The following is a 72,089-nucleotide window of genomic DNA, read 5'->3' on the forward strand; positions in this document are numbered from 1 at the left end:
TGTTTTATTAAAGTTTATTTATTAGTGCCAGAAATCAGCTTACATTGACACTGCAGTGAAGTTATAGTGAAAATAATCAATTTGCCAGTCTGTTTGGGAAAACTGAGGGAGAATTTAGCACGGCCAATGTACCGAACCAGCACGTCTTTCCGAATGTGGGAGAAACTGGAGCGCCTGAAGGAAACCCACACAGGCACAGAGAGAATGTGCAGACTCCACACCTTCACCTGAGGCTGGAATCGAACCCTGGTCCCTGGTGCTGTGAAGCAGCAGTGTTAATCACTGTGCCACTGTGTCACCCCAAATATCCCCAGTAGGTCGAAGGATTGATGTGAGGGATGGGACTAGTGGACAGTGTGTCTTATAGCCTGTGCAGTGACTTTTGTGGAGCAAAATGAGAAACAATTTAAAATCTAAACCTGAAATGCCTCCCCAGTGTGGCCTCTTCAGTTGCTGATGCTTTTCTTGTGTTTATTTTTGTCGGATGTAGGTGCCAACACTTATTGCCCATCCTTCATTGCCCTTCAGAAGATGGTGGCACCTTCTTGCTGTGCTGCAGTCAGTCAATATGATGTAGGTAGACCTACAATGCTCTCAGGAAAAGAGTTCCAGGAATTTGACCCAGTGATACCAAAGGAACAGCGATATAGTTCCAATACAGGGTGGTGTGTGGTTTGAAGGAGAGCTTGAAAGTGATGGAATTCCCATGTAGCTGCTGTCCTTGTCCTTTTAGGTGTGGAAGTCATGGGTTTTGAAAGGCGCTGGCAAAGGAGCTTCACTGAGTTGCTGCAATGCACCTTCGATTGAGCCACACTGCTGCCACTGTAGTGCTGGGAGCAGAGATGAATGTTTAAAGCAGTGGATAGTGTGCCAATCAAGTGGGTTTCTTTATCCTGGATAACGCTTGACTTCTTAAGTGCTGGGGCTGCACTCATCCAGGCAATGGAGACTATTCCATCACATTCCTGACTTGACCCTTTGTACATGATGGACAGGCTTTGGGGAGTCAGGAGGTGAGTTACTCACCGCAGGATTCTGGTAGCCATGGTATTTATATGGCTGGTCCAGTTCAGTTTCTGGTCAGTGGTAAACCCCAGGATGTTGATAGTGAGAATTTCAGCAGCGGTAATGCCATTGAATGTCAAGGGGAGACATTTAGATTCTCTCTTGTTGAAGGAGATCATTGCTTGACACTTGCGAATGTTACTTGCCACTTATCAATCCAAGTCTTGATATTGTCCAGGTCTTGTTGCATTTGGACACAGCTCGCCTTAGAAGAAGCACCAGAGGAACAAAATGTTATGCGGTCATCAGTAAACATCCCCTCTTATGCACCATATCAGAGGGAAGGACATTGATGAAGCAGGTGAAGATGGTTGGGTCAAGGACACTACTCTGAGCAACACCTGCAGTGATGCCCTGGGACTGAGATGATTGATCTCCAACCACCACAACCACCTCCTTGCTGCTCCTGTTCCATTCTAATGGGCTACCAGCTTTCTGCTGATTAGGAGTTGGTGGTGTGAGTATCCTGCAGCAAGAACTGATTTAAATATCATCATCTGGTCCCACGAGCTTTGAGCTCGAACACACACTCCTCATTTAGCAGCCATTTAAAAAAAATTAAATCATTGTGCCTTGGAGGGATTAAAGGATGCAACGGCATATTGTCACTGATCTAGTAACCCAGAGACTTAGAGCAAGATATGGGGACCCAGGTTCAAATCCTACCAAGGCAGATAGTGAAATTTGAATTTAACAAAAACCTGGAATTAAAAGTCTAATGATGACCGCAAAATCATTGGTGATTGTTGTAAAAACCCATCTGATTCGCTGATGTAGTTTAGGGAAGGAAATCTGCCACCCTTACCTGGACTCCAGAGCCACAACAGTGTAGTTGCCTCTCAAATATTTTCAAATGGTTCTCAATATTTCAAATATACTCAAATGGTTGACTCTCAGTGGTACGGTGGCACAGTGATAAGCACTGCTGCCTCACAACGCCGGGGACCCGCATTCAATTCTGGCCTCGAGTCATTCTCTGTGTGGAGTTTGCATGTTCTCCCTGCGTTTGCGTGGATTTCTCCCACACTCCAAAGATGTGTGGGTTAGGCTGATTGGCCATGCTAAATTGGGCCTAGTGTCAGGGGGATTAACAGGGTAAATGAGGGTTACGGGAATAGGGCCTGGGTGGGATTGTGGTGAGTACAGACTCGATGTGCCAAATGGCCTCCTTCAGTACTGTAGGGATGCTATGTCTTTGTAGCTTCTGAAATGCAGGACAATTAGGGGCGGGCAATAAATGCTGACCCAGCCAGCAACACTCCCGTTCTGTAAATGGAACTTGAAAAAAAGGGCTTAAAATTCTTATAATTCTGTTGCTTTCTCTATTGTTGAATATGAGCAGGGTGGTAGACAAACTAAAATCAACCACTTTATGCCCACTTAAGCAATAACAGGGAATTGGTTTAACACCCCATTTGAAGGACCTTTGACAATGAAACTCTATCTCACGACCACACTCGAGTCAGCCAGGAGTCAGCCTGGAGCCAGAACCTTCTACCGCAGAGATGACGGAACTACCATTGAGCTGAAGCTGATATACATTGTTTAAAGAAAGAAAGAAATGTTTATAGTTAAAAGCACCTTGCGAGACCTCAGGATGTCACAAAGCACTTTACATCTAATGAAAAACTTTTAATGTCTAGTTGTTTTGGCAATCTCGGAAGTGCAGCAGCCAATTTGCATACAACAAACTCACACAAATAGCAATATGATAATGAGCAGAATATTAGTGTTTGTTTCGTGATGATGATGATTGAGGGATAATTACTGGAGACCCTGGGGGTAATTTTCCTGCTGCTTTCTGAAATAGTGCCATGGGATTGGCACCGTGGGTGGCGGCACAGTGGGTGGCAGCACAGTGGGTGGCAGCACAGTGGTTAGCACTGCTGCCTCACAGCGCCAGGGACCCAGGTTCCATTCCGGCCTTGGGTCCCTGTCAGTGTGGAGTTTGTAAGTTCTCGCCGTGTCTGTGTGAGTTTTTCTTTGACTGCTCCGGTTTCCTCTCACACTCCAAAGATGTGTGGGTTAGGTGGATTGGCCAGGCTTAATTGCCCCTTAAATGTCATGGGGATTAGTAGGGTAAATATGTGGGGTTGCAGGGATGGGGGCCTGGGTGGGATTGCTATCGGTGTTGGCTTGATAGATCGAATGGCCTCTTCTGCACTGTCTACTGATTAGCAATGTCTACGTGAGAGAGCGTATGGGACTTTGTGTCTATGTCTCATTTCAAGGGAGCTGTCCACTGCAGTGCAGAGATATTATCCTTGAACATCAGCCTAGATTTGTGTTGTTAAGTCTCCAGAATCGGATAATCAGCATGCTCCTTTTACACGTACACATATATACAACATGAGTGCGTGCACATGCATGTGTACCACTGTATATTTATTAGCAAGCAATGGCTTATATGTGTTTGAATTTGCATGTGCTGGATTAACAGAGAGAGAATGTGTGGGCGAAGACAAGTCAAACCTGGGAGAGAAGACATTGAAAAGAGAAACAGGGAAAGCGAAAGCACAAGAGAAGGTATGAGACAGATGGCAACAGAGTGAGAATGTCCACGGGTAGGAACGTGTGAAAGATTGAGCAAGGAAAAGAATGGAAGAGAGAGAGCACAAGGCAGTATTCACGTATGAAAGAGTGAGGAAAGAAATGCAGAAATGATTGGAGGATGACGAAAAGAGAAGAGTGACAGTGAGAAACAGAGCAAAAAAGGTAGAGATGGCACGGAAGAGAGAGAGAGAGAAGGAATAAGACTGGGTGGGAAAGAGAAACGAAGCAAGAGAAAATGTGTAAAGAAAATCTGACAAGGGTTCCTTTACAAGTCTCCAGTTGAGAGCATCTATCCCAGCTGGACATTTATTGTTCATACAATGAGGAAAACCCTCAGCCAAAGATTTTTTTGGGATCGGCAGCAGAATGAGAAATACTTTTTAATGGGTAGAAGCAGATTCTGTGCCTCACACCTACGTACATTTCACAGGCATAACAAAACCAGCTTGACTTCTCCAAACTGCAAAGTTATGCATCGCAAATGATCCTCCCAAACAGATCATATTCATTGAGAATCATCCATTTATAGTTACCAGATATGAAATCATTGAGCATAAATTTCTCAGAGCCAAAGTATTTTTACAGCATTTCTGTCAAGGCTGGGATTCCTGCTCATTTTATATCTTCAAAAGGCACTGAATTTTTACATCTCTGGGACCTGACAATTTCCATCTCAGAGTATTCAAATTAATAGGTGAGGAAATTACAGAAACATTAGTCATAATCCTTCAAAGCTTTCTTGTTTCTGGGATTGTGTCATTCGACTGGAAAATTGCTAATGTCACTCGGTTATTTAACATTGATGGGGGAGGGAAACTTGGAAAATACAGGCTTGTCAGTTTAAAGTCAGTTGTGGGGAAGCAATAAGGTAGGACATTAAAGATAGAGGAACGAAGCACTTACAGAATCCCGACAGTGCAAAAGGAGATTATTTGGCCCACCTCATCTGCACCAACCACAATCTCACTGAGGTCCTATCACCGTAACCCCACGTATTTACCCTGCAAGCCCCCTGACATCAAGGGACAATTTAGCCCGGCCAATCAAACTAACCCGCACATCTTTGAAAGAAACCGGAGCACCTGGAGGAAACCCAAGCAGACACAGGGAGAGCATGCAAACTACACACTGACAGTGACCAAATTGAACCCAGGTCCATGGCACTGTGAGGCAGCAGTGCTAACCACTGATTTGATTTATTGTTGTCACATGTTTTAACATCAGTGAAAAGTATTGTTTCTTGTACGCTATCCAGACCAAGCATACTGTTCATAGAAAAGGAAAGAAGTGCAGAATGCAGTGTTACAGTCATAGCTAGGATGTAGAGAAAGATCAACTTAATTCAAGCTAAGTTCATTCAAAAGTCTGGCAGCAGCAGGGAAGAAGCTGTTCTTGAGTCGGTTGGTACATAACCTCAGACTTTTGTATCTTTTTTCCCGAAGGAAGAAGGTGGAAGAGAGAATGTCCATGGTGCTTGGGGTCCTTAATTATGCTGGCTACTTTGCCGAGGCAGCGGGAAGTGTTGACAGAGTCAATGGATGGGAGGCTGGTTTGCGTGATGGATTGGACTACATTCACAATCTTTTGTAGTTTCTTGGGGTCTTGGTCAGAGCAGGAGCCATACCAAGCTGTGATACAACCAGGAAGAATGCTTTCTGTGGTCGATTTGTTAGAGTTGGTGAGTATCATAGCTGACATGCAAAATTTCTTTAGTCTTCTGAGAAAGTAGAGGCATTGATGGGCTTTCTTAACTATAGTGTCAGCGTGGGGGGACCAGGACAGGTTACTGGTGATCTGGAAACCTAAAATCTTGAACTTTTCTACTTCATCCCCATTGATGTAGAGAGGGACATGTTCTCCTTTACGCTTCCTGAAGTCAATGACAATCTCTTTTGTTTTGTTGACATTGAGGGAGAGATTATTGTTGCCACATCAGTTCACCAGATTCTCAATCTCATTCCTGTACTCTTCCTTGTCATTGTTTGAGATCCAACCCACTATGATGGTGTTGTCAACAAACTTGAAAATCAAATTGGAGGGGAATTTGGCCACACAGTCATAGGTGTATAAGCAATATAGGAGGGAGCTGAGAGCACAGCCTTATGGGGCACCAGTATTGAGGATGATCGTGGAGGAGGTGTTGTTGCCGATCCTTACTGATTGTGGTCTGTGAGTTAGGAAATTCAGGATCCAGCCACAGAGGGAGGAGCCGAGGCCCAGGCCACGGAGTTTGAAGATGAGTTTTGTGGGAATAATAGTGTTGGAGGCTGAGCTGCAGTCAATAAATAGAAGTCTGACATAGGTGTCCTTATTATCTAGGTGTTCCAGGGTTGACCAAGAAAATACTGAGGACCTGTTGCGGCACGAGGCAAACTGTAGTGGATCCAGGTAGCCCGGAAGACTGTAATTGTACCTTTTGAAGCACTTCATAATGATGGATGTCAGAGCCATCGGCCGATAGTCATTAAGGCACGCTGCTTGGTTTTTCTTAGGTACCAGGATGATGGTCATCTTCTTGAGGCCGACAGGGACATCAGACTGTTGTAAAGAGAAGTTGAAGATGTTTGTGAATACCCCCACCAGCTGATGCATGCAGTATCTGAGTACTCATCCTGGTACCCATCCAGGAAGGAATAGGAAGCTGTGTATCCATGTTTCCAGACGACACCAAGCTAAGGAAGGACATGAGTGCAGATGGGAGCAGGAAGGTGCAAAGGGAAATAGACAGACTGTGAGTGAGAAAAACCATGGCAGAAACCTCAATGCAGGCAAGTGTGAGGCCTTCCACCCTGGACCTAAAAGAGATACATCAGAGCATTTACTAAATAGCAAGAGACTGGGAACTGTAGAGGAGCAAAGAGGTTTGAGAGTCCAAGTGCACAAATCATTAAAAGTCAGTAGACAGACACAAAAGACAATTTTAAAAAAGGCTAATGAAATGTTGGCCTTCATCTCAAGGGGGCTGGAATACAAAGGGAGAAAGGCAATGTTTCAGTTGTACGGAGCCTTTGTAACATCACGGCTGGAGTTCTGCATTTAATTTTAAACACCACTCCTCTAGAAAGATTTATTGGTCTCGGAGGGGATGCACTACAGATTCACTGGTAATAAAAGCAGAGAATGCTGGATAAACTCAGCAAGTCTGGCAGCATGAAGTTACAGAGGTTTACAGCATGGAAACAGGCCATTCAGCCCAACTTGTCCATGCCACCCAGTTTTTATCACTAAGCTAGTCCCAATTGCCCACGTTTAACCAATATCCCTCTATACCAATCTTAACCATTTAAATGTTTTTTAAAAGGCAAAATTGGACCTGCCTCTACAACTACCTCTGACAGCTCATTCCAGACAATCACCACCCTCTGAGTGAAAGAATTGCCCCTCTGGACCCTTTTGTATCTCTGCCGTCTGACCTTAAACCTATGACCTCTAGTTTAGACTCCCCTACCTTTGGGAAAAAAGGGTTAACCAAGAAGATAGATGAGGGCAGTGCAGTTGATGTTGTCTACATGGATTTTAGCAAGGCCTTTGACAAGGTACCGCATGGTGGGTTGTTGCATAAGATTAAATCGCATGGGATGCAGTGTGAGGTAGCCAATTGGATATATAATTAGGTAAAAGCAAATTGGAAAAAAACAAAGAGCTTTGACAAAGGGTCATCTAGACTCGGAACGTCAGCTCTTTTCTCTCCTCACGGATGCTACCAGTACTGCTGAGAATCTCCAGCATTTTCTCTTTTGGATATAATGTTGGCTTGATGACAGAAGATAGAGGGTCATTGCAGAGGGTTGTTTTTCAAACTGGAGGCCTGTGACCAGCGGTGTGCCTCAGGGATTAGTGCTGTGAGACTGTTATTTGTTATTTATATTAATGGTTTGGATAAGAATATAGGGGGCATGGTTAGTAAGTTTGCAGATGACACCTCATCTATGCCCCTCATTATTTTGTAGATCTCTACAAGATCACCCCTAAGCCTCCTACACTCCAAGGAAAGAAGTCCCAGTCTATCCAGCCTCTCCTTAACTCAAACTGTCAAGTCCCGGTAGCATCCTAATAAATCTTTTCTGCAGTCTTTCTAATTTAATAAATAACCTTTCTATAATAGGGTGACCAGAATTGTACACAGTATTTGAAGTATGGCCTTACTAATGTCTTGTATAACTTCAACATAACGTCCCAAATCCTGTGTTCAATGTTTTGTCCAATGAAACCAAGTGTGCCAAATGTCTTCTCCCACTCTGTCCACCTGTGACTCCACTTTCAAGGCGCTATGAACCTGTACTCCTTGATCCCTTTGTTCTATAACATTCCCCAACGCCCCACCATTAACAGTAAATCCTGCCCTAATTTAACCTACCAAAATCACCTCACATTAAACTCCATCTGCCTTTGATCGATTCACTGGCCCAATTGATCAAGATCCCATTGTAATCCTGAATAACCTTCTTTGCTGCCCACTATGCCACCAATCTTGGTGTCATCTGCAAACTTACTAACCATGCCCCCTATATTCTCATCCAAACCATTAATATAAATAACAAATAACAGTTTCCCAGCACTGATCCCTGAGGCACACTGCCGGTCACAGGCCTCCAGTTTGAAAAACAACCCTCTGCAATGACCCTCTATCTTCTGTTATCAAGCCAACGTTATATCCAAAAGAGAAAATGCTGGAGATTCTCAGCAGTACTGGCAGCATCCGTGAGGAGAGAAAAGAACAGATGTTTCGAGTCCAGATGACCCTTTGTCAAAGCTCTTTGCTTTTTTCCAATTTGCTTTCACCCAATTATATATCCAATTGGCTACCTCACCCTGCATCCCGTGAGGTTTAATCTTATGCAACAACCTATCATGCAGTACCTTGTCAAAGGCCTTGCTAAAGTCCATGTAGACAACATCAACTGCACTGCCCTCATCTACCTTCTTGGTTACCTTTCAAAAAACGCAATCAAATTGGCAAGACATGATTTTCCACTCACAAAGTCATGCTGACTGTCCCTAATCAGTCCTTGCCTCTCTAAATGCCTGTAGATCCTGTCTCACAGAATACCTTCTAACAACTTACCCACTACAGATATTAGGCTCACTGGCCTGTAGTTCCCAGGCTTTTCCCCGCAGCCCTTCTTAAACAAAGGCACAACATTTGCCACCCTCCAATCTTCAGGCACCTCACCCGTGGCTGTTGATGGATCAAATATCTCTGCTAGGGGACCCACAATTTCCTCCTTAGCCTCCCACGATGTACTAGGATACAATTCATCAGGTCCTGAGGATTTATCTACCTTGATGCGCTTTAAGACTTCCAGCACTTCCTTCTCTGTAGTATGTACACTCCTCAAGACATCACTGTTTACTTCCCCAAGTTCCCTAACATCAATGCCTTTCTCAACAATAAAAACTGATGAGAAATATTCATTTAGGGTTTCACTCTTGTGGATCTGCTCATAGATGACCTTGTTGGTGCTTAGGAAGCCCTACTCTCTCCCTTGTTACTCTTTTGACCTTTATGTATTTGTAGAAGCTCTTTGGATTCTCCTTTGCCTTTTCTGTCAAAACAATCTTGTGTCCCTTTTTTGCCTTCCTGATTTCTCTCTTAACTCTTAATTAACTCTTAATGGGTCCCATTCGTAGACATGCAGGGTAGAATAGGTGTAGGGTGATGCGGCGGCGCGGGCTCGTTGGGCCGAAGGGCCTGTTTCCCGTGCTGGGTTGTTCTTTGTTCTTTTTTAACTCTACTCCGACAGCCACTATACTCTTAGGGGAGCCACTTGATCTCAGTTGCCTATGCTTGTCATATGCCTCCTTCTTCTTTTTGACCAGGACCTCAATATCCCAAGTCATCCAGGGTTCCTTACTTTTACCAGCCTTCCCCTTCAATCTAAGAGGAATGTGCTTATCCTGAACCCTGGTTAACACACTAAAGCTTCCCACTTACCAGATGTCCCTTTACCTGCCAACAGACTCCCCCAATCAACTTTTGAAAGTTCCTATCTAGTACCATCAAAGTTGGCCTGACCTCAATTTAGAATTTTAACACCTATCATTTTTCATAGCTATCTTAAAACTAATGAATTATGGTCACTGGTCCCAAAGTGATCCCTCACACTTCTGTCACCTGCCCTTCCTTATTTCCAAAGAGGAGGTTAAGTTTTGCCCCCTCTCAGGCCATTCACATACTGAATGAGAAATTCCTCCTGAATACACTCAACAAATTTCTCTCCATTCGAGCCCCAAATACAATGGTGATCCCATTCAATGTTGGGAAAGTTAAAGTCCCCTAGTATTACTGCCTTATATTTTTGGAGCTATCTGTTATCTTGCATATTTGCTCCTCAATTTCCCGCTGACTATTTGGGAGCCTGTAGTACAATCCTATCAAAGTCACCGCTCCCTTCTTATTTCTCAGTTCTATCCATTTTGAATCAGTGGGCGAACCCGTGGATATATTACCTCCCAGCACTGCCTTGATATTTTCCTAAATCAAAAACGCAACTCCCCCTCGTCTCATACCTTCTGTTCTATCTTTCCTACAGCATCTATACCCTGGAACATTGAGCTGCCAGTCCTGTCACTCTGTTAGCCATGTTTCAGTAATAGCTGTAATATCCCAGTCCCCGGCCCATCCAGCAGTGTTATCAGGTCCCCCTTCAGCCTTTGTCTTTACAGTGAAAACAATCCTAGTTTATTCAATCTCTCCTCATAGCCAACGCCCTCGAGACTAGGCAACATCCTAGTGAACCTTCCTTGCATTCTCTCCAAAGCTTCCATCTGGTAGTGTGGTGACCAGAACTACATGTAATACTCCAAATATAGCCTAAACAACGTTTCATGTAGCTGCAACGTGATTTCTCAATTCTTGTGCTCAATGCCCCATTCCTACCTTTCCAGCATCCTCAGTATTTTAGTAGACAGAATTACCAGAATGATACCAGGACCTAGAGGTTTAAATTATAAGGAAAAGTTGCCTGGATCTGACTCATATTCCTTTGAGTATAGACGATTGAGCCATGACCTGACTGAAATGGTTAAAATATTACAAGGATTTGACCAAGTTGATTGTAGGACAATTAATTTGTAGGGAACAAAATCTGAAGCAAGGATCCATAAACTTAAAATCAGGGCTGGGCACTTAAGGGGAAAAATCAGGACATATCACTTCACACAGAGGGTTGTAGGAAACTGGAATTTGCTCCATATAAAAACTGTAAGTTCTGGGACAAATTGCGCTTTCAGGATTGAGAATGATACGGGAAAAATCTAAAATTGCTGACCTTTTCCCATATAAATATTAGAATTCATTCAAATCTACTTCCTACAAATGGTTTCTTCAATAATAACAATATATTTTATATAGCATCCTTAGAATAGACTCCCTACAGCGCAGAAGGAGGCCATTCGGCCCATCAAACCTACTCCAACAACAATCCTACCCAGTCCCTTCCCTCCCCATGACCCCATATATTTATTCCACTAATCCACCTGATACTAAGGGACAATTTACTACGGCCAACCAACCGAACCCGCACACCTTTGGACTGTGGGAGGAAACTGGAACACCTGGAGAAGCCCATGCAAAAACAGGAAGAATGTGCAGACTCCACGCAGACAGTGACCCAAGCAGGGAATCAATCCTGGACCCCTGGCGCTGTGAGGCAGCAGTGCTGACCACTCTGCCACCATGCTACCCAACAGAGCCAAAGAGGAGTAGGGAGGGTTCGCCAGAGCTTTTAGGAGAGGACCATTGTAAACATGACCACCAGGAGGGGAGAAATTAAAATTGGGGATTGTCAAGAGAGTGCAATTAAAGGAGTGCAGATCTCTTAGAAGATTGTAGGAGATTAGAATGTGGGAGGGCAGCCAGGAGTGCATTGGAATATCTACAACTAGAGCGAAGAAAGATACGAATGTGGGATTCAGTGGGTGCTGAGGTACAATCTCATAGTACTCTCCAGGTCCCTCAGCCAAGCAGGCTATGCAACCAGACATTACAGTGCAGGGTCACGGACCTCGATATCAATACACTTCTGAATCAAAATACCACAGATGATGGAAATCTCAAATGACAATATCAAAAACATTCAGCGAGTCAGGCAGCTTCCTTGAAGAGGGGTTAAACACTTAGGTTAATGTTTCAGCTCAAGAATCCTTTCTCATGGCTTACAATGAAGGGTCAGAGACTTGAAATATTAGCAAAAGATGTTTCCTTTCACCACAGATGTCACCGTGCCCGCTGAGGATGCCAGCATTTGGCGGCCAGAATTTCACGCCAATCCGATTGACTGACAGCTCTCGAAGGCGAGAATTCCTCCAGAGTGAGGAGCAAGGATCCTCCAACCTCCCACCCTCCCTGCCACTCCCCACCAAATCCCCCTCCTCCCCCTGCCCCCCCCATTCACCCAAAATCCAAGCTCATGTTTTCAATCTGGACTTTTCAGCTGGCAGAGAGCGGGAGATGGGGCAGTGGGTGGCATCGGTGAGGATTTTTATTTTCCTGCCTGCGGGTGTGAGGTCAAACAAGTCCCTCACGGGAAGTTAGGGCGGAAATGCGGATCAGGACAAAACAGAGACAAGGCAAGATAGCCTTTATATGAGGGGGTTAATCGAGTTCAGAAATGACAGTATGAATCGTGCGCGGGGCACAATGGTTGTCCAGTGGTGCGTGAGAATGCCTTCCCTGCTGCGAGTTTTCTGTGCCTGTGCATGTGTATGCTGGCAGCTGCGAACTTCTTCCCCCCAAAGCTATGCCAATCTTGCCGGCCTTCCAAACTTCTGGGGCCTTGAGGGTAGTGAGAGTCTGTTAAACAGATAGTCGGTCTCTTGTGACTTGAGTTCCCCGCTGTTCTGCTATGCTTTTTACTTGTTGTTCCCATCTGTCATTGAGTATCTGACATCTGTGCCACTGAAATCAGAAAGAAAGTGGCGCAGAGAGCTCGCACAATCACCAGCTGAAGTCTATGTATAGGCCTGAACCATCCATCTCTTCAATGGCGTTTACACTCTCCCTCTTTCTCTTTGTCTTCTATTCTGCTTTTCTTCCGTTCTCTATCCCAATCCTTCATTCCCATATTCCCTTCTGTCTGATTTATCCTTTTGATTTGATTTGAATTGACTTATTATTAGTGTGTGACGGAAAGTCCTGTTTGTTGCACACTATACAGACAAAGCATACCGTTCATAGGGAAGGAAAGGAGAGAGTGCAGAATGTAGTGTCACAGTCATAGCTAGAGTGTAGAGAAAGATCAACTTAGTGCGAGGTAGGTCCGTTCAAAAGTCTGACAGCAGCAGGGAAGAAGCTGTTTGTGAGTGGGCTGGCATGTGACCTCAGACTTTTGTATCTTTTTCCCGACAGAAGAAGGTGGAGGAGAAAATGTCCGGGGTGTGCGGGGTCCTTAGTTAGCCTGGCTGCATTTCCGAGGCAGCAGGAAGTCAATGGTGGGAGGCTGGTTTAAGTAATGGACTGGGCTTCATTCACAACCCTCACTCAGGGGATCTCTCCATCCCTTTATCTGTTCCATTTCATTCTTTCATTCTGCCTCATTCTCTCCTTTTGCTTCTTCTCATCCCTCCTTCTTTCTTCTATCACTTTCTCAGTATTTTGTCTGCCTTCTCCTTTATGCTTTCTGCCCTTTTCCTCTCCTCATTGTCGTTGCTTTATCTCCTGTGCCATTGTTTTTTTCTCTGACCTTTCCTCTCTCTCTCTTTCACTTCCATCCCGATTTTTTCCTCTCTCCCTGCCTGGTTCCTTCTCCTCACCATGCTGCCGCACAGTAATCGCACGTTGCCACTGACCTACAAAGGAAAGAAGTAACAGGAAATGCTGTTAATCTGGTAGCCTAGAGTTCGGAAGCGCTGGAGCCTGCTGTGAAAAAATCCTGAGATTTAAAAGTGCCATTAAACAGGCAATGAGACAGATCTGATCAATTCGAGATGTGTTAAAAAAGAAGGCGCCAAGTTCTCATCTCCATGTTATTCAGTCGCAGTGACAGGATGTCAGCGCACGTACTCACTACAAAGTTAACAGGTTGCAAGATGACTTCGTCATGATTGTGATAGATATGTTACCCACAGACACCTGCCTCTAGTTGCATAATGCCAGAATTTTAAATGGGTTTTAACTCTTGTCTGTGCTTGTGCGTAACTCTTATATGTCGGTCTGCATTAACGGAGAGCCCTGCTCACATCTGTTTAACAAAGTAAACTGTGATCTGTCTGTATCGCTGCAGGTACAGAGCGTCATGTTGTGAGGTGTTTTAGGTCCGCAAGGTGAAAACCCTTTCTCTGACAATGGTACTCATGCTGGTGCTGGACTGATTTGACAGGCAGCTACTAAAGACCAACTGTTCAGACCTTCAGCCATTTGGATAGTCCTTAATGTAGGTGGGGGGGGATGGGGTTAGAATAGGCTAATAACACACATAGCCAGAGGTTGAAGAACACTAATGCAATACTGACTTAAGAATAAATGATCTTAGACTATGAAGAATGCTGACAAGGGCTGTTGCCATAGCAGGCAAGCCTATACGACTAACAAGTATTTCTCATTTAAAAAAAAATATGTTTTGAATTTATGAAATGAATGTAGTTTGCTTTAAGGATATATTATGTGAAAGTTCAGCCAATGACGGGGCGCAGCCGGGCTTGATGGGAGGAGGGAGGAGGCAGTGCCTGCATTCATGGTTCCACTGAGTGCAGTCCTGATCTCAGCAGTTGTTGGGAACAAGATAGTGACCAATGCCAGTTTGATGGGTAGAGTTATACAGCTCCAAGCTGATAACACAGGTGCAAGGCAGACATAAGGGATTTCTTAGGGTCAGACGAGTGTCATGTGGGTTCAAGTCGGTGGGAATCATTCTCCAATCTCACTGTCCAGCATCCTGTGTTGCTGGGGCAATGGAAGGGAGATAATGCTTGTAATGAATGATAAATGAAATCCCATGAAGTCAAGGTACGTGTCGTTATTGGCTGGAGCTAATGACAGTAATGATTATTGACTAATTTGTATTAATGTTCAGTGGATTATGCCCACCAGAAAGGTGGGAGAAATGAGTTTGTAAATGTATAATTGCCCTTGCGGAGGCATTGTATCTCAGAGTGATAGTGGGTGGCCCTCATCCTCTGCCTGGATTGTTGGGCTACTTTATATCGTTCTCCCATTCGATCATTTGGATAATAAAAGTTACGTCTTAAAATCAGTACACTGCTTTTCACGAGCCTTTGTATTAGATTATTATTTGTATTGTATTGTTAGGTGTTGATGTGATCGGCACAACTCGTGGGCCGAAGGGCCTGTTTGTGCTGTAGTGTTCTATGTTCTATGTTCTATTAAGTTTAGCAATACATAGCCTTGAGAGAAAACCCTCATTAACAGTCCTGCATTTAGAACTAACAGTGTGTGCACAGCACTTTCTCTGGCCTTTGCTGGACCTCACTTCCCCTCTGCAAAGTGTTCAAAGGAGCAGATTCTAAAGTCATCAATCCTGCTAATCAGCTTCAGATAGAGTGAGGTAGGAATAGACCATGGGATCATAAGGCACAGGAGGAGAATTAGGCCACTCGGCCCATTGAGTTTGCTCCATCATTCAATAATGGTTGATATTTTTCTCATCCCCATTCTCCTGCCTTTTCCCCATAACCCCTGATCCTCTCATTAATCAAGAACCTATCTATCTCTGTCTTAAAAACTGTCAATGACCTGCCCTCCACAGCCTTCTGTGGCAAAGAACTCCACAGATTCACCACTCTCTGGCTGAAGAAATCCCTCCCCATCCTGGTTTTAAAGGATTGTCCCTTTATCCTGAGCCCTCTGGCTCTAGTTTCTCCTACTCGTGGAAACATCGGCCGCGATTCTCCCATTGTAACCTGCAACTTTTCTGTCGGGTTGCCGGGAACGCACGCGCATCTCCCAGAGCCGGTGAACAGTCGATAGCCAGACCATGCTGGTAACCGGCGGAAAGGCAGGTAAGCCATTTCAATCTTTTCTGCATTATTTTAAATATGGATGTGTGTTCATTATTGGGACCTGAATCCCCCACCCCACCAGGAGTACTTCATTCCAGTGGGGTTCAGGCTAGTTCCCCAACTAGTGGGAGACACTGCTGGAATGTAGGGGGCACAATCGGGGCCCTCCCATGGGTCAGGTGGTGGGGGGGTGGTGCCCCGTGGGCATGGGTACCCTGCAGTGCCAGCCTCTGCCTCCTGGCATTGCCCAAGGGATAAGTGCCCAGGAGGCACCTTGGCACTGCCCACCAGGCATCGTGCAGTGCCAAGAGGTTGTGTCTTACTGTGGGTGGGGCCTAGTAGGGGTGGGGGTGGGTGCTGCCACTCTGATTGGGATGGGGGGAGGCCAGCGATTGGGGCGGGCTGGTGGGGGGGGCGGGTGGTTGGGGGGTGATCAGCCGGGGAAGCTGCCTCCAGAGGGGATCTGACCCCAGAGTGGGGTCTGCTGGGATGAGGGGGTGGGAGGATCACCATTGTTGGAGGGTGGGACATGGACACTGGGGGCGCTCCAGGATGGCAGGGGGTGGGGGGGAGGAAGGAGGGGGTCAGAGTTGGCCCGGGATTTGCTGTGGGGACCGTGATTGGGCCGTGGGGGGGAGCTGGAGGGGCAGCATTGTAGAGGTCCCAGGCTAACCAGTGATAGAGCTAGCCAACAAATGGGAGGTTGACAGTTTGGGGCCATTGCGCATGTACAGAGTTCTGGGTTGTCAGACTCCGGCATGAATAGGCCCTGCCCTCTTGGATTTGTAATGAGATTCCCAACTGGGGCCTCCTCAGTGCACAGAGTGCGGAGATTCAGGTGAGAAGCTGATCTGACAGAACAGTCGGGATTTGGAACAGTCCTCCCACCAAGTTAGTGCTTTCAGGAGAATCGCGGCTATCCTTTCCATGTCCACTCTATCCAGGCCCCGCAGTACCCTGTAAGTTTCAATCAGATCCCACTCTCATCCTTCGAAACTCCAGTGAATACAGACCCAGAGTCCTCAACCATCCCTTACATGACAAGCTCTTCATCCCAGGGGTGAATAGAAATGGGGCATTAAGCATAAAAGGGGTGATATCAAACTGGCAAGTTCCAAACAATAGGTAAAACTTTACCCTCTTCCACTGGTGATAGTTGGGCATAAGATTTGTCGAATGATCCTTCCTGACAGGCTCCTGCCCCTGCCAACCTCTCTGCAATTTTATGCTGGAGTGGGCAAGGGCCCACCTGCTCTTGCTGCAATGGAAGCTCCTGAGTAGACAATTCCTGACCATTTAAGAGCTGTCTTTTGCCAGTCTCAATTTTCAAGCTGGCAAGAGGGGTTCAGAGTCGAGGTGGGAATCTGAAAATGAACTGAGTTCAGACCTTCAGTGGGAAGGGGAGAAGGGGGGGTGAAGGGATGTGGGCAGGAGGTGGCGAGGAGTCGACGGGATAGGGGCACCTCCATCAGCTGTTTCCATTTAAGGTGAGCACCCCACAGCCCACTCCATTTAACACTGAATGTTCCAACCCCACCCACCCTCCCCACAATAGATCCGACCCCTGCAGGGGCTCCTCCCTATCCCAACCCTCCCAACCGACAGCCCAACACTGCCTCTGCCCATCTCCACAGGCCTCACTTACCCTCCCCACCCTGAGGCAGCCAAAATGTACGTCTTGCTGGACTCCTGGGACAGTGGCTCTGGGGATGTACTTGCAGTACCGGTCCTGTCCACTGCAGCTCCTGGCGTTGGAAGGACTACAGAGCTGCCAGCCAATCTGATTGGTCTCTGAAATGGGCCTTCCTCGCGGGTGAGGGGCAGAAGTCCGGCCCGAAGCCAATTAATGCTCACTGGAGCAGTAATCGGCTAGGAGCTAGACGGTGTTGGGAAGGCCGAGTTCCCTGCTGACACTCTGAATGGTGGGAAGGGAAGCCGCACCATCCAACAAACCCAATTCAATATATTGCAAGATTTCTCTTTTCAAATCCTGCTGTTGTAACCATTCTGCACTGTGCCATGGCCTGTTGAGACCAGGAGAATAAAGCTGGAGTCATTGCCTCAAGGGGGAATTAAATGGTCAACAAATAAATCTTCATCATTGCTGAAAGGGTGTCAAAATACAGGTAAGGAGGCTAAAGCATGGAATTATAGACCATTGCTGAAAACCTCCATTCTCCTTTGTGGCTGGCACTGTCCAATGCCGCTGGAGTGAATGGAGTTTTGGCTGGAATGCTAAATCCTTCTGTAATAAGTCTTTGGAGGCAGAAACCCCTTCATCAAAATCCCTGTATTTACAATTCCAACAGGGGTACACAGAGTGCTCGCAGTCAGCAGTCTATCTTCCGAATTGTCAGAGGAACTGACACCCCCGGTTATATACAAAGTAATGTCTCCCTGATTGGTCCATCAATTGACTCCTTAATCAGGGAGTTCATACTCCAATAGGCCAAGCTCAATGGCCTGACTGAAATCATTACACCGTCGTTCTCACTGGCAGTGAGGTGGCAAAGATGGGATCGGAGAATCCCGCCCCCTTGTGTGCGCGACAGAAAGGGAACTGGTGGCCAATATAAAGGCAGGGCAAAGGAGATTGGGCTCAGCTGAGGTGGCGAGAGGGGGGAAAATGGAGAGGGGGGGAAATGGAGAGGGGGGGAAAATGGAGAGGGGGGGAAATGGAGAGAGGGGGAAAATAGAGAGGGGGGAATGGAGAGGGGGGAAATGGAGATGGGGAAATGGAGAGAGGGGGAAAATAGAGAGGGGAGAAAATGGAGAGAGGGGGAAATGGAGAGAGGGGGAAAATAGAGAGGGGAGAAAATGGAGAGAGGGGGAAATGGAGAGAGGGGGAAAATAGAGAGGGGGGAAATGGAGAGGGGGGGAAATAGAGAGGGGGGAAATGGAGACGGGGAAATGGAGAAGGGAAAAGAGAGGGGCGAAAATGAAGAGGTGGAAAATGGAGAGGGGGAAGTGGAGAGAGGGGGAAAATAGAGAGGGGGGAAATGGAGACGGGGAAATGGAGAGAGGGGAAAATAGAGAGGGGGAAACTGGAGAGGGGGGAATCTAGAGAGGGCGAAAATGGAGAGGAGAAAATGGAGAGGGGGAAATGGAGAGGGGGGAAAATGGAGAGGTGGGAAATGGAGAGGGGGGAAATGGAGAGGGGGGAAAATGGAGAGGGGGGAAATGGAGAGGGGGGAAGTGGAAAGGGGGGAAATGGAGAGAGGGGAAAATGGAGAGGGGTGAATGGAGAGAGGGGAGAAAATGGAGAGAAGGCGAACGAAAAGAAACAAAATGTGGCAAAAAAGGAATAGCTGAAAGAGGAATATGAAAACAAAGTGAGAGAATGAAAGCAGAATGTGGCCGAGGGGAAAGCAAAGAGAGATTAAGAGAGTTAACAAAGGGTGGCACCAAGTCTGCAGGACTTAACAAGCCTCGGTTTTAGACATTAGAAGTTCAGCTGCTCTGTTGGGGTTCTAATGGAGGAGAATGTGGAGTAAAGATGGTTGATTGGCGTTCAATCAATCCTAAAAATCAGCGATGCGAGTACTAATCATTCACTCTAATCCCACCTGTTCTCCCATGTGTGCAATTAACCAATTGTCAGCCATTCAGTGGCTAATGTCAGCTAATCTTGTCTTTCACTACTTTATCCCTCTTGCCTCTCCTGAGGCCTGTTGATTGGAAAACGCAAGACTCACCCCCCACTGAGTTTTAGAATCTCGTGCACCAGTAAATCATTGGGTAAAAGCAATTAAGAGAGTACGGTTTTTAACCCTTTTGGTTATCTGGTAGTTCTTTTCATGCACCCAACAAGTAAACAAGCTCAAATTAACTTAGGGGCAAATTAAGAGGGGCAGCCCCCCAAAAAGGAAGGGGGGGACGGCCCAAACAGAAACCAAAGTCCAAAGGAAGCTTAAAACATTAAATCAAAATGTAAGGGTCTATGTCTCAGGTTTCTTTTTTAAACAGTTAATTAAATTAACTTCCATTTTACTGGGGAAATTCAACAATTGGAGAGAGATCAGTGGTCGAGCGGTGTCAGAAATGAATGTTAAGATATCTCAGCCTTATCTCTGCCCCTTACTCACTTAACACAGACCCACAGGTTCAACAAAATCATTTGGTTTTGGTTGTTTAATTTCTGTACCCAAATAGACGACACTCCACTTCTGGGGAGGCGATGGCCTAGTGGTATCATCGTTAGAATATTAATCCAGAAACTCAGCTAATGTTCCGGAGACCCGGGTTCGAATCCCGCCACGGCAGATGGTGGAATTTTAATTCAATGAAAATAAAATCTGGAATTAAGAATCTGCCGATGACCACGAAACCATTGCTAATTGTCATAAAAACCCACCTAGTTCATTAATGTCCTTTAGGGAAGGAAATCTGCTGCCCTTACTTGGTCTGGCCTACATGTGACTCCAGAGCCACAGCAATGTGGTTGACTCTCAACTGCCTTCAGGCAACTGGGGATGGACAATAAATGCTGGCCAGCCAGCGACACCCATGTCCCACAAATCAATAAATAAAAAGATTGGATGTGAGCAAACAAGATAAAACTGACACAAATTTGCTGCTAAGAAAGGCCGTTGGATATTTACGGGGTGAAGGTCACACAAATACAGTGAAAGAGAGGCTCTTTTGAGGAAAATGACATGGTGCAGAGTAGAAAGAGTTTGCTTCATTTGTCTTCCTCATCCTGTAAGGAAAATAGCCCACCTTCGCCAGATTTGCAGACACATTCATAGATTTCATTTTACTCAACCCCTTTCATGAATGTTTGTCCTCTCAGCCACACTGAGAGACTTTCTATCAACCATGACATTAGAGCAGAACTGTGCTATTAAGTTCTTCCAATATGTCCTTGGGCCCAGACTAAAGCTTCATCTTCGCATCACAGTGGCACACTGCTTCCTCTCAGTGCCAGGGATCCGGTTTCCATTCCCAGCTTGGCTCACTGTCTATGGGGATTGCATATTCTCCTGGCGTCAGCAGGGGTTTCCTTCTGGGGCTCCGGTTTCCTCCTACAGTCTGAAAGAATTCAGTGTGGTACATTGCCCATGCTAAACTCTCCCTCAGTGTACCCGAACAGGCGCCGGAGTGTGGCGACTAGGGAATTTTCACAGTGACTTCATTACAGTGTGAATGTAAATTGTATCCATTCCCCCCTCCCCTATTTATTTGTTAGCTGTCAGAGAAGCTGGTTAAAAGCCAACATCTGATACATTTCTTTCTTAAATGTATATATCATAGCAGATGGAAATGCAAAGGATTTACGATGCAGTGGAGCAGCAGTAATCACTGTTTTTTAACCAGTCGCTCAAATAATCACAATAACTATGCACAAAATTGACCCTTTGTTCTGTCTCATAGCAGGTTACAAAACTGCTCAGCCACTCCCGCTGTGCACACCCGAGAATGCTGATTGCGGTTTTGCTCCATTCATTGCTCCCAATCAGCAGTAGGTATTCCGAGCCTAATCTAGCATTTCTCAGAATCCTTTGCGGATCCTTTGTAAAGATTTGGGAGAATCCTGCAGCCACCCAGAGAGTCAGTTATGGAAGAGTTGGGGAAATGTTAAAGTGGCACCAGCATTTAAGGGTGGCACGGTGACACAGTGGTTGGCACTGCTGCCTCACAGCGTCAGGGACCCGGGTTCAATTCCAGCGTCAGGCGATTCTCTGGGCCCTATTTTACCATTTCGATTCTAAGCGCTGGGCGGACTTGAAAATGATCTGACTTTTAGACCCATTCTCCAGCATCCCCATACGCACTCTGCCTGAGAAAATATCAGCAATTCCGAATTGCTGATATTTGCATATTCTCACTGTGTCAGCACAGGTTTCCTTCTGGTGCTCCGGTTTCCTCCTACAGTCTGAAAGAATTGCTGGTGTGGTACATTGCCCATGCTAAACTTTCCCTCAGTGTACCCGAACAGGCGCCGGAGTGTGGGTGGGGCTTAACGCGCCCAAAATCCTGCAGCTCCAATTGGCGCCTCCAACTGCGCATGTGCAGAAAAGAAATGATAGACTGCTATTCCCCTGTCACATCCCTCCCTGGCCGAATGTCTTCCCCTGGCCCCCACAGACACTGCCCCACCCATACAACATTACTGACTCCCTTATCCTTCCCATCTCCCACCACCCAGGTCAATCACAGGCCCCTCTCCCCTCCTCCCATCGATCTCAGACAGAGTGATCCCCCCCTCCGTCCCCTCTCACTGATCACAGGCAGAGCGGCAGCGGATCTACCTTCCCCCTCAACGAACATTGACAGAGTGGCAATGGACCCCCCCCTCACCCCTCACTGATCACAGACAGAGTGGTTGCATAGACCGCCCCCCCGCATCCCCCCCCACCCATCTCAAGCAGAGAGCCATTGGACACTCGGCACTTACCGCCTCCACTAACTGGAGCGCCCGAATCAGACTTTTGTAGAGCATGTCTGTTTCCCGGTGATTCTGGATAGGTGAACACGGTGATAAAGGGGGAAGTGCTAGTAAGGCTGGGTGTGCAGCCCATTAAGTCAATGTAAATGCATGCAAACTGGCACGGAGGCGGGCGCAGATTGCGCTACTTGCCTCATGCCCGACTTTACCAAGTTTTCACGCCTGAAAACGGGTGCAACTTGATGGTAAAATCAGGCCCTCTGTGCGGAGTTTGCACATTCTCTCCGTGTCTGTGTGGATTTCCTCCGAGTGCTCTGTTCTCCTCCCGCAATCCAAAGATGTGCGGGTTAGATGGAATGGCCATGGTAATTTGGCCCTTAGTGTCAGGGGGACTCGCAGAGTAATATGTGGAGTTATGGGTATAGGGCTGGGTGGGATTTTTGCCAGTACAGGCTTGATGGGCCAAATGGCCTCCCTTTACACTGTAGGGATTCTGTGATTTTGTGTTTTGGTTTGATTTGCTTTATTATTGTCACCTGTACTGGGATACAGTGAAAGGTATCTTTTCTTGTGTGCAACATAGACAAAACCTACCGTTCATAGAGTACAAAGGGGAGAAGGAAAGGAATAAGTGCAGAACATGGTGTTGCATTCATAGAAGGGACGAGAAAGATCACCTTAATATGTGATAGGACCATTCAAAAGTCTGATGGCACCAGGGAAGAAGTTGTTCTTGAGTCGGTTGGTACATGGCCTCAGACTTTTGTATTTTTTTCCCAATGGAAGAAGGTGGAAGAGAGTGTGTTTGTGGTCCATGAGTCCTTGATTATGCTGGCTGCTTTTCCAAGGCAGCAGGATGGGAGGTTGTGATGGACTGGGCAACTTTTATAATCCTTTGTAACTTCTCATGGTCAGAGCAGGAGTCATACCAAGCTGTGATACACCGGGAAGGATGCTTTCTATGGTGCATCCATAAAAGTTGGTGAGGGTTGTAACTGACATGCCAACTTTCCTTAGCCTCCTACAAATGTAGAGCTGTTGGCGGGCTTTCTCAACTCCAACATTTGAATCATTATCATTTGCCCATGTGCTAATGCATGCAAATTAGTAAGGTCAGCTTGGAAACCATCCTGTGTGGATGAGAACGAGGTGCCACCAGGTGACTGCATCATAACTGCCCAGCCGATTGCACTAATCTACTGTCGGATAGACTATAATTCGGAAAAGCAGATTTTGGTTGGCTTCAATAAATGATCGCTAAAGCAGCCTTCAACTGTGTTTGAAATGACTACAGTCACGGGTTACAACCATTTTCTGCCTCTCACTGTGGCCCATCTCAGCTTCACAGAATTAGAGAACAGAATGAGCTCATTTGGCCCGTTGAGTCTGTGTCAGCTCCTTCATAGAGCAATCCAGGTTCGCTCCACCCTCCTGTGTTTCCCTCGTAATCCAGCATGTTTTCTCCTTCAAGGTTTTACCCAATTTCTTTTTGGAGCCGCTGATAAATCCATCCACCAAATCTGATGATTGTCCATGAATAGCAGAGCAGGCTTGAAGGGCTGAATGGCCTACTGCTGCTTCTGTTCTCTACCAGGCAGTGCATTGCACGTGCTAACCACTCATTGCATTAGGAAAGGTATTAATACGAATATAGCACTTATTGGCCGGAGTCGTCCATTTGACCCTTTAATGTTTTGATCATTGGCTGCTCTGCTTGTGGTCTCTTTTCCGCTCCCCCCCCACCCCCCCCCCACCCCCCCACAATAACCCTTGACTCCTTTGCCAATTAAAAGTCTGTCTAACTCTCCCTTGACTAAATTCAATGATCCAGCATCCAACTCTCCCCGAGAAAGGGAATACCAGAACAACCTAGGGAAACGACAGATCTCCTTATCTCATCCTTAAAAAAGAGATCTCTTCCTCTTAAACTTCAAAGGTCTCTCATTTTCTTACCCCAGATCTTTTATTTATTGCCATCAACTTTATATCAACTCAGTTCACAATTGCGAACATTGCTCCAAGATCAGTTTGCACCGGGTTCCTTGATGACAAAACACTTTGAATTCCTCGACTCTTCTTACTGACTTTTACAGATGCGCCATTGAAAGCATTCTTTCTGGTTGTATCACAGCTTGGCATGGCCCAAGACCGCAAGGAACTACAAAAGGTCCTGAATGTAGCCCAATCCATCAGGCAAACCAACCTCCCAGCCATTGACTCTGTCTACACTTCCCGCTGCCTCAGCAAAGCAGCCAGCATAATTAAGGACTCCACGCATGTTGTGGGGACATTCTCTCTTCCACCTTCTTCCATCTGGAAAAAGATACAAAAGTCTGAGGTCACGTACCAACTGACTCAAGAACAGCTTCTTCTCTTCTGCCATCACACTTCTGATCTTTCTCTACACCCTAGCTATCACTGTAACATTACACTCTGCACCCTCTCCTTTCCCTCTCTATGAGAGATATACTTTGTCTGTATAGAGTGCCAGAAACAGTACTTTTCACTGTAGAGCAATACATGTGACAATAATAAATCAAATCAAATAAAAAACTGAGATTTCTGGATTTCAGATCTGAATCCCAGTTTATCCCACATTGCAATTCCTCCAAGACAATGGCTGAGATTCTCTGGGAAGGATTTTGTCCAGCTGGTCGCAAGTCTTCCAAGCGTTTCTATTCAGTGTAATGAGTTCCGCGCCAGCAAGTGGGACTGGGACAGTGTTCTCCAGGCCCGCTAGGGTCTCCCCTTCCCTATCAAGAGTGGCTCCCACCAGTTTGGTTTATAACTGCTCCCCATTAATGGGGACAGGCGTCCTCACCCCACTGGTGGGGTTAGAAGCCATTGAGGGCCCCCTGAGAGGTCGCAGGAAAAGGAGGGTGTGCCCCTTGGGCAGTGCCAGTTTGGCGAGTACCAGCCTGACACCCTGATTCTGCCTAAGGGGCTAACCGGCACTCCCCACCGGGCACCAGGCAGTGCTGATGGGGCAGGGCCTATTTGGTGGGATTGGTGGGGGTGAGGGGAGGGTTGACCTGTTGCCACTCTGCGCTGGGATTGGGAGGACATTAGAAGGGGAGGGTGATTGGAGCTGGCCATGGACATTGTGGAGTCGGGCCTTGTTACCAGGGTGGGGGAGTTACCGGCTGGCAACTGGGGTGGGGTCGGGGCTGGCTATGGGGGAGAGTGGGGGCCGGGGCTGGCCGGAGTGGTGGGGGGGAGACACAGATCAGGGCTGGCTGGGGCTTGGTGGAGATCAGGGCTGGCCCGAGAGGGGCAGCAATCAGGGGGAGAGGGGCAGTAAGGAAGGCCAGCAATCAGGGTCCAGTGATTGGGAGACCAGTGATTGGGGGGCCAGCAATGGGAGTCTACTGCGCATACGCCGATCGCCAATCTAATAGATCGCTTTGTGTGGTGGCCCGCTCAGGTCTATGCTGCCGGCCTCTTGGGTGGGAATAGACCATGCCCCCTGGGTTCCAGACTGGATCCTGCTAGGTACTCTGCAGAGTTCAGAGTGTCAGAGATCTGTTCTGGTAAGTACACCCAAAAAATGGGCAAGTTATATACCTTCCCCACCACCTCCCCCTCCCCATTGGGCACTTAATTTTATTTTGGGAGAATCCCAGCCAATATCCTTCTGAGGGTCTTCCTTTCTATAGCCCCAGGTGAAGCTATTACTTTGCCCATTAGCATTACCACATCGAGCGTGAGTTTGAGTTCAGGAGTTTAGCCAGAATAATTATAGAATCATAGATTCCCTACGGTGCAGTAGGAGACCATTCGGCCCATCGAGTCTGCACCGACCACAATCCCACACAGGGTCTATTCCCATAACCTCACATATTTACCCTGCTAATCCTCCTAACACTAGGGGTCAGTTAGAATGGCCAATCAACCTAGCCCGCACATCTTTGGACCGTGGGAGTAAACCGGAGCACCTGGAGGAAACCCATGCAGACACGGGGAGAATGTGCAAAACTCTACACAGATAGTGACCCGAGCCCAGAATTGAACCTGGGTCCCTGGCACTGTGCGGCAGCAATGCTAACCACTGTGCCACCGTGCTGCCCTACGGCAGACGTGCTGGATCGACATAACATGAAACAGTTAATACTAAATACATTCCACTGTGCTGAAAAGTGGAGATATAACCATGGCCCAAATCTTGAGATGTGAAGAATTAACTTATATGACTTGAGGTTTTTAAATTGACCCAATTATCTTGGCTGAAAAAAGGGAAGGAAGAAATTCAGACAAGCTCATCAGTTCTAACCTCACTGTTTTCCTCATATTCGCTCTGATTCTGTTTCTGCCCAATCAGCCTGATTGAATTTGGACTCTCTGACTATTGACCCTTTGGTCATTGGGAACAGTTTCTCTTCATTTAGCTTGTTTAAACGTGATTGTAAACACCTCTATTGAATGGTTGCTTAGCCTTGTTGCGAAAGGTGAAATACTGATGATTTGCCAAAGTTCTGGAATTAAAACAAAACACTTTGCAGGTACTCCATAGGCCAGGCAGTATCTGCGGAGAAAGAGACACAGAGATGGCCGTTCTAATGGAACACTCTGGTAGTGGGAGTGGGGGCAGGAGTGGCCACATTGGATTCCCTACATCAGGCAAAGTGTCACTAAAATGGGACAGGTAGATCCTAATGTGGGAATCCTGCCTGCCAGCAGTGGGAAGGCAATTAACCTCATTATCACAAAATCATAGATTCTCAACAGTGCAGAAAGAGGCCACTCTGCCCATCGAGTCTTCACCAAGCATAAGCCCACCCAGGGCCTATTCCCATAACCCCACATATTTACACTGCTAGTCCCCTGGTACTCGGGTCAATTTAGCATGGCCAATCAACTTAACCCGCAGGTCATCGGACTGCTTAAAACCAATTATCTCTCGGTCTACCAAAATTTAGTGGTGGGCCAGAATTTCCTGAACTCAAATAACTTTCCTTGTCTCCGGAAGGCCACTCAGCAAACTTCTTGGGTTTCCTTGCAGCCTCGTTGAGTCGCTAATTGACAGGCACTGTCTATCCAATCCAGGATCTTTGTTTCAGGAAGGGAGTGGCACTGACACTTCTGCCCTTTTCCCCATCCTTGCTAATTACCTTCTTCTTGTGACACCCATTTTGTTCTCACTGACTCTTTTTTGTTATTCATTCATGGGTCATGGACATTGCTGGCTGGGCCAGCATTTATTGCCCATCCCTAATTGCTCTTGAACTGAGTGGCTTGCTAGGCCATTTCAGAGGGCAGTTGAGAGTCAAGAACATTGCTGTGGCTCTGGAGTTACATGTAGACCAGACTAGGTAAGGATGGCAGATTTCCTGCCCTGAACCGGATGGGTTTTGCCAACGATCAATAATAGTTTTATGGTCATCAGTAGATTCTTAAACCCAGATATTTTTTATTGAATTCAAATTCCACCATCTGCCGTGGCGGGATTTGAACCCGGGTCCCCTGAACATTAGCTGAGTTTCTGGATTAAAGCCCAGTGATAAAACTACTAGGCTATCCCTTCCCCTTCTGCTAATGGAGGTTGAGCAGCTAGGGACTAAACTGAAGATGCAGAGGCTCAAAGCAACCTCGGATTACTACCTGAGCCAGGAGTAGATTGGCATAGTGTAAATAAGATCAGAGAGTTCAATGCAATGCTCAAAGATTAATGTAGGAGAAATGGGTTTTGATTCATGGGACACTGGCACTAACACTGGGGAAAGATAGAGCTGTACCATTGGTTTGGCCTTCACTTGAACCATTCTGGGATCAGTGTACTGGTGAATCATGTAACTATGGCTATACAGAAAGTTTTACACTCAATAAAAACTTTATTTATTCATCACAACTCGGCTTACGTCAACACTGCAATTTTGCTGCAAAGTTACTGTGGAAAACCCTTAGTTGCCACAGAGACACAGGGAGAATGTGCAGACTCTGCATGGAGAGTGACCCAAACCAGGAGTTGAACCCGGGTCCCTGGGCTTAGGGTTCACTTGAGAGGAGATCTGGAAAGGGAAAGAAAAATGAAAGGACAAGGCATTATGCTGGATATTGCAGTGGATAATAATAACTAGTGTATGACATTAGACAGAGTGTACAACATTCGACTGCACCAATCAATAAGGATATGGAGATGCCAGTGTTGGATTGGGGTAAACACAGTAAGAAGTCTGACAACACCAGGTTTAAGTCCAACTGATTTATTTGATAGTAAACTCTCTTACTGTACTGTCTGGAGACAGTACACATCTCTTTAACCTGTGCTTAATGCTCCTTCCATTTACATTGTCGGCCTCTTTAAGACTTAGATAGCAGGTTAGGTGTAAAGACTCGCATTCTGATCAGTAATCTATAAACTGTCTGTGTTTTATATGCTCTATCTGAGGCCAGAACTCTCCATTCACTTAATGAAGGGGCTAACCCCAAAAGCTTGTGAGTTTACTATCAAATAAATCGGTTGGACTTACACCTGGTGTTGTCAGACTTCTTACCGAATCAATAAGGTCAGAGTTGGGGGAAATGGTAAAAAGGCAGAATTAAAGGCTATTTATCTGCATGCACATTGCGTTCATAACAAGACGCGTGAATTGATAGCACAAATAAAAATAAATGAGTATGATATAGTAGCCTTTTGAGATACGTGATACATGACCAAGGCTGGGACCTCAATATTCAAGAATATTTGACATTTCAGAAGGACTGTTTAGAAGGAGAAAGTGTTGGTGTGGTCTTTGTTGATCAAGGCTGAGATCGATATAATGGAGCATCAAGATGTCAAATTAACTTGGTTGGGAAACAGCAAAGGAAAGCAGTCACTGAGGGGGACTGGTTTAGAATCTCTCTAACTGTGGTTACACAGTAAAGACAAAGTATATCAACCATGGAACCCTGTAGACTTGTAACAAATGTTGTGTAATAATGATGGGAGATTATAGCCTTCATAAAGATGGACAAAACAAACTGACAAACGGAAGCAGAGTTCATCGAGCGAATTCTGGATAGTTTCTTAGAATAAAATATCCTAGAAGAGGTTTGTCCAATCCTTGGCCCATAGGCCCATAGGCCCTCTGTGTCTAGCCTGTAGATCCAGTATTCAAACTGTGTGCCAATCCAATGAAAAATTCTGTATGGAGCTGCTCACTGAATCACAGGCTGTTCCTCTTCCCTATTTTGGGACACACATTTAGGAGAGAACTAGTCTTTGATTGCAGGAGGATGTGTGATTATTGTTTCATTTTCACAGTGTGGCTCTCTCCGCCTTTGACCACGCTCTCTCTCTCTCTCACCAACACAGGCACCAGCCTCTTAAAAGAGGACAGGGATCAAGATATCAGAGTGGGCCAGGGAGAGCACCGGAACAGCAGAGTCACAGAAACAGAGCTCGCCTAACCCCCAGGGCAGCTGGACTTCCAGATAGAGCAGAGTGAGGAAACTCAGCTCTCCCTCACAACCCAAATTCATCCTCAGAGATAAAACATCAAACACCTCCTGGCTCAGATAGGAACGCGTATTAAAGTGCATGTTTGGCTGTGCGAGTGAGAGTCTGCGTGAGCCAGTCTGTGTGAGTGACTGTGTCTGTGTGAGCATGTCTGTGTGAGCGAGTCTGTGTGAGTGAGTGAGTCCGTGTGAGTGTGTCTGTGTGAGTGAGTGTGTGTGTGTGAGTGAGTCTGTGTGAGTGACTGTGTCTGTGTGAGTGAGTGAGTCCATGTGAGTGTGTCTGTGTGAGTGAGTGTGTCTGTGAGTGAGTCTGTGTGAGTGAGTGTGTCTGTGTGAGTGAGTCTGTGTGAGTGAGTGTGTCTGTGTGAGTGTGTCTGTGTGAGTGAGTCTGTGTGAGTGAGTGTGTCTGTGTGAGTGTGTCTGTGTGAGTGAGTCTGTGTGAGTGTGAGTCCATGTGAGTGTGTCTGTGTGAGTGAGTCTGTGTGAGTGAGTCTGTGTGAGTGAGTGTGTCTGTGTGAGTGAGTCTGTGTGAGTGAGTCTGTGTGAGTGAGTCTGTGTGAGTGAGTCTGTGTGTGTGAGTGAGTCTGTGTGAGTGAGTCTGTGTGAGTGAGTCTGTGTGTGTGAGTGAGTCTGTGTGAGTGAGTCTGTGTGAGTGAGTCTGTGTGTGTGAGTGAGTCTGTGTGAGTGAGTCTGTGTGTGTGAGTGAGTCTGTGTGAGTGAGTCTGTGTGTGTGAGTGAGTCTGTGTGAGTGAGTCTGTGTGTGTGAGTGAGTCTGTGTGAGTGAGTCTGTGTGTGTGAGTGAGTCTGTGTGAGTGAGTCTGTGTGAGTGAGTCTGTGTGTGTGAGTGAGTCTGTGTGAGTGAGTCTGTGTGAGTGAGTCTGTGTGTGTGAGTGAGTCTGTGTGTGTGAGTGAGTCTGTGTGAGTGAGTCTGTGTGTGTGAGTGAGTCTGTGTGAGTGAGTCTGTGTGTGTGAGTGAGTCTGTGTGAGTGAGTCTGTGTGAGTGAGTCTGTGTGTGTGAGTGAGTCTGTGTGAGTGAGTCTGTGTGTGTGAGTGAGTCTGTGTGAGTGAGTCTGTGTGTGTGAGTGAGTCTGTGTGAGTGAGTCTGTGTGTGTGAGTGAGTCTGTGTGAGTGAGTCTGTGTGAGTGAGTCTGTGTGTGTGAGTGAGTCTGTGTGAGTGAGTCTGTGTGTGTGAGTGAGTCTGTGTGAGTGAGTCTGTGTGTGTGAGTGAGTCTGTGTGAGTGAGTCTGTGTGTGTGAGTGAGTCTGTGTGAGTGAGTCTGTGTGAGTGAGTCTGTGTGAGTGAGTGAGTCTGTGTGAGTGAGTCTGTGTGTGTGAGTGAGTCTGTGTGTGTGAGTGAGTCTGTGTGAGTGAGTCTGTGTGAGTGAGTCTGTGTGAGTGAGTCTGTGTGAGTGAGTGAGTCTGTGTGAGTGAGTCTGTGTGTGTGAGTGAGTCTGTGTGAGTGAGTCTGTTTGTGTGAGTGAGTCTGTGTGAGTGAGTCTGTGTGAGTGAGTGAGTCTGTGTGTGTGAGTCTGTGTGAGTGAGTCTGTGTGGGCGAGTCTGAGTGAGTGCCCAGGACTCTCCTAAAACAAAATTAAGCACCCAAAGGGTGGGAAAACAGGAGAAGTTGCGGGCTGGTTTTTTTTTGGCGTACTTACCTGAATGAATTTCCGAAATTCTGTACAAAGCAGAGTGCCTCTAAAAGATTCACTCTGGGACATGGAGGGGGCAGGGCCCCATCCTACCATGGTGCTTGCGCTGATCTGTCAGTGGGAAGACCGGTGCATGTGCAGTGACACCGCTCCATCGCTGACCTTCCCAATCACCGGCCTCCTATTTATCCCTGAAGCTTCCACCCTCATTGCTGGCCTCTCCATCCTGATCGCTGGGCTTCCTGACCCAACTCCCCTCCCATCACTGGCCTACCAGCAACCCCTCCTTCTCCCCCGGGGACAGCCCCGATCTCCACCCCCATGGCCAGCCCTGACAACCTCCCCCCCAGCCACGAACCCTCCCACGATGGTCAGCCCCTCACCTACCCACCCAATGGCCAGCCCTGATTGCCTTCCTACCTTCCCCACCAGTCCCACTTGCAGAGTAGCAGCAACTGCCCCGCCCCACCCTGCCCCACCTCTCCCAAACACTGAACAGCAACCCAACAGGCTCCATTCCACCAGTATTCCCTGTCCCTTCCAGCACAGTCCCTTGGCACTGCCTACTGCCTGGTGGGCTGTTCTAGAGTGCCCCTTGGCCAGAGCCAGTGTGCCTACTGGGCAGTGCCAGGATGCCTGGCTGGCACTGCCAGGCTGGCCCTTTCCCAAGGGGTACCCCTTTTTCCCGCCAACCTCCCGGGGGGCTTCCATTGGCCTCTGCCTCCACCAGAGTGGTGAGTATGCTTGTTCCTCGTTTGTGGGGAAGAGTTGTAAACCCCACTGGTGGAAAACTCTCTTGGCGGGGATAAGGGAAAGTGCTAGTGGGCCCGGAGACTACCATCCCAGGTCTGATAATCACACAGCAGTGTCAAGTTCCATATGATAATCAGTTCTGTACCAATTTGCGGTGCAGAGCTCATTATGTCAGAAAAAAGGGCCTTGGAGACTCGTGATTGACTGAACGCTGGTTGAGAATCTCGCAAAAGGCCCCCTGCTGATGTCTCCTGGCCACTGAGTCTGAGTGGGAGAGTTCAGGTGAGTGGGTCTAAGTGACTGAGTCTGGGTAACGGAGTCTCAGTGAGTGAGTGGGTGCGAGTAAGAACCTTGAGATTGGGTGAACCAGACACACACACACACACACACACACACACACATTGTCTTCCACCTCCTCCATTCCCAAGTACCTACCCAGAGCAGGTTTGGACAGCAGGAAAGCTTCGGTGAAAGGAAATCTGTTTCTGAATCCTTGATGTCTTATGAATTCTGCCAAGACCAGTACAGTGTACTTGTAACCAGAGGTGAATGCAAAATCAATGTTAGTTAAACCAAAGTCCATCGTTTGTTATAAGCTCCACCCTTCCCTGGTGACCAGACACAGAGCCTAGTCTGTTACTCTTTAGCCCTTCTTCATAGGTAAAAAAGCAAGCAAAGTTTTTATTGGTCAACATTGCTGCTTAGCACTTTAAAAAAAATCTATTGATTGCTTTGACATTGATGTAGAAAAATCACATTCAACGTTGTGTCAAATTTATCTTGCAGTCATTTGTTCATGGACCCCTTGAGTAAGAAATAGATGTCAATGTGCCCCTCTCCCCCCACAACCCCATTAAAATGTTGGAAAAGCCGATCATAGAAAAGCTAGGGAACAAACTATTACAGATCTGGCACTGTGTAACAAGGCAGGATCAATAATGAGCTCACCGTGAAAGATCATCACGGTAAGAGTGATCATAGCATAATAAAATTTTTCATTAAGTTTGAAGGTAAGAACTCGGGCCTCAAACTAGTGAGATGGTACTGTGCCTTTAAGAGGTGTATTTTGATCATGTTTTTCTGCAGGATGTTTCTCGCAGGCCCTGGGGTTTGTCAGCACCGTGTTGTCTGTAGCCAGTGTCCTTTGTTGCTGCTGAGGCAGTATGGTTGGCAGCATGTTTATTTTTAATCTGGATTAATGCTGTTTTATATGGTTTTAATGTGTTCCTTGAGATTGCTGAGTAGAACTTGATTGAGGTTTTTATTAACCTCATAACAAGAGGTCTTGTTATGTGGTAAGGAACAGATACGCTTCACAGAAAAGTCCAATTTTTAGTTTTGCTTTTCAGTTGCTGCTGGAAGCTGGTGGAGGCAGGTAGTGTCTGTCTGTCTCCCTCTCTCTCGAGCTGCTTGCTGCAAGTTCCAGCACTGGGAAGCCCCAGAGAATTGGTTCGACATTCAAAAAACCAGCAGGTTAAAAAGTTGAAAATCCAGCGTCACTTTATCCAACTCTGTACCACAAATAGAGTTGGGTAAAATGGACTGGGAAAATAGGTGGCATGGTAAGAAGCGACAACATATACTCAAGGAGATATTTTATGCCTTGAAAGAGAAAGAATCTGCAAAAGGATTCACTATCCATGGTGGACTAAGGAAGTTTAAGATAGTATCATTGGAAAAAGAAAATGTACAAACCCCAGGACATGCGAGAAACATCCTGCAGAGAAATATAATCAAAATACACCTCTTAAAGGCACAGTGCCATCACACTAGTTTCAGGCACAAAGTTCTCACCTTCAAACATAACGTAACATTTTATTATGGTATGACCACTCTAACTTAGAGAATCTTTCACTATGAAATCATTAATTGCTTTAATGCTGAATTAGTCTGAAAAGGGTATATTTTTATGGGATGCTTTATAGCATTTAGGAGTTATACTGTGTCATATTTAAGTTTTGTAATTGTTAAAAGTTATGCTAATTCTTTTTGTTACAGTCTAGCTGTGTTCTTAAATAAAGTTAATTTTGATAAAAGCTTCCTGGTGGGTCAGTTGAATTATACCTGGAGTAAAACATGTTATACTCACCCTCATACCAAAATCAAACGTAAAACTTAGGATCCCGTCTAACTTCATAAAATGCCTTGGAGTTTCTGGCCAGGGTCTCAACTTGAGAGTTTCAAATATAAATAATGGCAATTGCAGTGGTACAAACAGAATTGGCTGAAATGACCTTGGAAAATAGGTCACGTGGTAAGAAATAGCAATATACTTAAGGAGATATTTTGTGATTTGAAAGAGAAAGAATCTGCAAAAGGATACACCACCTATGGTGAACTAAGAAAGTTCAGGATGGTATCACTGGAAAGAGAAGATATACAATGCTGCATGGGTAACCAGGAAATTTGGGAAATATTTATAAACCAGCAAAAGATGACAAAACCAAAAAGAGAGAAATTGGAGTATGAGGGGAAATTGGCAAGGATTAAAGAATAGATAGTTAAAGATATTAAAAAGAAGAGTAGCTAAAGTCAGCGTTGGTCCTTTAAAGGCTGAGGTTGGGAAATTAATAATGGACAATAGGAAAATTTGATCAAGTACTTTATCAAAGGATGACACGGTGGTACAGTGATTAGCACTGCTGCCTCACAACGCCAGGGACCCGGGTTCAATTCCAACCTTGGGTAACTGTGCAGAGTCTGCACGTTCTCCCCGCGTCTGCATGGGTTTCCTTCTGGTGCTATATTTCCCCCCACAGTCCAAAGATGTGCAAGTGACTGGCCATGCTAAATTGCCCTTTAGTGTCGCAAGATGTGCAGGTCAGGAGGATTTGCGGGGTAAATATATGGGATTAGGGGGATAGGGCTTGGGTGGGATGCTCTACTGGAGAGAGTTGATGCAGACTCGATCGGCCAAATGGCACGCTTCTGCACTGGCAGAATCCTATGAGTCCGTCTTTGCAGCGGATACAGAGAGCATCATAAGATTGGCAGAAAATCATGCGGCAAAAGCAAGGAGGAACTTAAAACAAACCCTAGTACCAGTGAAAACCATTGGGATCGAAGGCTCACAAATCCCCTGGACCTGATGACCTGCATTCGAGGATTTTAAAAGACATGGCTGCAGAGAAAGAGAATGCATTGATTGTAATCTTGCAAAGTGCCCTGGATTCTGGAGAGCTCTCAGTGGATTAGAGAGCTGCAAATGTAACAATGCTATTCAGGAGAGGAAAGGGACAGAAAACAATAAACTGTCAATCAGTTAGCTCAGCATTTGTCATTGGGGACATGCTGGAATCCATTATTGAGGCGGTGGCAGCAGGACATTTAGAAAATGATAATAAACTCAGACAGAATCAGCATTGTTTTGTGAAAGGGAAATCATCTTTGACCCATTTATTTGAGTTACTTGAGGATGTAACAAGCAGGGTGGATAAAGTGAGCCAGAATATAAACTTGGATTTCCAAAAGGCATTTGATAAGGCGCCACATATGACAGAGGCTGAGAGCTACTTGAGAGTAACATGGATAGAGGATTGGCTAACTAACAGGAAATAAAGAATCAGGATAAGTGGGCTGTTTTCAGGATGGCAAACTGTAACTAGTTGAGTGCCATAGGGATTAGTGCTGGGGTATTAATTATTTATGAACTCTGTGAATGACTTGGAAGAAGGGAACATTTGTATTGTCATCAAATATGCTGTTATTACAAAAATAGGAGCAAAGCAAGTTGTGAGGAGGATGCATCGAGTCTGTAATGGGATTTAGATTGGTTAAATAAGTGGAAGGGAATTTAGTAGAAGGAGTTTAATGTGGAACAATGTTATTCATTTATCCATCCATCCATCCATCTGCCTGTCTGCCTGTCTGTCTGTCTGCCTGTCTATATCTATCTATCTATCTGTCTGTCTGTCTGTCTGCCTGTCTTGTCTGTCTGTCTGTCTATCTATCTTTCTAACTATTTATCTGTCTGTCTTTCTAACTAACTATCTATCTACCTACCTGTCCATCTGTCTATCTGTCTGCCTATCTATCTATCTATCTATCTATCTATCTATCTATCTATCTATCTATCTATCTATCTATCTATCTATATATCTAATTAATTTCATTAGTGTCACAACTAGGCTTACATTAACACTGCAATGAAGTTACTGTGAAAGTCTCCGAGTCACCACCCTCCATTGCCTGGGTACACTGAGAATTTAGCACAGCCAATGCACCAAACCAGCATGTCTTTCGGACTATGGGAGGACACTGGAGCACCCAGAGGAAACCAATACAGACACAGGAAGAACGTACAGACTCCACACATGTTAGCAGAAAGAAAGGGTAAATAGTATTATTTAAATAGAGAGAGACTGCAGAATGCTGTAAATCCTTTTTCTGTTCAGCCCCATAAAAATGTCAATCATCCAGACCTTTAAACTAGCAAAGCAGTAACAAGCAATTGATATTTCTTTATCTTGTATAAATAAACATTGTGCAATTGACAGAATAGATCACAGAGGAAGAAACGTCAATCGAGCAATGATTTTCTTGGACACAGCTATTTCAACAGATTAATTGACACCTGGTCTTTCAGTTGAGCCTCATTATATATCTGTCTTATTTATCAAGGTAAGCTAAAAGGTCTGGGACTTAAATCTTTAAAGATTTATGAACATGGAGCTAGTGTAACTACAGTTTATGAAATGATAAAAAGAAGAGTTTGTGTTTTAGCTGACAGTCCATTTAACTACATTCATGGAATGTGGGTGTCACTAGCTGGGGCAGCATTTACTGCCCATTCTTAATTGCCCTTGAGAAGGTGGTGGTGAGGTGCCTTCTTAAACTGCTACAGTCCCGAAGGTGTAGATACACCCACAGCGCTGTTACGGAAGGAATTCCAGATTTTCTGACTCAGCAACAGTGCAAGAACTGCAATATATTTCCAGGTCAGGATGGTGAGTGACTGGGAGGACAACTTGCAGTGCTGTTGCTCAGATGCGTCTGCCTCCCTTGTCTTTCCATATGATAGCAATCATGGGTTTGGAAGCTGCTTTCTAAGGGTTCCTGATGAGTTGCTGCAGTTTATCGTGTAGATGTTACACCCTACCGCCACTAGGTTAGTGGTGGAGGTAGTGAATGTTTGTGGATGGTGTGCCAATCGAGTGGGCTGTTTCATGGTTCGAGCTTCTTAGGTGTTGTTGGAGCTGCACTCATCCAGGCAAAAGGACAGTATTTCTCCACTTACTTCTGACACACTCCTGATCTGTGCCTTGTAGATGGCAGTCAGGAAGTGAGTTACTCACCACAGAATACTCAACTACTAATGTGCTCTTGTGTTTATTATTTACCCTTGTGTCTTTTTGGCTGGTCCAGTTCAATATCTGGCCAATGGCAACCCACAGGATGTTGATAGTAGGGAATCAGTGATGGCATTGTCATTGAATGTCAAGAGGCAATAGTTAGAATCTCTCCTGTTAGAGATGGTCAATGCTTGGCATTTGTTCCAACAAGTAAGGACCCGGCATTATAATTTAAAGTTGTGAAGGGTTAGGATTTAGGTCAGACATCAGGTGATAGTTCTTTTCCTAGGAATAAGTAGTCCGCTGAAATTTGTCAGGATACTGACTCATGGGTCAGAATGTTACCGGCATGTCCGCCCCGATTCTGGGGGCGGGCAAGGCTTGGAAAATGGCATTCACTGTTGGCTTCGGGCGGGATCGTACGAAACTCAGGCGGACATGCCGGTAAAATTCCGCCCATGGAGTCCATTCACGTGGGAGCTGGGCCTGTTTCTAGCTGGGCTGAGACTGCCCCCTGTGCAGAATGTAGGTATTGCAAGGAGCTCTGGGATCCCTGATCACCTCGGAGTGGGGCGGAGAGGAATTTTCAAACATTTCACATCTCTGATTTCCTCAGCCAAGTTCAGAGAACAAACACTGCTGACGACTTGGTAAAATGAGCATTTGGGATTGGTCAGAGAGGCCAGGAGTGTCTTATTTCAGTCTCCATTGTGGCACAGTGGTTAGCCCTGCTGCCTCACAGTGCCAGGGACCCGGGTCCGATTCCCAGCTTGGGTCACTGCCTGTGCGGCGTCTGCACATTCTCCCCGTGTCTGCGTGAGTTTCCTTCAGGTACTCCAGTTTCTTCCACAATCCAAAAGATGTGCTAGTTAGGTGCACTGACCGTGCTAAATTCTCTCTCAGTGCACCTGAACAGGCGCCAGAGTGTGCCAACTAGGAGATTTTCACAGTAACTTCATTGCAGTGTTAACGTAAGCCTTCTTGTGACACGAATAAATAAACTTTAAACTTTAAAACATGTTTGTTCCATTTGGGAGTAAAGAGCTCATAATTCCAAGGGAAAGGCTTCTACTGGAGGCAGAGTGCCATGCCTCACCATCATGGGTGTAATGGAAGAGGCAATTGCAAAGGTGGCACCGCAGGACCCAATGAAGGTCAATGAGGTGGAAGAGAAGGTTTGAACATATCACAGCCTGTAGATGGAGGGGCCAGCATAGTCAGCATCATCATGTTGTACAAGTGTGTTATAGGTAAAAGGTACCTCTGAGACCAATTGTGAGTCAAAGTACAGCAAGTTTATTCAAAAGCTTTTGGGAGATACACCTGGTACCTAACAGCGGTCCCCCAGGCTTCTCTACGAACACAACTTAAGAGCGCATATTTATATCTCTCCAGTCGTGTACACACCTTATCCGTCTCAGCAGGTTCCCAGGTTGTGACTTGCCCTCCATTGTGGGAACATGGCTGCCTCGACATCTCTTCATGGTTATCTCAAGGCCGCAATTGTCAGTGGTGTGATTAGCCCTTAGCTAACATACAGGCCGGCAAAACAACTTATGTTCATAAATTGTATAGCATATAATGTGTTAGTATATGACACATAAGCAGTACATAACGAATATATATGAATATATTTTTGGCATGCAAGCTTCACTATGTTAGGCAGATGTCCGTAATGTTAAAGACACAAACATAACTACAAGCTAGGTCAGCTACATTTCTGAGCAGACTATCATAAACTGGTGTGCAACAGCAAGGACAGCTGCAGTCTCTTTGTCTGGGACACACTAAAACAAGTCAAAAACAAATCTTACAATACTTTTTTACCAATCTCCAATTATTACAAAGTTCACTAACCCATTTCCTACTGCGAAGTGCGAACCTCACCAGCACAGATGCAGTCACCTTGGTGGGTCCTTGTGCACGCTGAGAGAAGCAAGAGAACACTAGTGAGCAGGAGGTGGTGTGAGGGGCAGCTGTGGACAGTCTGCCTCTGAGGATGGAGGACATGGACAGCCATGACCATTAGTCTCAGGCGTAGGCTCTTGGGAGTCACAGGAAAGGCAGTTTTGCTTTAGCTGGCAGTATGAAATATGTGACCACACTTTGGACTTCTCTGAGGCAGTGCAGGGTGATGGAATGAGAATGGAGGAGTCCATCAAACTCCTGTACGCCACCATGGTTCATGAGAACCTCCACTGAGAGTGGCCAACCTCTTGGAGGGCCCTACACTGCAGCACTCAAAATGGATGTGTGTAGGAGCTCAGCCCTGGGATGGGCGGCACATTGGCACAGTGGTTAGCACTACTGCCTCACAGCTCCTGGGACCCAGGTTCAATTCTGGCCTCGGTTCACTGTCCATGTGGAGTTTGCATGTTCTCCCCGTGTCTGCAAGGGTTTCCTCCGGGTGATCCGGTTTCCTCCCAAACTCCAAAGATGTGCAGGTTAGTGGATTGGCCATGCGGCAGGGTGACACAGCGGTTAGCATTGCTGTCTCAGAGCGACCCGGGTTCGATTCCCATCTTGGAACACTGTCTGTGTGGAGTTTGCACATTCTCCCCATGTCTGTGTAGTTTTCCTCCGGGTGCTCCGGTTTCCTCCCACAGTCCGAAAGATGTGTAGGTTAGGGTGATTGGCCATGCTAAATTGCCCCTTAGTTCCAGGGGGATCAGCAGGGGAAACATGTGGGGTTTAAAGGATAGGGCCTTGGTGGGATTATTGTTGGTGCAAAACTAATGGGCTGAATGGCCTCCTTCTGCCCAGTAGCGATTCTATGATTCCAACTTGTCCCTCAATGTCACTTCGAAGGGCAGTTAAAGAATCAACCAAATTGTTGCTGTGGGTCTGGAGTAACATATTGACTTGGTAAGGACGGCAGATTTTCTTTCCCAAAGGACAGTTATAAACCAGATGGGCTTTTACAGCAAGTGTAAGTTGTCATGGTCACCATCCCTGGGATTACTTTATATTTCAGAGTTATTAATTGGATTTAAATTTTTACCAACTGCCATGGTGGGATTTGAAACTTTATCCCCAGAGCCTCTGGACAGTTGTTCCATTACAACCCGATTCTCCCTGCAAAATCACCAAGAACCCACTTACTTTAATTTGGTAACTTTTACCATTAATTGTTGACTTACTTCACATTCTTGTGGTTCATACTCTGGGCCTTGGTCCATTACCTAAGTTCTTTATTAATAAACAAAATATATTTTGCTGTGCGTGTGTATCTGTGTACATGTATGTGTACCTGTGTGAATGTGTGTTTTACCATTTGTGTGTGGTATGTGTATGTGTGTTGGCATGTAACTGTGTTTATAAATGGATGTGTATGGGTGTACATGTATATGTATGTGTCTATGTGTAAATATCTGTATGTTTGTGTTTGTGCGTGTCTGTGTGTTTGTATTTGTGTGTATGTGTGTGCATGTGCATTTTATGTGTATGTGCGTGTATTTTGTGTGTGTGTATTTTGTATTTGTATGTTTTCATGTGTTTGTGTGTATGTATGTGTGCCTGATTGTGTGTGTGTGATAGTGTATGTTTGTGCATGTATGTTTGTCTGTATGTTTTCATGTGTGCATGTGTATGTGCATGTTTGTATGTGTGTGTATGTGCATGCTTTCATGTGTGTATGTATAATTTCATGTTTGTGTGGATGTATGTGTGAATGTTTTTTCTGTGTGTGTCTTTGTGTATTATTTTGTGTGTATGTTTGTGCAGTTCTGTGTGTATGTTATCGTGTGTATGTGTGTGTGTGTGTGTGTGTTTTATCTGTGTTTGTGTGTGTTTTCATATTTTTGTGCATGTGTGTATAACTACACATGAACTTCAGAATGTTGCTTTCTAAGTTCAGCCAAAAACTTGAAGCATTAAAAGTTAATTAAAGTTTTGATTTTCTCCAAGACCTTGAATTTCCTTAACACTTCACCTGGGATTTGGTTTCCAGCTTTTTCCTGGCAGCGTGTGCTCTGACTGTGCTCTGAGAATCAAGTAAATATATCTCAATTGAGTCAGCGAGGAAAGGAAAATCAATTTGCCATTTATTTCCCTTAAAAAAAAACATTATTGCACTGTATTTATCCTGAAGGAGACCTGAAGTGGCAGGCTAGTACTCGGAGTTGGAAATACTCACTCGTAGATAAGTGACAGCTGATAACTTCTCTATTTTTGAAACTAATGTTTTGTGATGTTGGCTGTATGTTGTCTGGGGCTTGGAGCTTGATTGCCAGGGTTTGGTGCTATATTTAACCTGGCCTGTCCCTTTAAGGCTTGGGTCAGAGAAATGGCCCATAGGCTGGGGTTAAGTAGAGGACAGTCCATCCTGGCTCCTACCCTTGGGAAAGTCCCAGGTTACAAATCGGGCAAAATAACACAAAATGACTATCTTTCGTTCAAGACTTCTGACATTTAAAAGTGTGGCTACTGGAGTGTTGTGGACACAGCAGATTTGTAAATTCATCTGCTGGAAAAGCAGCCCTGCCTGCTGCAGACTTTCTGATATACGATGGTGGAGTATGTGAAACTCCTGTGGTCAGCCTGTACTCAATTAACTTAAATATGGACAGCCTGTTGAAATAACTTTAGTTACAAAACCACCTTTCATCTATTTTAAGAGAACTATTACAAGTGAAGTCAGAGTCAATAGCAACATTCAAAGGCAGATTAAATAAATCCTTGAAGGGAAGCGATTCATTACGCTATGGGGAAGGAGCTTAAACAAAGAGTCATCATAAGGAGGACTGATCAACTTGCTAGAACCCCTACAGTGTAGGAGAAGCCATTCAGCCCATCACGTCTGCACCTCTGACTCTGACACAGTATCCCACCCAGGCCCTTTCAGCTACCCAATCCCCGTAACTGCACACATTTCCCATGGCTAATCCAGCTAACTTGCACATCTTTGGACTGTGGAAGGCAACCAGAGCGCCCAGAGGAAATCCACACAGACAGGGGGGGAGCATGCAAACTCCACACAGACAGTCACCCAAGGCTGGAATGGAACCCGGGTCCCTGATGTTGTAAGGCAACAGGGCTAACCACTGTGCCACCATGCTGCCCGATTATAAATGGTGCTGTACCATCCTCCGATTCTGTGATATCAAAAAACTTAAGTAGGTGCCCGTGATACGAATAGGGGCTAGGTGAGCTTTCCCCAGTACGTTTTAGAGAATACACCTCTACAAGTAAACAACTTGGATTTTGTTCTTCTATTGGAATCGCGGATAATTTGCTTCCACTCTGGTCCAATGAATTCTGAAAATCTAATGTGCGATCTGCCTCGTGATCGGGGGCAGGTGGTGTTTGAAGGATTGGATAGTTGGGTTGTGTGGAGGTTTGTGCTCTCTGTCCAACACATGTTCCCTCTGCACATTCCCCACAAAGTCTCCCCATGTCTTTGCCGTCTTCCAGAGTTTGAGTTGATTTATTATTGTCATATGTACGGGGATACAGTGAAAAGCATTGTTTATTGTACATTATACAGACAAAGCGTACCATTCATAGGGGAGGATCGCAAATTATCCGCCATTCCAGGAGACCGCCCAAGTGAAGAAGAAGATCTAAGTTGTTTTCTTGAGCAGAATGTAGTGTTGTAGTCAAAGATAGGGTGTAGAGAAAGATCAGCTCAATATATGGGCAGCACGGTAGCATAATGGTTAACACTGCTGCTTCACAGCTCCAGGGGCCTGGGTTTGATTCCCACCTCGGGTCACTGTTTGTGTGGAGTTTGCACATTCTCCTCATGCCTGCGTAGGTTTCCTCCGGGTACTCCGGTTTCCTCCTACAGTCCAAAGATGTGCGGGTTAGGTTGATTGGCCATGCTAAGAAATTGCCCCTTAGTGTCCAGGGATGTGTAGGTTAGAGGGATTAGTGGGTATAATATGTAGGGATATGGGGGTAGGGCCTGGGTGGGATTGTGTTTGGTGCAGACTCGATGGGCCGAAGGGCCTCTTTCTGCACTGCAGGGTTGTTTGATATGGTTGGCCCATTCAAAAGTCCGATGGCAACAGGGAAGAAGCTATTCTTGAGTCAGTTGGTATATAACCTATAAGACATAAGAGCAGGATTAGGCCATTTGGCCCACTGAGTCTGCTCTGCCATTGAATTATGGCTGATATTTTTCTCATCCCCATTCTCCTGTCTTTGCCCCATAATCCCCGATCCCCTTATTAATCAAGAACCTATCTACCTCTGTCTTAAAGACACTCAATGACCTGCCCTCCATAGCCTTCTGCGACAAAGAGTTCCAAAGATTCACCACTCTCTGGCTGAAGAAAGTCCTCCTCATCTCTGTTTAAAAGGATCATCCCTTTAGCCTGAGGTTGTGCCCTCTGGTTCTAGTTTTTCTTACTCGTGGAAACATCCTCTCCATGTCCACTCTATCCAGGCCTCGCAATATCCTGTAAGTTTCAATAAGATCCGCCCCCCTCATCTTTCTAAACTCCAACGAGTACAGACCCAGAGTCCTCAACCATTCCTCATACTACCTCAGACTTTTGTATCTTTTCCCCAATGGAAGAGGTGGAAGAGAGTATGTCTGGTGTGTGTGAGGTCCTTGATTACACTGGCGGATTTTCCAAGGCAGCGGGAGGTTTAGGCAGCAGGAGGTGTAGACAATGTCAATAGATGGGAGTCTGGTTTGCTTGATGGACTGGGCTACGTTCACAACCCTTTGTAGCTTCTTGAGGTCTTGGGCAGGGCAAGGGTGATACAACCAGAGAGAATGTTTTCTATGGTGCATTGGTAAAAGTTGGCAAGAGTCTTGGCAGACATGCCAAATTTCCTTAGCCTCCTGACAAAGTTGGTGGGCTTTCTTAACTATAACATCAGCGTGGATGGACCAGGGCAGGTTGTTGGTGATCTGGACACCGAGAAACTTGAAGCTCTTGACCATTTCCACTTCATCCCCATTGATGTAGACAGGGCCATTACATTTCCTGAAGGAATGAACCTTCTCCATTTTGGTCAGTCTCAGGGGATTTCCAATGAGTTGACAGAAATGCTTGACCTCTTCATCGATGGTCTGAGGACATCACGGGCATGATGCCAACCTAGCAGTGCCAACCTGTGCCAAGGGGCTATGGCAGGGGGCATTGCCAGGCCACTACCTCTCCCCCCACCCCGGGATGATCCCCACGACAGGTTCATGTCCAAGTGAACCTGGTATAAATGGCATTGTTGTAAATCTCCTCCAGTGGAAGTGCTCGGCAGCTCAGTTCATGACGGTAAAGAGAAATTTCAGGCCAATTACATTTCCAAAGTGTAAACTCTACTTCAGAACTGAAAGTAATACAGGCACAGTGTCTGAAAAATTGCAACCTCTGAACCAACAGCCACTCCGGAATTTGGATCTTCTTGGTTTTTTAATTGGGTTGTTCAGCTCGGCCTTGGTTGGACAGATTGTGCCAAGCAACGCGGGGTAAAGTCAAGGCTCACTCAGACCACTCTGAGCTTGGGAAAAATAAAACTGACTCCCAATAATTGGTCCGCACCAATGTAGCATCTAGCCAAACCAGCTGGTAAAGTAGCTGAGTAACTTGATAACAATTATAATGCACGCACGGCACTTTACAACAATGCCCAGTTTTCGGATAGCCGGATTTGAGACGTTATTCAAGAATTCTCACACAGAGAAATAAATGAGTGGCAGGTAGCCCAGTTACAGAACAGAAGTAAATGGGCTGGAGGACCTGCAGGGTAGAATGGCAAGGAGCTGGGGAGTGATGTTAAAAATTAGCTGAGTGAGACAATGACATTAGACAAACTAAGGGAGGGGAAAAGGTCACAGTAGCGGCTGATGTCGGGAAAATTGCAAGCAAACTCAAGCACTCAAGAAACCTAAGAGGGCCACCTTACCAACTTGTCCCATTGATCGATGGTCGGGTCGAGGCAGTATGATCATGCAAAAGGCGAAAAATTAGGCTCATGCCTGATTTCTCATCACTCGTGATCTAAGCAAGCCCATATTCCCAGGTGTGAGGCTGATCTCAATATTAAAACCCATATTAATGTGGATTCAAATGCTATTGGTGAGCCTGGCACGGAATTGTTTGGGTTCACTTACGTTAGCAGCCTCACCGGCGAAGGTCCACTTGGTGAGGATCACATATGCCCATCAACGAGTACCAGACATGATTGCCTCACTGGTAGGTCCGGGAAGTTGGGGGCAGGGGGGGGCCAGTGCCTGGCACCCTGGCATTGCCAGCCTGGCACACAAGCAGTGCCAAGGTGGTGGGGTCTGAGGGGCAGGGCCTCAGGGGAGAGGGCAAGGTCTCGATGGGTGATGGGTCTTAAAGGATGTGAGGGTGAGGGAAGATGTGTACTTCGCAGCGGGGATTGGCCAGGGGACATGGTGATCAGCTGGGCCAGAGGTGGGACGCATAATCAGTCAGGAGTGATTGTGGGGGGGTGCAGATGTACAGATGAGTGGTGGACCAATTGGCTGAGGACATCAGCAATCGCAGGGTGGGGTGGGGGGGGGGCGGAGACAGGAGATATTCAAGGGGTGGAGATGACTGACAGATCTGCGCATGCACAGTTGCACACTGTATTGTGAGCTACCGGCTTTCCAGTGAGCTTCGGCCCCACTCCTCCACCAACTGGCGAGAAACAGATTGTGCTTCATTTTTTGTAAAGTGGACTAAGATTGGACTTATGACCTCACCAAAAATCCCGTTTTCAAGCTTGTTTGGAATTTAGAAGATCTCACCTAAAGGTTTGGTAGCTCTGAAGATGAAAGCAAAAAATGGTGGAAGCTAGACAATGTCAAAAAAAAACAGGCCTGTCTTTGAGAAATAACTTTCTCTCCCCTCCTTGAGCCACTGATCATCTTCACATCGGAGCAGCCCTTGTCCAGTAACTCCCCCTTCCTGTGGTATTTCTTTGTGCGATCATAAGAAATAGGAGCAGAAGTAGGCCACTCGGCCCATTGAGTCTACTCCTTTCTTTGACAAGCTCATGTCTGATCCAGTTGTGGCCTCGTCTCTTAACTCTTTAATGCACAAAAATGTGTGTATCAATGTGAATGGGAGGAGGAGGTGAGTGAGGAAGCATGGATCAAATGGGCTGAAGTCTGCAAACGTGCGATTCCGCTATCTACTGTGAGCTGTCGGCTTTTTGGTAAGCTTAAGCCCCACCCCTCCCCCTACTGGTGGGAAACAGATTGTGATTCTTTTTTGGCGCAAAGTGGAGTAAGATTGGACTTACAGCCTCACCGACAAAATGTATCTGAAACTCGCCTGTTTTCACACTCATTCAGAACTTAGAATCGTTTTGGTAAAATCTGAATCCCACCTTGTGAGAGCTGATGCCATGTTTGCTCCACGTAATCTCTTTTGACATGAACGGTGGTTAATGGTGTGCGCCCAATATGGCTCCCTGCTGCTGTATTTGAACAAAGAACAACACAGCACGGGAAACAGGCCCTTTGGCCCAACGAGCCCGCGCCGCCATTTTAACATTATGAGTCCCCTCTTCTACCTATGACCTTTGTCTATGCCCATTGGACTCCACAATAAAGGAACTATAACCAGATTGAGGGAAGACTAATTTAGGGACAATTTGTTAACACCAATCAGCCTAAGAGCACGTTTTTGGGGTGTGGGAGGAAACCAGAGCACCCGGAGAAAACCCACGCAAGCACGGGGAGAATGTGCAAACTCCCGCAGACACTGGCCCAAATCCGTGTAACTGCACAGCAAACAGTGATAGTCACTGAGCTGTCGTGTTGCCCGTCAGATGGTCCAGTTTAAGTGTACACTAACGACGTGAAGCACTGGGCAACCCTCGACGCAACATCCAAGAGCAGCCCTCGCACGACCCATCGCGTGTATGCCCCTTGTTGTTATTTGCTGAACCTCCACTCGCGACCTCAGATCCGTGATCCAGGTGAAATAATTAATGGGCGCTCCGCTGCTAAAACCTTTTAAATTAAAAACTGCGCCTTTGTGGTGTACGAACGAGGTGCCCACCTCTGTGGAGTTTTTAATTTCAGGCTGTGTTCCTGGAAGATGAATTATGGGCAAGGCACACATACGCACACACTCCACTGACTCCCTTGATTGTCATCCCCATCGCAGCTGCCATACTGTCTACACTCACTCTGCTGGCAAACTCCAGATCTCCGACATTAAACGGCTGGTGTCTCAAGGTTATTTGAGCGATAAATTACGTTATGTGCTTAGCTTCCGAGGCAATAACACTCACGAATGGATTGCTGAGACCGTGCATTTTCATTTTCACCTGACATTCGCTGGCTCGCTCTAGGCAAGCAACCGGGGACCGCGAGGGGATTTAAAGGCCGTTTCCCTCTCGTTGCTGTTCAAGGGGAGAACAAACAAAAATATATAAGGCCGATCATGCACACCAACGCGGCCCAGAAATCAGCTCTCGGCTCTGGGAGGAGGCCTATTGTGGGGTGGGAGGGAGCTCGGCTGCAGTGGTTGGCAAGGAAAGGATTTCAGAACGAGACATGAAGGTAGTTCATTGATCTGCCCTGCAATTAAAACATCGTGGCTCACAGATAGATCCTTCTATTCGACCGCACGCAGCACAACTCTGAATATCTGGCCGGCGAGGACAAACAAAGCCCCAGATTTTCTCCTGCCGGAGTGTCGGGAGGCTGGGAAGTGGGCTGGTAAAAGATTTTGCGCAGCCTTGTCACCACCTCCCTAACCCATTCCGAATTGCCTCCCATTTTAGGACAGGCGGGGAGGGGGCCAGAGGCAGCCTTCCTCATCCCTGGGCCTACTGAGGCCCTCAGAGGGTGGCGGGGGCCTGGAACTCGCTGCCGAAGAGGAGGCAGTCAAAGCAGATAGGATAATGACTTTTCAGGGGTGTCTTGATATATACATGAATGAGATGGGATTAGAGGGATATGGTCTCCAGAAGCTTGGGGGTTTTATTTCAGATGGTCAACATTGTCGGTGCAGTCTTGGCGGGCTGAAGGGCCTGCTCCTGTGCTGTAATTTTCTTTGTTATTTGTTCTTTGAACGGCCACCTAAATGCCTTATTCTGACTTGGCCATTATTTTACCCACTGCTGGGAAGGCACCCAACAGGTTTCACTGTGCAGGCTGATGTCTGGCAAGAAAGGAAGAACTATCTTCTGGGGTCAGAGGTGGGGTTCCTTCAGTCCACCAAAAATATATGGGTGGTACAGTGGCACAGTGGTTAGCTGCATCACAGCGCCAGGGACCCGGGTTCAATTCCCGGCTTGGCTCACTGTGTGCAGTCTGCGCATTCTCCCCATCTCTGCATGGGTTTCCTCCGGGTGCTCCAGTTTTCTCCCACAGTCTGAAAGATGTGCTGGTTAGGTGCATTGGTCACGCTAAATTCTCCCTCAGTGTACCTGAACAAGTGCCAGAGTGTGGCGACTAGGGGATTTTCACAGTAACAACATTGCACTGTTAACGTAAGTCGACTTGTGACACTAGTAAATAAACTAAACTAAGTACCTGCTGCCAGAGGGACATATGTCCCTTTCACCTTGCTGCCCTTAGGATCCTGGCTTCTCAAACCTGGTCTCACCACCACCCCACACGTTTCCCCGTCTCTGGGGTTTACCAGCCAGGGACCACCAATCTCCCAGTATCACCCATTTGTTTCGGCTGTATGACCTTTTCTTCAGGAATCATCTGTAACTGCTCAAACCAGGTGCCGCAAGGGCTACAGGTGGAGCTACTCACCAGTTGGAATGGCTGGCATCGTGTTGGGTCTTCCTCTGCATATTGCAACTGAAATTTCAGCTTAAAGCACTGAAGCCCCCAAACAAGCATAATGTACCTGCAAGTAACCTGGCTATTTGGTAAGGCAGTCAGGGTTGTGGATGTGGAGGGGTGGTGGGTGTTGGCTGGGGATTGGAGGGGTGGATGGGGAGTGAATGGGCTGTCCTCTAAAATCCAGCTGGGGGTGTTTTTCTCCTGATGACACAACCGGGGATAAAACAGATTCTATTATCCAACATGATTGGTCAATTTGGCAAAGCTGCTCATTCCAGAGAGAGATCTGACAAAGGGTCATCCCAGCTCAAAATGCTGGCTCTCGTCTCTCTCCACAGATGCTGCCAGACATGCTGAGATTTTCCAGCATTTGTGGCTTTTATTCCAGAACGGTAATAGTTGAATCGATGATTCTCAAACATTTTCCAGCAAAGTGAATATTCAAATTCAGAGAGAAAACCCCGGCAAGACACAGTCCCAAAGAGTCGCTACATTTTCTCAATCTCTCAAGTATCCTCTATACAAATTAATACTCCTTGGTAGACTCTCTGTGAATATTAAAACTCCGATAGACCCTCTGTAAATATTAACACTCTGATAGACCCTCTGTAAATATTAACACTCTGATAGATTCTCTGTAAATATTAACACTCCGATAGATTCTCTGTAAATATTAACACTCCGATAGATTCTCTGTAAATATTAACACTCCGATAAGCTCTGTGTGAATATTGACTCTCTGATAGACCCTCTGTAAATATTAACAATCTCTGATAGGCTTTTTGTAAATATTAATACTCTATAGACCCACTGTAAGTATTAACACTCTGATAGAGTCTCTCTAAATACTAACACACTGAAAGACCCTCCGTGAATATTAACTCTCTGATAGACCCTCTATAGATATTCACACTCTGATGGACCCTCTGTAAATATTAACAATCTCTGATAGGCTTTTTGTAAATATTAACACTCTGATAGACCCTCTGTAAATATTATTACTCTGATGGACATTCTGAATATTACATCAGAGTGCTAATATTTACAGAGGCTCTTTCAGAGTGTTAATATTTGCAGAGAGTCTATCAGAGAGTTGATATTTACAGAGGGTCAATCAGAGCGTTAATATTTACAGATGATCTATCAGAGCGATAGAGGGCAATTCTCCCAAAAATATTGTAAGTGCTGAAATCACCTGAAAACTCCCATTGGTTTTTTTAGTGTGAATTTTGAAATCAACCTCCAGCACTCTGAGGACTGCAGAATGCTCTAGTGAAGTTCAGATAGCACACTGGGGGCCGGAGTGTATTCCTGCTGCAGAGATTGGCAGCATTGCATTGAGTAGGTCTCTGTTCATGCACTAATCTGTCAGAGCAGAGATCAACGCATGCACACTGGCCCCGCACTGCCGGCCTCCAGACCACTAGCCATTCCCCCAACCTATATTACTACCCCTCCAATCACCCCCCACTCACAGATTGCTAACTTCCTGGACCTCTCTGGGCAATCCCCAATGTCTCCCCCTCACTCCCCACACCAGCCCTGATCTCCTCGACCTGCCCGGCTGCCCCGGCACCCCCCACCTGAATAAGCTGCCCCGGCACCCCCCCACCTGAATAAGCTGCCCTGGCACCCCCCCACCTGAATAACCTGCCCTGGCACCCCCCCACCCCTGCCACACCCCCCACCCCCCCCCCACCCACCCACCCCCCGCCCCCCCCATGACCTGAATGACCTGCCTCAATCATCCCCTTCTTTCTGCCTGCCATTGATCCCTGTGCAGTGTGGCAGCTGGACCCCTCACCCTCACCGATCGTGCCCCCTTCTTCTCCGCCTCCTTGACACTGCCCTATGCCCACTGCCAAGCTGGCAATGCATCCCCTCCTTAATGCAAAACTTTTGAGCCTCCATGGCCTCTGTTCCCTCCAGCAGGATCGGGTCATCTGTTCTCTGCTGGTGGGTTGCTGTTGTAAACCCTACTGGAATGAACCACTCTCTGTAGGAGGAGACCCTAATGGGAAAGAAATGACAATATGGAAATCAAAGTGTTTATCAGAATATGGTTTTTTTCATTCATTCGTTGGTGTCTCTGGTTGGTCAGCATTTATTGCCCATCCTTAGTTGCACTTGTTCAGCGGACAGTTGAGAGTCACCCACATTGTTGTGGCTCTGCGGCCACATGTCAGCCAGACTGGCTAAGGATGGCAGATTGCCTTCTCTAAAGGACATTAGTGAACCAGATGGGTTTTCCAAACAATTGACAATGGTTTCATGGTCACCAGTAGATTCTTAATTCTATATTTGTTTAATTAACTCTGCAGAATTTGAATGTGGGTCCCCAAAACATTAGCTGAGTTTCTGAATTAATAATCGAGTGATTTTACCAATCAGCCATTGCCTCCCCATAGATCAATCAGAATGTGTTAATATTTACAGAGAGTCTATCAGAGTGTTAATATTTACAGAGGGTCTATAAGAGGGTCAATGTTTACAGAGGGTCTATAAGAGTATTAATATTTACAGAGAGACTATCAGAATGTTAATATTTACAGAGAGATTATCAGGGTGTTAATACTTACAGAGAGACTACCAGAGTGTTAATATTTACAGAGAGACTACCGGAGTGTTAATATTTACAGAGAGACTACCAGAGTGTTAATATTTACAGAAGGAAAATATTATCATCTGTAGAATCTCTGTAAACATTAACACTCTGATAGACCCTCTGTAAATCTTAAAATTCTCTGATAAATATTCTGTAAATAATAAAACACTGATAGAACCTCTGTAAATATTAACACTCTGATAGGCTCTGTAAATATTCACATTCTGATAGACCCTCTGTAAATATTGACACTCTGACATACTCTATAAATTTTAATGCTCGATAGACCCTCTGTAAATGTTAACATTCTGATAGACCCTCTGTAAATATAAACACTCTGATAGACACTCTGTAACTATTAACATTCTCTGATAGACGTTCTGTAAATATTAACACCCGGATAGACCCTCTGTAAATATTAACATTCTGATATACCCTCTGTATATATTAGCACTCTGATGTAACCTCTGTAAATATTAACACACTGATAGACATTCTGTAAATATTAACACTTTGATAAACACTCTGTAAATATTAACTCTCTGATAGACTCTGAAAATATTAACTCTCTGATAGACTGTCTGTAAATATTAACACTCTCTAATATGTTCTCTGCAAATATTAACACTCTGAAAGAGCCTCTGCAAACAACACTCTGATAGACTCTCTGTAAATATTCACACTCTGATAGACCCTCTGAAAATATTAACACTCTGTGAGACCCTGTGTAACTATTAACATTCTCTGTTAGACTGTCTTTAGAAATTTACACTCGCTAATTGACCCTCTGCAAATATTAACAAACTGATAGATGCTCTGTAGATATAAACACACTCTGGTAGACCCACTGTAAATATTAACACTCTGATAGACCCATTGTAAATATTAACGGTCTCTGATATACACTCTGTAGATACTCACACTCTGATAGAGCCTCTGTAAAAATTAATACTCTCTGAAAACCTCTGTAAATATTAACACTCTGATAGACCCTCTGTAAATATTGACACCCTGATAGACCCTCTGTAAATATTGACATCCTCTGATAGATCCTCTGTAAATATTAACACCCTGATAGATTCTTTATAAATATTAACATTCTCTGATAGGCTCTCTGTAAATATTAACACTTTCTAATAGGCCATCTGTAAATATTAACACTCCCTGATAGACCCACTGTAAATATTAACATCTCAGATAGACACTCTGTGAATATTCAAACTCTCATAGAAAATATTAACACTCTCTAAATATGCTCTCTGCAAATATTAACATTCTGATAGACCCTCTGTAAATATTAACACTCTCAGATAGACACTCTGTAAATATTAACACTCTCTCATATGCTCTCTGTAAATATTAACACTCTCAGATAGACACTCTGTAAATATTCAAACTCTGATAGAACCTCTTGGGACTCTCTGTCTCTCTCTCTCTGTGCCTCTCTGTCTCGGGGCTCTGTCTGCCTATTTCTCTCAGGGCTCAATCTGTCTATCTCCCTCTGGACTCCATCTGTCTATCTCTCTCTGGGCTTCATCTGTCAATCTCTCTCTGGGCTTTATCTGTACACGTCTCTCGGGGCTGTATCTATCCATCTTTCTCGGGGGCTGTATCTATCTACCTCTTTCTGTGTTCTACCTGTCTATTTGTCTCTGGGCTCTTTTTGTCTATCCCTATTTTATTTCCATTTGTCTATCCCTCTGTGGGCTCTATCTGTCTATTTCTCTCTGGGGCTCTTTCTGTCTATAGGTCTCTGGGCTTTATCTGTCTATCTGTCTCTGCACTCTATCTGTCTATCTCTCTCTCTAGGTTCTATCTACCTCTCTGCCATTAAATCTGTCTTTCTCTCTCTTGACTCTATCTGTCTATTTCTCTCCTATTTATCTATCTCTCTCTGGGCTCTATCTGTCTGTCTCTTTCTGGGCTCTATCTGTTTCTCTCTTGGGGCTCTATCTGTACATCTATCTTGGGGCTGTATCTCTGTGAATATTGGTACTCTCTGATCTACTCTCTGTAAATATAAGCGCTTTCTGATAAACCCACTCTAAATATTAACACTCTCGGGTAGACACTCTATAAATATTCAAACTCTGATAGAACCTCTGAAAATATTAACACTTTGATAACTCTCTGTAAATGTTAACACTCTGATAGACTCTCTGTAAATATTAACATTCTGATAGACTCTGCAAATATTAACACTCCGATAGACTGTTGTAAATATTAACAGTCTGATAGGCCCTCTATAAATATTAACACTCTGGACCTGTTTTTACTATCAAATTGCACCCATTTTTGGCCAGAATTGCACCCATTTTTGGCATAGAGAAGAAGGAAGCAGAGACCCAGCAGTTCCATGACCTCTTGGAAGAGAAGGAGTACGTGGAGGATGACCAGGAGGAGGTGGAAGAGAAGGAAGGGCACGCCAATGAACACCAACGAGACGCTCGAGGACTGGCTGCCCAAATGAGTCATATGAGGGCAGCAAGGGAAGCCCTGATCACCAGGCAATTCATTCGCTAGGAGTTTGTGTTTGTGGGTTCCACCCCCTCTCGAATTCCTTCTCCTTCTTGCACATTGTCACACCAGAGTGGTGGGCCTGGTACTAGCGGGTTTTTTGGCAGGCAGGAGGGTGATGACGACTCTCTAAGCACCACGATGATGATGTCCTGGTGTGAACGAGTCTAACTGAGCTCTGCATGCACGCTAGCAGCTGGGCCCACGTCTGTGTAGTGGGTAAGGGATCTGAAACCCCCATACAGGGGTGGGGGAGGGGAGGGAATCGCTCGTGGGGTCTGGGGAACCAATGCCTTCCTTTTCTCAGTGACACAGCATTTAGAGGCCTCCCCAACTGACATCAACATGAAGCATCCCTCTGGCAATCATCAGTGGAAGAGGATTCATAATTGAGACAAATTAGTCGCAGGTGGGTGATGAAAAGTATTTATTTATAATAACATTGCTTAAACAAAGCAGTGCAACTTAAAAACTTGTGAATAGAAAACATTACGTTGCTTAAATGTCTTTCTAACTAATGCAGCCCTTCACCCCTTCTGTCTCAGTTCAACTACAGCTCCATCGCAGTGACTCCCCAGAATACACATCGGAGGAGGAGGGGGCCAGCTGCCTATCGTCACCAGTGGCCTGCGATGCGCGTGGCACCCTCTGCAGGCCCTGGATCTTGAGGGTCCTGACCTGCTCCCAGGTGCCTCGGATGTTTCCATGACACCCTCTTGAACCCCCTGCCCCTGAGGTGCCCCAGTGTCAGGAAGGGGGGAGTCAGAAGATGTAGCCACAGCCACAGGGTCCTGACTGGAAGGCCCCGGCATGGGCTCGTGCCTTTTTTCCTCCCTCGGGGCAGCTGGCCCCCTCCACCTCCGATGTATATTCTGGGGAGTCACTGCGACGTAGTGGTAGGCCACGTAAGGTTAGGAAGCTGTAGTTGCACTGAGATGGAAGGGCTGCACTAGTTAGAAAGACATTTAAGCAACTTAATATTTTCTATTCACAAGTTTTTAAGTTGCACTGCTTTGTTTAAGCAATGCTCCTGTGGGCCCCTGGGTCGCTCCATGGGACAACAGTGCTTCTGCAGTGAACTCCAGAATCTCCAGCGTTACCTAGCCCCAGCCAGTTCTGAAGGACCAGCTGTGTCCTGCCCATGGTGGTCGAGCCCTCTGCGATAGCCACTTGAGTCGTGGGCCATCTCTCAATGGCCACAGCAAGTGCCCTCTGAGACTGGGCCACATTCTCAAGGGCTGCTGCCATAGCCCACTGTGTCTCAGCACTGTCCTGCTGGGTCTCCTGCAAGCTCTCGAGCCTCTCAGCTATGAGCCTCAGAATCATGAGAAGCCTGTTCGTTCCCTTAGCCTGTCGTGACTCGATCATGGCCCTCTGGGACTCTGCTGTGCCCTGCTGTGACTCAGCCATCGTTTGGAGCCTGCCACTCATGGCGAGGATCCCCTGCCCCAGGCTTTCCACTGCAGATGCCACCCTTGCAGTGCTGGCCTGGAAAGCACACAAGACAGGCAGTAGTTGAGGGGGAAGTGATCTCAGAGGACCAGCATGTAGCCTGGGGCTAGCTTAGTGCTCGCCCCCAGCAGGTCACCGTGTGTCGGAGACCTCAGATGTTCCCTCCTCCACCTGGTGAGTATCAGCAGAGGTGTCGTGCTCACAGGGAGTGACCCAGAAGCCTCAATATTATCTGGGCGCACTGATGTGTCAGTATCTGGGATGGTGAGTTGGCTAAAGCCAAAATGGTGCCAGCTTCACCCATATCCTCTGAGGACAGGATATAAGGGGACCGGAAGAGATGGGGGTCCTTGTGTGGGAGGGTCTGGGGTGGGGGTGAGGGGAGGTCACCCTGCCTGATATCTGCCTGGACCAGGAGGGAGGGGAGTTGTAGTCGGGGCCTATCGTCCAGAAGGCCCCAGGATGTCCAGATCAGTCCCTGCAACACAGGGTTAAGTGCAAGGGAGGCAGAGGAATCCAGGTTGCCAAACACATGAATCACATTTCTCCATTGAGCATAGAACAAAGCACCAAAAAAATTACATCACGCAAACAGGCTATTTCGCCCTCCAAGTCTGTTGTGATCAGGCTGCCCATCTGATTTGTAACCCCCTGCCCTTCCGGGGACCACAGGTCTCTAATACCATCTCATTCACGTTGCCTATTAATGGTAACTATTGTATCTGCATCCATGACATCTCCCAGCAGTGATTTCCAGGCACACACTACCCTCTCTGTGCAAATAAACATGCCTCGTACATCTGCTTTAAACGTTGCCCCTCGCACCCGAAACCTGTGCCCCTGAGAAGTTGCCCCAAAGTGATTGAAGGAGCGCTCACGTTGCTGACAGCTCACATCTCCCCTTCCTTTGAGAGCTCTGATGCCCGCTCCACAAAGGGGGTGAGGGCCCGCAGGTCTGTCTCGCCCACCCCCTGTCTTCGCCCTCTCACGGGCATCATGCTCGGGCTTCTCCCGTGGAGACAGAAGGAGCCATGAAAGAAATGGAGGCGTGACTCCTACAGAATATTAGGTGGTGGCCCTTAAAGGGCAAGCGTAGTAGGGCTCACTGGGGGTGGGGGGGATGGTGGAGAATAGGAAGGAGGTGCTTGGGGGCCAGGAACTGGAAGCATGCAGGGTTCTGGGGATGGGAGGCTCTGGGGGAGATTTGGGAGATGTGAGATGGGGTTCAGAACTCACACTTGCTGCACGGATGAGGTCATTGACCTTCTCAGTTTGGGGAGGGAGGGGCCAGTGCCCAGCAACGACTTCCTTCCAGGCCGCATTTCCATCAGCCCCCGTTGGTGTGCATCCTCCTGGGGGAAGAGGGTGTCCTGCCTTGCTTCTGCTGCATCCAGTAGCCTCCCCAAGTCGCTCTCCGAAAATCGGGGGCTGGTCGTGTGCACATTTTGTGTAGGAGTTGCCTGCCTGCCTGTCCATTCTTGAATGGAGCTGCTCCTCTTTAGGGCAGATCAGCTGCAGGCAGTTTGGCAGCGCATTCTAGAAAGTTCCATGCAGTTTGCTTGTTAACATTGAGGGGAAGGCAAGTGAGCACTTGCAGGTGTGCTGATGGAGGTTGGGGGGGGAGGGTGGATCAGTGCCTCAATGATTGGGGATCAGAGGAGAGAGAGGGAGGTGTCACACAACCATTCGGAGACTGGAGGAGATGGGGCCTTGTGTGGGAAAGTCCGGGGTGGGGGTGAGGGGTATCACTCTGCCTGATATCTGTAAGGTGGGGGAGGGTGGATCTCTCTGCCTGATATGAGTGAGGGGACGGGGGGGGGTCCGCTGTCCCTCTGCCTAGGATAAGTGGGTGGGGGAAGGGTGGGGGGGGGGGGTTCTGTTGCCATTCTGCCTGAGAACGATGGGGGATAAGGGGGAAAGGGGCCCAGGATCAGTCTGGGTGACAGGGGAGTGGGGGGATAAGTAGGTCAGTAATGTTGTGGGGTGGGGCAATGTCTGTGGGGGACATGGGAAGGCATTATCCAGCCCGTGTGCAATATGGCAGGCCAGGCGCATTCAATAATCATTGTACTGCAAGTACGCAGTTGGAGGTGCCGATGGGAGCTGTAAGATGTCGGGCGAGAGGCTCTGGAGAATGAGTCTAAAAGTCAGACTGGAAATAGTCCGAGATTCAGCAGTTAGAATCAAAATGCTCAAATCTGTAAATATTGACACTCTACAATACACCCTCTGTAAATATGAGCTCTCTGATAGATGCACTGTAAACATAAACATTCAGATAGATTCTGTTAATATTAACACTCCCTGATAGGTGCTCTGGAAATACTAACACTCTGATAGACCCTCTGTTAGTATTAACAATCTGATAGATCCTCTATAAATATTAATGCTCTAACAAACTCTGTGTAAATATTAACTCCCTGATAGACCCTCCATAAATATTAACTCTCAAATAGATCCTCTGTAAATATTAACACTCTGACAGACTCTCTGTAAATATTAACAATCTGATAGACCCTCTGTAAATATTAATGCTCTGACAAAATCCCTGTAAATATTAACACGCTGATAAACTCGCTGTAAAAATTAACACTGTGATATATCCTTGGTAAATACTAACTCTCTGATAGACCCTCTGTAAATATTAACACTCCAATAGATCCTCTGTAAATACTAAAACTCTGATAGACTCTCTGTAAATATTAACTCTCTGAAACACCCTCTATAAACATAAACGCCCTGATTGACTCCCTGTGAATATTAACACATTCTGATAGACCCTCTGTAAATATTAATACTCCCATCGACCTTCTGTAAATAGTAACACCCTGATTGACTCCCTGTGAATATTAACACATTCTGATAGACCCTCTGTAAATATTAATACTCCCATCGACCCTCTGTAAATAGTAACACCCTGATTGACTCCCTGTGAATATTAACACATTCTGATAGACCCTCTGTAAATATTAATACTCCCATCGACCCTCTGTAAATAGTAACACCCTGATTGACTCCCTGTGAATATTAACACATTCTGATAGACCCTCTGTAAATATTAATACTCCCATCGACCCTCTGTAAATAGTAACACCCTGATTGACTCCCTGTGAATATTAACACATTCTGATAGACCTTCTGTAAATATTAATACTCCCATCGACCTTCTGTAAATAGTAACACCCTGATTGACTCCCTGTGAATATTAACACATTCTGATAGACCCTCTGTAAATATTAATACTCCCATCGACCCTCTGTAAATAGTAACACCCTGATTGACTCCCTGTGAATATTAACACATTCTGATAGACCCTCTGTAAATATTAATACTCCCATCGACCCTCTGTAAATAGTAACACCCTGATTGACTCCCTGTGAATATTAACACACTCTGATAGACCCTCTGTAAATATTAATACTCTCATTGACCCTCTGTAAATATTAACTTTCTGATAGATCCTCTGTAAATATTAACAATCTGATAGACCCTCTGTAAATATTAACACTCCAATAGATCCTCTGTAAATATTAATACTGATAGATCATGTGTAGATACTAAAACTCTGATAGATCCTCTGTAAATGTTAACACAATGATAGATCCTCTGTAAATATAAACACTGATAGACTCTCTGTAATTATTAACACTCTGATAGACTCTCCGTAAATATTAACACTCTGATAGACTCTCTGTAATTATTAACACTCCGGTAAATTCTCTGTAAATATTAACACTCTGATAGATTCTCTGTGAATATTAACACACTCTGATAGACTCTCTTTAAATGTTAACACTTTGATAGACACTCTATAAATATTAACAGTGTGATAGTCCCTCTGTAAATATAAACACTCTGATTGACTCCCTGTAAATATTCACACACTCTGATAGACTCTGTAAATATTAACACTCTGATAGACCCTCTGTAAATATTAACTCTCTGATAGACCCTCTGTAAATATTAACACTCTGATAGACCCTCCGTAAATATTAACACTCTGATAGATTCTCTGTGAATATTAACATTGATAGATCATGTGTAAATACTAAAACTCTGATTGACCCTCTGTAAATATTAACACTCTGATAGATTCTCTGTAAATATTAACTCTTTGACAGACTCTCTGTATATATTAACGCTCTGATAGACTGTCTAAATATTCACACTCTGATAAACTCTCTGTAAATATTAACACTCTGATAGACCCTCTGTAAATATTAACATTCCAATAGATCCTCTGCAAATATTAACACTGATAGGTCATGTATAAATACTAAAACTCTGATTAACCCTCTGTACACTTTAACACTCTGATAGACTATCTCTAAGTATTAACTCTTTGACAGACTCTCTGTATATATTAACACTCTGATAGACGCTCTAAATACTCACACTCTGACAAACTCTCTGTAACTATTAACACTCTGATAGACACTCTGTAAATGTTAACACTGATAGACCCTCTGTAAATAGTAATATTCTGATAGATCCTCCATAAGTATTAACACTCTGATAGACTCTCTGTAAATATGAACAGACACTTGATAGACTCTCTGCAAATATTAATACTTTGTTAGACTCTGTAAATATTAACACTCTGATTGATCCTCTGTAAACAATAAATCACTGATAGACTCTGTGTAAATATTACACTCTGATAGGCAATCTGTAAATATAACAACTCTGACAGACACTCTGTAAATATTAACTCTCTGATAGACTTTCTGTAAATATTAACACTGTAACAGATCCTCTGTAAATATTAACACTGATAGATCCTCTGGAAATATTAACACTCTTGATACACTCTGTAAATATTAGCACTCTAATAGACACTCTGTAAATATTAATACTTTCTAATAGACCCTCTCTAAATATTAACGCCCTGATAGAGCCTCTTTAAATATTAACACATTCCAATAGACTCTCTGTAAATATTAACATTTTGATAGACTTTCTGTAAGTATTAACACTCTGATAGATTCTCTACAAATATTAACAATGATATATCCTCTGTAAATATTAACACTCTGATAGACTCTCTGTAAATATTAATTCTCTTAATTCTCTTATCTCGTCTGTGATAGGTATGTCCCTGTCAGGCAAGGAAGAATTGGTAGGGCTAGGGAACCGTGGTGCACAAAAAAAGTTGATTTGTTGGTTAGGAAGAAGAAGGAGGCTTATGTTCGGATGAGGCTTGAGGGCTCGGGTAGTGCAGTAGAAAGCTTTAGATTGGCTAGGAGGGAGTTGAAGAGGGAGTTAAAAAGGGCTAGAAGAGGGCATGAGATGACTTTGGCTGATAGGATTAAGGAGAATCCTAAGGCGTTCTATAGGTATGTCAAAAACAGAAGGTTGGTTAGGGCAAGATTAGGGCCAGTTACAGACAGTAGGGGGAAGTTGTGTGTGGAACCGGAAGAGATTGGAGAGGCATTGAACCATTATTTCTCTTCGGTGTTCACGCAGGACGATATGAATGTAGCTGAGGAGGTCACTGGGGTGAAGGGGTGTAAAATAGAAAGTATTGCAGTTGATACAGAGGATGTGTTGGATATTCTAGAAGGGTTGAAAATAGATAAGTCCCCTGGTCCAGACGGGATTTACCCTAGGATTCTATGGGAGGCAAGAGAGGTGATTGCAGAGCCACTGGCTCTGATCTTTAGGTCGTCGTTGGTCTCTGGTATAGTACCGGAGGATTGGAGGACAGCGAATGTTGTCCCATTGTTTAAGAAGGGGAACAGAGACTTCCCTGGGAATTATAGACCAGTGAGTCTTACTTCTGTAGTGGGCAAGGTTTTAGAAAGAATTATTAGGGATAGGATTTATAGTTATTTGGAGAGTAATGAATTGATTAGAGATAGTCAGCATGGTTTTGTAGCGGGAAGGTCATGCCTTACTAACCTTATTGAGTTCTTTGAGAAGGTGACCAAAGAGGTGGATAGGGGTAAGGCAGTAGACGTGGTATATATGGATTTTAGTAAGGCGTTTGATAAGGTTCACCATGGTATGCTTCTGCAGAAAATGCAGATGTATGGGATTGGTGGTAATTTAGGTACTTGGATCAGGAATTGGTTAGCAGATAGGAGACAGAGGGTGGTGGTTGATGGCAATTATTCATCATGGAGTTCGGTTACGAGTGGTGTGCCTCAGGGATCTGTTTTGGGGCCACTGCTGTTTGTAATCTTTATTAATGATCTGGATGAGGGTATAGTTGGGTGGATTAGTAAGTTTGCTGATGACACCAAAGTCGGAGGTGTGGTAGATTGTGAGGAAGGGTGTCGAAGTTTGCAGGGTGACTTGGACAGGTTGCAGAGCTGGGCCGCGAGGTGGCGGATGGAGTTTAATGCGGAGAAGTGTGAGGTAATCCATTTCGGTAGGAATAACAGATGTGTTGAGTATAGGGCTAACGGGAGGACTTTGAATAGAGTGGAGGAGCAGAGGGATCTAGGTGTATGTGTACATAGATCCCTGAAAGTTGGGAATCAAGTAGATAAGGTTGTTAAGAAGGCGTACGGTGTCTTGGCGTTTATTGGTAGGGGGATTGAATTTAGGAGTCGCAGCGTCATGTTGCAACTGTACACAACTCTGGTGCGGCCGCACTTGGAGTACTGTGTGCAGTTCTGGTCCCCACATTACAGGAAGGATGTGGAGGCTTTGGAGAGGGTGCAGAGGAGGTTTACCAGGATGTTGCCTGGTATGCAGGGGAGGTCCTATGAGGAGAGACTGAGGGACTTGGGGTTGTTTTCACTGGAAAGAAGGCGGCTAAGAGGGGATCTTATAGAAACATATAAGATGATTAGAGGTTTAGATAGGGTGGATGGTGATAGCCTGTTTCCTCGGATGGAGAAAGCTAGCACGAGGGGGCATGGCTTTAAATTAAGGGGGGGTAGTTATAGGACGGATGTCAGGGGCAGGTTCTTTACCCAGAGGGTGGTGAGGGACTGGAATGCCCTGCCTGCTGCAGTTGTAAATGCGCCTAGTTTGGGGGCGTTTAAGAGATTGGTGGATAGGTTTATGGACGAAAAGGGATTGGTTTAGATTAGTGGGTCAATGTTTTTTTTTAAAAATAAGACTGGTCGGCGCAACATTGTGGGCCGAAGGGCCTGTTCCGCGCTGTAATGTTCTATGTTCTATGTTCTATGAACTCTCTTTAATTTTAACATTGAAAGACCCTCTGTAAATATTAACACTCCGATAGAAACTCTGTAAAAATTAACTTTCTGATAGACTCTCTGTAAATATTAACACTGATAGACCCTCTGAAATTATTAACACTCTGTTAGATCCTCTGTAAATGTTAACTCTCTGATAGACTCTCTGTAAAGATTACACTCTGATAGACCTTCTAAATAGAAAAACTCCAATAGACCCTCTGTAAATATTAACACTCTGATAGACCCTCTATGAATATTAACATTCTGATAGGCTCTCTGTAAATGTCTGTGAGAAGTTGGGGGTGGGGGAGCTGTGGCAGGAGATCTCCTGGTGGACTGGGTCATTTGGGCACCTGTGCAATGGCACCCACGTGTTCTGTAGCCACATCACCACCCCCAGTGTGAAATACTCTGGCTTTTCAAACTTCTATGATGTAATGGTGCTGATCTTTTTGGTTCGACCGGAGAGGCGCATCAGTAAGATGGAACGCGAGGCGGAAAATTGGGTTCACGCACTGTTTTCTGCCCCTCGCAATCTTACCCGCCCCACTGTGCCGGCAAAATTGGGTTTGAAGCCGTCTTCAACATTCATTAACTTACCTCGATATAATTAGTGGGTCTCGGATGCTATCTTCCGGACTCACCTGTACTTTGCCTCCTTCTTTGTTGAGATACTCGCCAGCGAGGATCGTGTATGGTCCCCACCAACAGGGACCAGACATCATGGTCTCGTCAGTGTGGGATGGAGGCCATTGAAGCCCCCAGGTCATTGGGGAGGGGCACATCCAGGCAGTGCCCCCTCCTGCCAACTCTTGCTCTAATCGAGGGCGATCGGGCAAGGTAATAGCACAGCTCCTCACACTGACGAATCTACAGTGCTGCCTTCAATGGGAAACTACCCCATAGCACACACGAGGTTGCGCATCCCCCAGCTGTGCATGGCATCAGGAATGGTGTCGGGCTGCCAACATCCAGATTTGGAGGGAGTGAGGGGCCCAGGATGGATAACATTACGAACTGTCTCTCACTCTGTCCCCTGCTCATCCCCACCATCCTCGTTCCCTCTTTCCTGGACACCCATTGTAATGAGGTCCATGCTGCCAACCAGTTTCCTGAAGGTGTTGTTCCGCTGCCTGAACCGCTCTGGCAGTGCCCCCCAGTACAGTCCCCTGAAGACCTCCTGCATCATCGTGATCTGCTGCGCTCTCCAAAACCTGGCGCAGCAGCGGTGAGACATCTTGGAGGGGAGGGAGAAGGAGAAGGGGGAGTGGGCCCAGGAGGATTGGAGGAAGCGGATGAGAAGGAGTTAGAGGATGGGGAACAGGCAGCGCCAGTGAGTATCCAGCACAGCAGGACCCTGATTCTCTAATGCCCTTTAGGGAAGGAAATCTACTGTTCTTACCTGCATCTGGCCTACATGTGATTCCAGAGTCATAGCAAAGTGGTTGACTCTCAACTAGCCTCTGAAATGGTTTAACTCAGTTAGTCATCTGGCGAAGGAGCAGTTAGTGCTCCGAAAGCTAGTGGCTTTTGCTACCAAATAAACCTGTTGGACTTTAACCTGGTGTTGTGAGACTTCCTACTGTCTCTGCCTGTGATCAGTGTGGGGGGAGAAGAAGGAGTCCACTGCCACTCTGCCTGTGATCAGTGGGGGGAAAGGGGAGGAGAGGCCCATGATCGGTCTGGATGGTGGAGGGGGTGGGGGGATAAGAGGGTCAGTAATGTTGTGGGAGGTGGGGCAATGTCTGTGGGGGGCCAGGGGAGAGGGGCATTATCCAGCCTGGGAGTGATGTGGCAGGGCACTAGCATTCTATCATTTTTTTGAGTTGCAACTGTTTATGTTTGAATTGGTAGTAGAAATGTTAAATAAAGAAATAATTGAATTACTGTCCTTGCTTGTCTCACCAAACTGGAATGCTTGGAAGGTGTTTAAATGAAAGCTTTATAACAAGTGTCTGAAGACCAGTTGGCTTAACCAATATCAAACATGGCAGCCCACATGCCAATATTCAGCACTTCTTGGAATTACAATATTACTATGGTTACCAATACATTTTACTTCAAGCCAACCTAAAATCCAGCTTCCAGAGACAAGCATGTATTTCTGGAGTCTTATAACTTGAACTCTCTTGTATAAATGTATACTGTGTGCACAGCAAGTATTTTACTGCCGTGATGTGCAAACTATATGGGATCCCAGCACAGACGCCTGATCTCTCCGACTGCTGAATAACTTCACACCTCACCTTAAAAGTGTTATGATGATCACGAAGGCCATGGGGGGATTATCAATAGATCTATTCATGGGCTTCTTAGAGTATGAGCTGTCTTATTGAGTGAGTGAAGGCTCCCCCAATGGGAAGTAGCCAGCAAGGGTTCTTAAACCTGTAACTTTACCCGGATCGGAATTGTAGGTCCCAAGGTGAAGAAAGGGAATAGCCATGGGAAATGTGTGAGGTTATGGGGATAGGGAGGGAGTGGGCCTGGTGAGGTGCTCTGTCAGAAAGTCAGCACAGACTCGATGGGCCGAATGGCCACTTCTGTGTTGTTGGGATTCTATGATCCTGTGAAAACCACTATGATCTGAAACCCCCGGTGATTCCCGACGATATTGCTTCAACAATGCTGGAAGAACTCCCTGCGGAACCTGTCACCGAGTTCTTGACTAGGTTGTGAAAACTAGCTGAACACTACGAGTCTGGACCGCCTCTTAATGTAAGGTTGTTAGACAGATCGGTACGTGGCATAAATGACCTAATCACCTACAAAGAGCTGTTAGCAGAACACAATTTGGACACTGAGATAGCCTCCATTATAGAAGAACAGGCCTTAAGCATTTCCAATTGGGCACCAATTCCCTGATGTTGGAAGATACAAGGGCTAGGTTAGCCGCCTACACAGGGGAGCATTGGCAAATAAAAGGAACCTCAGTGACGCCAGTCATTTATACACAACAATATCTCATTTATTGTTGCAAGGGGGCATGGATCAAGCCTTATAGGGAGAGATCGTCTCCCGCAGATACAGCTCACCTGGTTGGAGATTTTCAGCCTAGATGTGGGGGATTGAATGAGATTATCAGTGGATACTCTGGAGCTTTTCAAGAAGGCCTGGGGAAAACAGAAGGGGCCAAGGCCAAGCTCTACGATGACCACGCCACTGCGCCCACGTACTTCACAGGCAGGCCAGACTGTAACTCCATGCTGGAGAAACTGGAAATTGAACTAGGATGGCTCAAAAGCTGGAGAGGTGGGTGCAATTTGCAAAATGGTGCAGCTTTCGTCATGAACCCTGGATGGCTAATGTTCGACCCACCCCCCATTCTCCATCCTTTAAAAATGGTGGGGGCAGATTTTGGGGGGATGCGGGACCTCAGATTTGGGCCTCTATCACCATTTTTGCAAAGGTAGAGAGCCCCTACACAGCATTAAACCATCGATCAGGAATCGAAATAGATTGGGAGTTTTCTTCAAAGAGATGAGAAGTCTGTGCCAATTTTCAGACCTTCGCCTGTCTTCATCCAGGAGATTTCTTTGAAGGAAACTCAAATTTCTTCTTGATTTTTGATCGATAGTTAATCCTAAAGGGAAAGGATTTGAATGATAGGCTTTGTGTCCCTTATCCTTTTCCCGATTAATTCATAGATCAAACGATTTAGGAAGGAGGGAATTGAACAAAGAAACGAACCGTCAACGAAGTACTTTTGAACTGTTGTCCAGGTTGAAAGGGTATCAGGAGACGCACCAAAGTGGACACATTTGGAAAAGTCCTTCTTGTGAAGTAAACTTTAAGCGGTCTCAGGGCAATTTGTGATAGGCGTGGGTTCAATGCAACAAAACAAAGCCCTAAATTAAGCAAAGGCACTCGGGAAGCAGAAAGATGTTAGGTTGGCATCTGGGCTGGCACGCGTGACTTGGGAGTGTTTGATACAGACGTGCCTGAAAGGAGAAAGTGTTTCATTTCCCCATCATTAACCTCAATTTGGTGAAGAAAACAGCCACGGCAGACGAGTTTAAAATAAAGACCTGAAGCATCAAAGATTTTATCTGGAGGTTACTGGATAAAAATTAGCTTTGAAATAAGTCTTTGCACCACCACCCCCACTACCCTTTAGCTGAGACCTCGCTGTCCTATTAAATCTGTTAAAAGAAAATGGCAGGCAGCCAGGCAGTGGTAGAAAGGGACAATTATAGTTAACTGTGTAGTTATTGCAGCAGCCAACATGAAGCTGCCATGGTTAAGTGCTGGCATGCTATGCAAATTGGAAAGAATCTAACAGTCAGCCTTTCAGCAAACACCATTAATTTAGACCTTAAGAAGCCTCAGGTTGTCGAACTTCTGTAAAATGTCTGCGTTCAAGCATCAAGATAGATATATATTTTCCTCTGTTGGCTGTCAGGGCTTTATGCAAATTAACTTGCACTCCCTTCATTTCTGTTCGCAACAGGGAGAATGTTTACAGCTCCCAGACCTGAGTTTACTTTTTTTTTTCCCTCTCAGGCTGTGAGGTTTGGCAAACACTGCTGCTGTTCGGAAACAGGGAATTCCGAATCATAGGAAGCTCCTCTCTGTCGCAGCCGCGGGGAGAACCTGTACCCCGTGGAGTCGGTAGTCTCGGGCCAAGGAGCCTGTGTGGGAAGGCTGCGGGAGCCAGTCGCGAATGTGATTGAGTGTGTGCACCTGGGGAAAATTGGACATGTGGTTGACTGGGGCTAGGCCGCAGCAAGAGGAGCTGATTGCTGGCTGCTTTTTCCCCACTCTTTTCCCCTGCTTCCCAGCTACCATCTTCCCAGCACCACCCTGCCTGCCTTTCCCCCACTCCGCACTACTCCCATCCATATCTTCACTTTATGCACCTCCGAGCGCTGTAACCTCAAGAGCTAAAACCAGATGCTGGAAATGGGATTAGACTGTGTGATTAATTTTTTTGGCCAGCACAAACACAATGGGCCAAGTGGCCTCTTTCCGTCCTGTAAAACTTCTTTGATTCCAACCCGGGTGAGACAGGAGAGATTGTTGTTTATCTTAGAGTAGAGAAGGCAGAGGGAAGATTTAATGGAGGTGTTCAAAATTATAGTGGTGCTTTCACTGAGTTTCAAGAACAAAGGACAAGAAAAATTACAGCACAGGAACAGGCCCTTCGGCCCTCCAAGCCTGCACTGACCATGCTGCCCGACTGAATGAAAACCTCCTACCCTTCCTGGACCATATCCCTCTGTTCCCATCCTATTCATGTATTTGTCCAGAAGCCCCTTAAAACTCACTATCATATCTGCTTTCACTATCCCCCCAGCAGCAAGTTCCAGGTACCCACCACCCTCTCTGTAAAAAAGTTGACTCATACGTCCACTTTAACTGTACACCTTAAACCTGTGCCCCCTAATAATTGATTCTTCCACCTTGGAAAAATGCTTCTAACTATCCACTCTGACAATGCCTCTCATAACCTTGTAGACTTCTATCAGGTCGCCCCTCAACCTCCGTCGTTCCAATGAGAATAAACTAAGCTTCTCCAATCTCTCCTCATAGCTAATGCCCTCCATACCAGGCAATTTCCTGGTAAATCTCTTCTGTACCCGCTCCAAAACCTCCACATCCTTCTGGTAGTATTCTGGTAGTAGTATATTAGTATGGGCGGCACGGTAGCACAGTGGTTAGCACTGCTGCTTCACAGCTCCAGGGTCCTGGGTTTGATTCTCGACTCGGGTCACTGTCTGTGTGGAGTTTGCACATTCTCCTCGTGTCTGCATGGGTTTCCTCCACGTACCCTGGTTTCCTCCCACAGTCCAAAGATGTGTGAGTTAGGTTGATTGGCCATGCTAAGAAATTGCCCGTTAGTGTCCAGAGTAGCAGAGGTTAGAGGGATTAGTGGGTATAATATGTAGGGATATGGAGGTTGGGCCTGGGTGAGATTGTGTTTGGTGCAGACTCGATGGGCCAAAGGGCCTCTTTCTGCACTGTAGGGTTCTATGTTTATATTTTTTTAACGGGATGTGGATGTCGCTGTCTAGGCCAGCATTTATTGCCCATCTCTAACTGCCCTCCATCTCAGAGGGCATTTGAGAATCCACCACATTGCTGCGGGTCTGGAGTCCCATGTAGGCCAGACCAGGTAAGGATGGCAGATTTCCTTCCCTAAAAGACATTAATGAACCAGATGGGTTTTTCCGACAATAGTTTCACAATCACCATTCAAGTTTTAATTCCAGATTTTTTACTGAATTCAAATTTTACCATCTGCCGCAATGGGAGTTGAACCCACCTCCCAAGAGCACTACCCCGGTTCTCTGGATTACCCTGGGTCTTGTGACTGCACCACCACCTCTCTCTCTCCCTCTCTGTAAATAGGGAAAAACATTTTCTACTGGGGGATTGGTCAGTAACCGAGCAAATCTGATTTAAAATGTTATCCAAGGAACAAGGGGGTTATTTTACACAGCCAATAGTTATGATCAGAAAGCATTGCCTGAACAGGGATGGAAGCAGAGTCAACAGTGACTTTCAAAAGGGAGTAAGCTTTATGAATGAAAACATTTGCAGGACTTTAGCGAAATAGCAGAGAGGTGCACCAGCTGGATAGCTTTTTCAACGAGCATCTTCTGTACAGGAGATGCAAGAAGGGATAATCCACCCGGACTCCTTGTAGGGGTGAGGATTGGGCAGGTGATGATTGGGTTCCTGAATACAGAAGGAGCGATTGAGGTGATTACGCGATTGAGAGCTCCTCTCCTTCACTATGCATTCTGGGAGAGGGTTAACTAATTGAACAATATGGAGACACGTGGCCAGGTTTTGCCCTCAGTGACAGGAATCATGAGTCAGAGAATTTCCCACTGTCGTGCTCCTGACTTCAGAATGTCAGCCTATTCACAAGGAAATTTCATCCCAGGGATTTGAGGCTGGAGTTGGGGGCCATTACCTCTCAACTCAGTCCCGAGGCAGCCATGAAGGTGGACAGATAGGTTAAATTATCTGCTTCCAATCTCTGGGTCACTAGCTCAGTATTATTCAGGGTTGTTAAGCCCTCACCCCATAATGCTTCCATAACTTGTAGCCCTTCCATATCCTCTCCTTACGCCCTCCAACTGCACAAATCTTCAATACTCCCTCCAAACCCCAGTACCCATTTTATTCCCTTTTCCCCTTCTATACTCCCCTTTTATCCTCCATACCCACAAGGTACAGAACAAATAAGCTCTAAATAAAACCAGGCAAGCATTTGAAATGCGGATGAAACTGTCAAAATAAGCAAAGAGACACTCAAAATAGCAAGCTGGCCTTGAAAAAAATTGTCTTTCTTAAACACTTATAAAGCTGTCAATCAAACACAGTCATGCTCCTGTTTAACAAAAGAACATTGGTGCAATTAATATGTTCTAATCCTGTCTAAATAACAAACACTGAAAAATCATTTCAAAGAAAGATAGACTTATAAGTTTACAGCAGGATATAGATAGGCTGGAAAATTGGGTGGAAAAATGATGGATGGAATTTAATCCAGATAAATGTGAAGTGATGCATTTCAGTAGATCTAATGTAGGGGGGGGGGCTATACAATAAATGGCAGAACCATTGGGAGTATAGACACACAGAGGGACCTAGGGGTGCAAGTCCACAAGTTCTTAAAGGTGGCAGCACAGGTGGAGAGGGTGGTAAAGAAGGCATATGGCATGCTTACCTTTATTGGACGGGGCATAGAATTTAAAAGTTGGCATATGATGTTGCAGCTATATAGAATGTTGGTTAGGCCACATTTGGAATACTGCATCCAGTTCTGGTCGCCACACTACCAAAAGGACATGGAGGCTTTGGAGAGAGTACAGAAAAGGTTTACCAGGATGTTGCCTGGTATGGAGGGTCTTGGCTATGAGGAAAGATTGGGTAAACTGGGGTTGTTCTCCCTGGAAAAAAGGAGGATGAGGGGTGACCTAATAGAGGTGTATAAAATTATGAAGGGCATAGATAGGGTGAAAAGTGGGAAGCTTTTTCCCAGGTTGGAGGTGACAAACACAAGGGGTCACAAGTTCAAAGTGAGGGGGGGGGGTGGGGGGCAAGGTTCAACACAGATGTCAGGGGAACATATTTTACACAAAGGATGGTGGGGGCCTGGAATGCACTGCCAAGCAAGGTGGTTGTGGCAGACATGCTGGGATCATTTAAGACTTATCTAGATAGTCACATGAACAGACTGAGAATAGAGGAATACAAACGGATGGTCTAGTTGGGGTCATGAGCAGCGCAGGCTTGGAGGGCTGAAGGGCCTGTTCCTGTGCTGTATTGTTCTTTGTTCTTTGGGTCCCAAACCAGAACCCCAATGTATATTGTGAAGTCAGAGTCAATCCCAGCATTTTTTCAATTTTGGCATAAATGTGAGAAAAGGATGCTTTGCTCCAGGAGTAATTAGGGATCCATTTATCAAAACAAACTTTATTTCCAACACAGTTTAAGTGTAAGTTTAACAAAATGAAGCAGCTTAATACTTAACAAATGAACAATATTTAACTATGAAAAGAAACAACTCTAATTTCTAACTTATCACAATTTGAGTTCCAAATAAGCAACATTCTCCTTACAGACTTAAAACCTACTTTAACTATAGTTAGCATTCATAACTATACTTGCTATAATGAGTACATATACCCTTGAAGTTTTCAGAGAGATATGGAGCTTTCAGAAGCCTGCAAAACTCTTCTAACCTTAACCAGGACAACCAAACTCTAATTCCTTTCCACAAAATCATATGTCTCCCTCTGCTGTAGATCCAGGAGTGTCCATAAACCATAACATCACATGATCCTGTCAGTCACTCTATTCTGAAATCCCAGGAGAACTTAAGTAAACAAAAGACCATTAACTCTACTGAACTACTTGAAAAATTGAAATGAGTAGTTATTCTGCTTTCCTAGCACCTGAGTTGTATTCCCTCTAGACGTGCTGACTACCTGTAGAAAAAAGCTGAATTTTAAAACTTTCTCCTGCAATGCAAAAACAGACAATACACATATGTAGATATCATTTGCACACTTTTATCACAAGCCCATAAAATTGTCAATAAAACAAGGACCCTTTTGAAATTGTGTAAATGTTTCCTCAGGTATCTTGTGGCACTGTGGGTGGTTAACTTCCCTCTGAGCTAATAGGTCAGGAGGCAGATTATTACCTGAATGGCTGTAAATTGGGAGAGGAGAGTGTGCAGCGGGACCCAGGTGTCCTTATGCACTAGTCACTGAAGGTAACATACAGGTGCAGCAAGTGGGAAAGAAAGCAAATGACATATTGGCCTTCAATGTGAGAGATTCTGAGCAGGGATGTGTTGTTGCAATTATTCAGGGCCTTGGTGAGACCACACCTAGAGTATTGTGTGCAACTTTGGTCTCCTTTTCTGAGGAAGGTTATTCCTGCCCTCGAGGGAGTGCAGCGAAGGTTTACCAGGCTGATTCTGGGGATAGCAGGACTGATGTGTGAGGGAGAGAGTGATTAGATTAGGATTGTTTTTGCTAGAGTTCAGATGAATGAGGCAGGATCTCATAGACTTAAAAAATTTTAACA

This window comes from Carcharhinus amblyrhynchos, chromosome 26, assembly GCF_965287045.1.
Source record: "Carcharhinus amblyrhynchos chromosome 26, sCarAmb.v2.hapA, whole genome shotgun sequence".
Lineage (NCBI taxonomy): Eukaryota > Metazoa > Chordata > Chondrichthyes > Carcharhiniformes > Carcharhinidae > Carcharhinus > Carcharhinus amblyrhynchos.